At 35.7% G+C, this 70,862-nt stretch overlaps 7 protein-coding genes across 7 annotated transcripts in view; 2 read left to right on the top strand and 5 right to left on the bottom strand.

Annotated features, from left to right (window-relative positions):
- LOC136811263 (nuclear pore complex protein DDB_G0274915-like) overlaps nt 1–6,866 on the top strand; it is a 19,415-nt gene extending 12,549 nt beyond the window's left edge. Inside the window, exons 3-9 of the mRNA XM_067067878.1 lie at nt 34–148; nt 1,143–1,230; nt 1,414–1,843; nt 2,058–4,410; nt 4,755–5,094; nt 5,531–5,642; nt 6,027–6,866. Of these exons, the coding sequence (XP_066923979.1) occupies nt 34–148; nt 1,143–1,230; nt 1,414–1,843; nt 2,058–4,410; nt 4,755–5,094; nt 5,531–5,642; nt 6,027–6,764 (4,176 nt within the window). The 3' untranslated portion in view covers nt 6,765–6,866. The remainder of the gene's footprint in view (nt 1–33; nt 149–1,142; nt 1,231–1,413; nt 1,844–2,057; nt 4,411–4,754; nt 5,095–5,530; nt 5,643–6,026) is intronic.
- Nucleotides 6,867–9,753: 2,887 nt separating this feature from the next.
- On the bottom strand, nt 9,754–15,931 carry LOC136811264 (uncharacterized). The gene is made up of 5 exons (XM_067067879.1): nt 15,713–15,931; nt 14,652–14,793; nt 12,927–13,110; nt 12,140–12,220; nt 9,754–10,389 (listed from the first exon to the last, which is right to left on the bottom strand). The coding sequence occupies exons 1-5, from the start codon at nt 15,856–15,858 to the stop codon at nt 10,115–10,117; spliced, it is 828 nt and encodes a 275-aa protein (XP_066923980.1). The 5' UTR covers nt 15,859–15,931; the 3' UTR covers nt 9,754–10,114.
- A 1,570-nt stretch (nt 15,932–17,501) lies between these two features.
- LOC136811265 (uncharacterized) lies at nt 17,502–19,547 on the bottom strand. Its single transcript, XM_067067880.1, has 2 exons — nt 18,613–19,547; nt 17,502–18,456 (listed from the first exon to the last, which is right to left on the bottom strand). Exons 1-2 carry the CDS (start codon nt 18,668–18,670, stop codon nt 17,657–17,659), a joined length of 858 nt encoding a protein of 285 aa, XP_066923981.1. The 5' UTR covers nt 18,671–19,547; the 3' UTR covers nt 17,502–17,656.
- A 5,677-nt stretch (nt 19,548–25,224) lies between these two features.
- LOC136811266 (uncharacterized) lies at nt 25,225–33,127 on the bottom strand. Its single transcript, XM_067067881.1, has 5 exons — nt 33,022–33,127; nt 31,339–31,448; nt 30,881–30,971; nt 27,133–27,294; nt 25,225–25,810 (listed from the first exon to the last, which is right to left on the bottom strand). The coding sequence occupies exons 1-5, from the start codon at nt 33,029–33,031 to the stop codon at nt 25,356–25,358; spliced, it is 828 nt and encodes a 275-aa protein (XP_066923982.1). The 5' UTR covers nt 33,032–33,127; the 3' UTR covers nt 25,225–25,355.
- A 3,908-nt stretch (nt 33,128–37,035) lies between these two features.
- LOC136811267 (isocitrate dehydrogenase [NADP], mitochondrial-like) lies at nt 37,036–42,355 on the bottom strand. The gene is made up of 9 exons (XM_067067883.1): nt 42,254–42,355; nt 41,207–41,372; nt 40,775–40,935; nt 40,419–40,524; nt 39,931–40,108; nt 39,335–39,486; nt 38,729–38,939; nt 38,015–38,107; nt 37,036–37,531 (listed from the first exon to the last, which is right to left on the bottom strand). The coding sequence occupies exons 1-9, from the start codon at nt 42,287–42,289 to the stop codon at nt 37,441–37,443; spliced, it is 1,194 nt and encodes a 397-aa protein (XP_066923984.1). The 5' UTR covers nt 42,290–42,355; the 3' UTR covers nt 37,036–37,440.
- Nucleotides 42,356–45,423: 3,068 nt separating this feature from the next.
- LOC136811292 (uncharacterized) lies at nt 45,424–52,332 on the bottom strand. The gene is made up of 2 exons (XM_067067908.1): nt 46,491–52,332; nt 45,424–46,256 (listed from the first exon to the last, which is right to left on the bottom strand). The coding sequence occupies exons 1-2, from the start codon at nt 52,330–52,332 to the stop codon at nt 45,424–45,426; spliced, it is 6,675 nt and encodes a 2,224-aa protein (XP_066924009.1).
- A 14,994-nt stretch (nt 52,333–67,326) lies between these two features.
- Nucleotides 67,327–69,949, top strand: LOC136811293 (uncharacterized). The gene is made up of 3 exons (XM_067067910.1): nt 67,327–68,822; nt 69,114–69,261; nt 69,881–69,949. Exons 1-3 carry the CDS (start codon nt 67,327–67,329, stop codon nt 69,947–69,949), a joined length of 1,713 nt encoding a protein of 570 aa, XP_066924011.1.
- The last annotated feature ends 913 nt before the right edge of the window (nt 69,950–70,862 follow it).

Raw genomic sequence — 70,862 nt, forward strand, 5'->3', positions numbered from 1 at the left:
TAGAATGTTCTTAACATGTTCTTATTTTCACAGAGTGTGATCGACCTTGTTCCGAGTACTGAATATAACTGTGAACCAACTGAAAAACCAGCACCTCCTGGCACTCAAGTCAACCTTCATGGTGTCATTCTCCACGAAACTCAAGACGGTAAGATATAATTTTTGTTTTTTTGGTTATAGCGGTGTTCTACAGTATATTTTTCTAGCCTTTGGATGTTGTTAATTTTTTAAATGTTCTTAGCATGTTCTTATTTTCATCGTTTTTATTCAATAAAATTGATTTTGGTTGTAAATTTTTATTTTCATTGCTTTACAGATTGCGAAATTTTCTAAATTTTGGTACCTTAAGAGAAGAAATTTTGACGAGAAGAAATTTTGGCGAATGAACCCATTCGCAATTTTTTGGTGCAATTTTGCGGAATTTATTTTGGCGATGTAATAAAATTTTTAAATTTGGCGACAATTAATTTTGGCGAACGACCAATTTTTGTTCAATGTTTTAGCTGAAAAAAAAAAAAGGAAAAAAGGGTTTTTAGGAGAGTAATAGAGACTAAATTGCAAGAAAATTAAATTTGGCGAGAATCTATTTTGGCGAATGACCTATAAATTTTAAATTTCTTTCCGCCAAAATTTCTTCCCTTAAGGTAGTTTTTTCAAGATTTTGAGAATTTTATGGTCAATTTTTTATTTTATCCATGAATTCGAGGTTTTTGTCTCTTTTATATTTTATTTTGCATTTTTGTCAATATGTAGTTTTTGCTGCCTTTTTAGGAGATTTTATAGGTGAAAGTCTACTTTTAATTTTATTTTTTCGTTGACCGACCGACCCTCTTTTTTGGGTAGCTTGGCCCGTAAAACAACAAATTAAATTGGCCTCGCCCAGTATGCTTTGTTATAAGAAGGAAATAAACCCTCTTTTTGGTGACTGCTATTTTACACTTATTTTATCCCTGTCATGAAGTTAAATGCAGCTGAAATTACCAAATACATTTAAGAGTGAGTGGTTTTGTCATTTATGTGAGCTCTTATTCTTTTCTTCTTATGCTATAGCCTACAATGGTCAATGTTCTTCATTGGATAAGGATGGTTCGTTCCATGGTTTGGCATGGTTTCTATTTAATAGTACCCTCCTTTCTCTTCAGGGCTTCTTGTGCTAAATGTTCGTTGGAGAAACCAGGTCTTCTCTGGTGCTTTGATCGATGTTGAGAAAACGAAATGGGCCTCCGAACGGTAAGTGAATTAGTTTCTTTTTACAACAAAATTGATCAGACTATACTTTGTAGGATTCTGGAATCAATTTATGAAGGTTTTGCCGCGCGTTTTTTTTCTCTTGCTATTCGTGAGCTTATTGTAATCTTTGTGTAAGCTTAGGGATATCGTTTTATAAAATTTCCTTGTCTTACTTTGCTTTAGCGTTTCGGCCGAGGGGAATTCGGAGCTTAGTAAGTTCACCTCCACCCAACCACCCATCAAGAAATTACGCATCCCTACATCCGCCTTACGCCAACAACACGATGATTCTGATTCGTCCGGAAGTACTAAAAAGAAGGCCGGAACGACCAGCCCTACAACCAGTGGAAAAAGCAAATCGCGAACCGGAACGAGTAAAAAACGTGGCGTTACCGCTAGTGTGGAGCCAGTCTCTCCGCCTCCAGATGACCCACAAACAACACCCAAGAAATCGAAAGTGAAACCACTTACAAACGGTGATGCGGCCACGGCGACGTTTGAATGTCCCGAAACAAACTGCCGTAAACGCTACAAGAATAAGAATGGGTTGGCGTATCACATGGAAAAAACGCACCCGCCAACGCCCAAGAAGGCGGAAAGTTACGAGGAAAAGGTGATTAAAACTGTATTTTTATGCTTTGGTTTATCAGTCAGTTCTGAATAAACTAGAACTCTAGGGTATGATATTCCTCATAGCCTCCTCGTGCAAATTGGAAACAATCTCTACTACTTCATTTCCAGGGCACCAAATGGTTTAGCTAATCCTTTGGAGGCAAATTGTATTTTCATAAAAATAACTTTCGGTATCTTTTTTCCCTGTACTACAGGACATCAAAAGTGACGATTCAGATAGCGGAGATGACAATTTTGTGATCGACGAAAAAGCCGGCGACGATGATGACGAAGAGGAGGAAAATCCTACGGAAGACGAATCCAAAAGTAACGTTGTCTCGCAACCATCATCTGACGACGTCAAAATGGATGACATCAAACCTGATAATAATTCCGAATCAAAAAACGGTCCTAAAACGGAATCGCCGTCGACAAGCGAAACTGTTCCCATGGAAATTGACAATTCTACGACGCCGAAAAAAGAAAATGAAGGAGTGAAGATGGAAAAAGAAGCGAAGCCTTCAGTTAAATCTGAAGAAACAAAAAATGTTGACATTCCGACGCCGGTCAAAGACGAGAAACCGGTCATGCCCATAACCGTAGTTCCTTCCGTATCGACATTAGTCCAATCCGGACACTCGATCACGATTATTAAATCATCAGATAAAAATGATACCAAACACTTACTCGATTCCAAAGACCCGAAAAGTAAGATGATGCCGACCCCAGGTGGTGCTTCTAATATTCAAGTTATGAGGGCGGCGCCCACCACAAATTTGAATTATGGACAAGCCCTTGCTCAACAAGCACCACCGCCCAGCATTGTTGTTGTCAAATCTGAGGAAGAAAGACAACGTCAAGGGAGCACCAAGATAATTCATCACGCCGACCCTGCTGAGCAATTAAACGAACTTTTTAATGGGCGTCCTGTCGCTCAACCTCAGGGTCACCCGCCCTTCAACACCGCCCTCGGAGGGAGTATAAATCCACAAAAATTTCCTGACGGAATGAACACTGGTCTAAGTAAGCAACAACAATTAATTCTTGTACATCAACAACAGCAACAAAAACAACAACAACTTCAAAATAAACAATTACCACAACAAAATATACCTCTCACTCAACAATCTTCAGCATCACATCCAACATTGACGACAGCACTTTCAACAAATTTTCTTCCAGCAACGTCTATGGTCAACTTGCCTCTGCCGAAACCGACTTTGAGTAGTAAACCGTCACTCGAAATCAAACCGAACACTTATAATTTGTTGAACAACCCAACAACTAAAGTAATGGGTTACGGTGAGGAATTTTTCAATAAACCGCTAGCAGGGACGGGATCGGTAGAGTCACGGCAACCGTTGAAACAAGAGGAGCGTGTTGACGATTCCGACGACGAAGGTGCGGCCACGACCGATTTAGTTTTATCTGCTGTTCATCGAGTATACCCACAAAAAGAAAAAGATCTTCAATCGACCGCCGAGCCCGCTGTTTTAGACGCTCGCCCGTTCAAAGTGAACACGGTGCTAACGACTCTCGCATCCGTTGCTACAGTCCCTACGGCCACTTTTGGCGCCGGCACCCTATCTGGCCTCATCGGAGCTAGACCTCAACAAGGATTCGAAAACGCGTTACTTTTTAAAGATTTTGCAAGTAAAGTTGCGAACGAGGGAGCGAATTTAGGAGCTAATTTGAATTTTTACCAGGGGAAATATCCATTAGTGATTTCCGATCATCAGAAAACAGTTTCTCCTCAGATTTTACGACCGATAACAGACTCGAACGGGCAATCGTTGACCATTCTACCATCGATTATCGGAAGCTCGAACAGTGAACTCAAGTCTAATGTGTTAAATATTAACTCAAGCGCACCCGGTGGAGCCTCTAGCATTCCTAGCGGCGCTGGCGGAGCGGCAGAATCAGCCAAGACGTCTCTTTTACACCAACGTTTAATGTTGAATGAAGATACTAGCGCTGCTGCATCCAATAAGAACTTTATTCCACCCTCTAATGTGAAACCAAATAATGGCGCCCACCCTTCACAGTACGGTTTACCAACACAAAAACAAGACATGTCATCTGCTGCCTCTGAATACCGTTTATCAAACGATAAAGTTTCAGTAACTACATCAATGACTCTAACACGTATGCCCGAAAAAATGAAAGTAGGTCTGCCCGGACAAGGAGGATTACGGATTAATCCACCACCGGACGAAAGAGGGCCACCTTCTCGGAGCCAACACCCAGATAATCTGAAGGAAGCAATGCTACAGCCTAAAGAACTATCCGGTAGTTCGCAATATCGACAGTTGCCAATCACGAAGAGCTTAGCTCGAGGTGAAATGCCAAACGCTCTTTTCGCGGCCGCTGCTGGTGTTCCGCCCTCCAGCTTAGGGGCAGTCGCATCTTCGCCCTCTGTGGCAGGAGGTATTGATAACCGACGCAAAATGCTGATGAATCGAACTACTTCGACCATCCCCATAGCGCCTGCACCGCCTTCAACGACGTCGATGAGCCGAGCCACTGACCCTTCGGTTATCGGGTCTGGAGAATACGCAGGTCCAGAAGGTAATGGTTTTTTCTACTTTTTCAAACAAACTACATAATCTATGGTGATCTACGTTGTATCTGTGTTTAAAAATTCCTGTTTGGTTTATGGCTGTATCCACAAGAATAATGTAAGGATAATATATTTTGCGACAACATATAGTTTATGATTCATTTTGAGAATGTATACCTTATCGGCCCTTTTTACGCCGGCCCTAATTTAACGCCGGTCCCTTTATGCTGCCCCATATTACGCCACGAGCCCAAAAATAACGCCAACAAGGGCAGGTGTAAAAAGGGTTGATAAGGTATTTGAAATTATTAGTTCTAAAGAAATTTTAATCAATCCTTCCTTCGCTTTTAAGGAAATCGCGAAAATTACATGCATCGTTTTACACTGACAAGCGATAAGCGACTCGTTTCAAGCCCGGCAGAAAATCGGGGACGCCCGAAGAAAATCCGGGTTGAAAAGACGGAAACGATACCTATCGGAACAGCACAAGAGATGGCACGCTCGCGCGGTGCTATGGAAAGTCCATCCGCGCGCTCTCGAGCGTCCGAAAGTCCGATCGGTCGTAAAGTGACAAGCCCTGTTGTTCGGGCGAGCGTGATTCAAGGACAATTGCACCCAGTTGTCGGTCAAACTTCCATAGCGGATCATACTTCGCCGCCCAAAAATGATCATCATTTGTTCCAACTTTCAAGGTTAGTTTTAATCTTTATTTTCAATTTATGTGAACAACGAAAATTCTCCAGGACAGGAAAAATTTGTCACAAAAAGTTTTTATCGCATTGTGGATTGCCTAAAGAGATTTTATTCAATAAAACATGATAGAAGTACATTTTTAAAGAAAAATTTGAAATCCGAACGCCGTAAAAACAATGTCTAGGAGTGATTTTTCAAAACAGGTTTGAGACGAACTGAACCTTGATTTTACGTAGTTATTATTATTATTCGTGATATTCACGACGTAAGGTTTTATACGGAAGCACCCGAAACCAACGTGTGTTGGCCACTCATTTTGCATTAAAAAAAACTAGTGACAAACGCCCGGGTTATTTTGGGTGCTTCCGTACGAAACATTACGTCATGATTATCATTTATTTATTAAAAAAAATTATTAATTAAACTTTTATTCAGAGGCGGAGGCGAGCATGGTGGTCCAGTAATGGATGAACGTGCAAGGTTCGGACAACCTGCTAAAATGTCCACCATGGACGCACGTGCCATTCCTGGTTCCATTACAGAAAAGGTACCTTCCTTTTTTTGGATATTTTCTCTTGAACCATTACTTAAGTTTGATTTTAAATTCCTCATTTCCAAGGAGTTTTGTTGCAATTTTAGCGGCAGACACCAAAAACGCGAAAAAAGGGTAGACTCTTCTCCAGATACATAAATTTAAGGTTGTACTATTCTTAACGAATACCATACGTCAAACTCGAACCCAGTCCCTTAGTTCGCTTTTTTAAGATTCTGATAGCGCTCACCTAAGTGGTGCAAGTGGCTCTGGATACCAGATTTACCAGATTGGCCATAGCTCTGTATTCAAATCGAATCGACGAATCCGATAAGTATGCAATTAATTCATGTCACTTTATTAAGGCAACTGTTACTTTTTGTTTCTCGTCTTTTACAGAATATAAAATCACCGCCTGGTATGGGATCGTACTACAATCAACCGCCCAACCAGCGCCAACGTATACTTTCCCCGCCCACTTCACGAAGTCCCGCCATCTCACCGCGTGTTTCCAACGAGAGCATACCGAGGTCACCGTCTCCTGGGATCTTCTCTCATGAACATGGGAAACCGTATCATCCTTACCCAGTCGAAAATCGCGAGAAGTACGGATTCGGTCACCCTGGCGGGCCGCCTGGCGAGCACGCAAGGATAAGTGAACAAATAAGAAAACAAGAACTCCATCGCTCCGTATCAGACCAAGGGCGTGTTATCGCTGACCCACGTAAATCAGTCCTTTCGCCTCGTGAAGGAATCAGCATCAACCCGCCGTTCAATCGACAATTACACGAAGATTACGCTAACTTCACTCGACATCAGTCACCGCGTGCTGAAATGGCTCCCCGAGATATCCCGCCGCGGCCGTCTTCAATGTACGAACATCGTTCCCTTGAAGATTCAGCTGAACAAGCTAGAATTTTAGCTTCGACACGGGATCGTTTCATGATGGCGCCAGGATTGAGCTCTCAACAACCTCTTTATAATGTAGGACGCTCTGGGACGCCGCCCTCCTCTGGCGCCCCAACGCCATCGTCTCATCATTCTTCAAATTTAGTATTGGGGCGGGCCGATGGATCAATATTATCTAAAAACTTGAATTACGAACCTTCAGCCCGACCGGGTGAACAAAAAAGATAACGCATCCAATTTTTTATAATTTCCTTTTTTTTTTGCAATTTTTGATATTCTTCTTTTGTTTAATCATCTTCGTATGGAAAAAAGAGATTTTTTAATCCGTTGGACATTTCTGCTTTCGATTTCTCAAAGAATTCTTAAAATCAAAAGTAAGCATGCGTTAAAAACATGATGGTATGAAATTATACCCAATTGTCTTGCCGTTATTTTTGAATGGCAAACTTTAGTCTCATTCTTTTATGTATTATTATTAGCATTATTTCTTGTTTATCCTTTATTTAGCTATAGATATGACATTAGAACATATTCCTTAGGTATTTGTTAGAACAATTCAATTTCATACATTACAAATTTCATGATCACTCTCCGGTCAATTATCTTTGGGTGCTAAAACTTTAAAACTCTAAAACATTAGAACACTCCTTAGGTATTTGTTAGAACAATTCAATTTCATACATTACAAATTTCATTATTATCCTCCGGTCAATTATCTTTGGGTGCTGAAACTTTAAAACTCTAAAACATTAGAACATTCTTTAGGTATTTGTTAGAACAATTCAATTTCATACATTACAAATTTCATTATCATCCTCCGGTCAATTATCTTTGGGTGCTGAAACTTTAAAACTCTAAAACATTAGAACACTCCTTAGGTATTTGTTAGGACAATTCAATTTCATACATTACAAATTTCATGATCACTCTCCGGTCAATTATCTTTGGGTGCTGAAACTTTAAAACTCTAAAACATTAGAACATTCTTTAGGTATTTGTTAGAACAATTCAATTTCATACATTACAAATTTCATGATCACTCTCTGGTCAATTATCTTTGGGTGCTAAAACTTTAAAACTCTAAAACATTTGAACATTCCTTAGGTATTTGTTAGGACAATTCAATTTCATACATTACAAATTTCATGATCACTCTCCGGTCAATTATCTTTGGGTGCTGAAACTTTAAAACTCTAAAACATTAGAACATTCTTTAGGTATTTGTTAGAACAATTCAATTTCATACATTACAAATTTCATGATCACTCTCCGGTCAATTATCTTTGGATGCTAAAACTTTAAAACTCTAAAACATTAGAACATTCTTTAGGTATTTGTTAGGACAATTCAATTTCATACATTACAAATTTCATGATCACTCTCCGGTCAATTATCTTTGGGTGCTGAAACTTTAAAACTCTAAAACATTAGAACATTCTTTAGGTATTTGTTAGAACAATTCAATTTCATACATTACAAATTTCATGATCACTCTCCGGTCAATTATCTTTGGGTGCTAAAACTTTAAAACTCTAAAACATTTGAACATTCTTTAGGTATTTGTTAGGACAATTCAATTTCATACATTACAAATTTCATGATCACTCTCCGGTCAATTATCTTTGGGTGCTGAAACTTTAAAACTCTAAAACATTAGAACATTCTTTAGGTATTTGTTAGGACAATTCAATTTCATACATTACAAATTTCATGATCACTCTCCGGTCAATTATCTTTGGGTGCTGAAACTTTAAAACTCTAAAACATTAGAACATTCTTTAGGTATTTGTTAGGACAATTCAATTTCATACATTACAAATTTCATGATCACTCTCCGGTCAATTATCTTTGGGTGCTGAAACTTTAAAACTCTAAAACATTAGAACATTCTTTAGGTATTTGTTAGAACAATTCAATTTCATTACATTACAAATTTCATGATCACTCTCCGGTCAATTATCTTTGGGTGCTAAAGCTTTAAAACTCTAAAACATTAGAACACTCCTTAGGTATTTGTTAGGACAATTCAATTTCATACATTATAAATTTCATGATCACCTTCCGGTCAATTATCTTTGGATGCTAAAATTTTAAAACTGATGAAAATAGGATTTTATAGAAATGAAGACGTTCCTTTAGTTTCTTTGTTTTTTTCGTCGTATGTTGTGCGTAGATCCAAAATTTAGCATACATGCAAAATTCAAAGTTAACTTAATCCTATTTAGGAAAATTTTTCTTTGGTCAAAACTCAAATTGTTGTTTTACGGGCCAAGCTACCCAAAAAAAGAGGGTCAGTCGGTCGGCGAAAAAATAAAAATTATAATTTGACCTATGAAATCTTCTAAATGGGAAGCAAAAACTACTTCATCTTGACAAAATTGTGAAGTGCCTTATCTGCCAAAACTTAATTTTTGTCACCCTTAATTATTAGTCGGCCCTAATTTTAGTCACCTCGTAAAAATTTAGTCACTAAGGGCCGACTAATAATCAAATTTTTGGCCATTTCTAAATTTTTAGTCGGCCCTAATTTCAGTCACCAAGCCAAAATTTAGTCAATTATGGCCGACTAAGTTTTTGCCGATAAGGTAGAAAATAAAAAGACACATGAAGCTCGAATTCATGGATAAAATGAAAATTTGAATGAAATATTCTCAATGCCTTGGAAAACTACCAAAATTTTGCAAATTTGGCATTCTGTAAAGCAATGAAAACATAAATGTATTTACCACCAAAATCAATTTTATTTTTATTTCGATTTTCGGAAATTCAGGGTCGGTTGGGCCCGCAAATTTTTTTCCCGTAAGCGGCCCAAGCTCTGATTTAGCGGCCCAAGACCTGAATTACCGGCCAAAGACCATACGTTTTGGATGGGAAAACCGTGGCTACATTTTCCATGCAACAGTTTCATCATCTCTTGTCTGTGCACAGAACCAGTATCATCTACGGCTGATTTCAAATTCCTTGCGTAGAGGAAGCGATAAACGTGAGATACACTCTGGTACAGAGTATTTCATCTCGAGCCTAATAGATATCATCCTCTTGACAGCTTTTGAGCGATTGAGAATTGACACAAGTGAAAAAAAAGAATTTTTCATCGTTGGGATGTGAGTAATCTTGTCGTGGGATATTTTTTATGTCAACCCTGTAGCGCCGAGTACCGACTGTTGGTTTTGTCGTCAAACATGGAAATGAAGGAATGGACAATTGTTTTGGATCATTGTTTTCTCCTCGGATATATTTCATTCAGTAATCAGAACTACCTATCATATCAAAATTTAATTTACTATAATATACCGCTCTAAACAATAATAAAATACCCCACAAAATTGTTACTCCCTCGCCAAAAAGATATTGTAAGAATTCAAAAAATACAGATTTTCAACTACGCGCTATTTTATTTGTAAGAACAATTTTATAAGAACACTAGCCTCAGATTTAGGCCTCCAGAACAAAAGTTCTATTGTTTGGAACAATAGAAATTTAAGAAAATCCTCAGGTTCGGCAAAATTTTACTGGGTCTTCTAATAAAACCAACCGTTTACCATTTTAGTCACTAAACTGAGCGTCTCATAAGTATATCATGGCTCCACACATCCCGGACAACGCCTTCTCTGATTTTCCAACAAGTAATTCCGGTATTTCAGAACATCATTCTTACATGACTGTGGACCCGCAACCGCATGGCCACCCAAAGTGCCGCTCTTCTTCACCAAATCTTTACACCCGTTTTTGGCACATTTGTAAGAGAATTTCCACCAGTGTTTGTGTGCTTTAGTTTTGAGTTCAAATCGAACAAGAAGTTTGTACCAAATTCGGTTATATTGACCACGAGGGGCCTGTTCACTCAATTGACCTGAAGAATACAGAAGAAATTGATCGAGGGTTGAGTAAACGTTAAATTACAATCAGTGTCACCCGAGATTCGAATTCGTCTTAGACTATAGCATAGTCTAGGTATTTCGTCGTTTTTAAAATAAAATTTTAAAGTTCGGGCGGGAAAAGCAAGATTTCAAAATATTTTTAAAATTATGATGACGTCAGTATTTTAAAGTATTTCATTTTTATTTTTTCAGTCGAAAAGTGATGACGTCATCAAATTTCATAAGCAAATTTTTTTATTCTGGAAACATTAATTATGTGCATCTTTGGACGAATTTCAATTAATTTCGATACTTAAATCAAAAGTTATTAGGACTTAAATGTTTATGACGTCATCAAAATAGCAAAAATCTATCTACGCAAAATCTAAGTTTTTTGCGAATTATGCCAAATTTCTTAATCAGAAAACATCTGAATCTTATTCTACTTGTTGATACCCTTCATTTGAAATGAAAATGAGCTCCTAGAAATGATTTGTAACGTTGCAAGCATTTTGACCCCGCCTTAATACCCTTAGTAGGCGAAATACGTATATATACGTTTTGAAAAGGTTATTTTACCGATACACAGTCTTTTGGTCATAACTCCTGACCACTTGAGATTGAGAGAAAAAAAATCTGCTATTTTTTGTAGCTGAGAGAAACTCAGGCAAATTATGGCACGTCCAAGTTTACCATAATTTTTTATCACCGTTTCCACTTGTCATAGGATATCACTTCATGCATCGAAAGAAGCCTATTGGAGTGTAGATCACTAGAATTGCTGTGCCATAATTAATTTTTTCGCCCAAAAAAAGATATTAGACAGTTTGGCTTATGGTATATTCATGAAATTTGGACAAAAGTTGCATATCAATAATAGGAACATTTTTGTATAATTTTTTTTTGCAAATTTTGCTGACGTCAGCAGAAATCAGCAAAATACGAAATTTTGCAATTAACTGCTGACGTCAGCAAAAATTCAAAAATTTTGTTTCTTAAAATGATCCTTTTAATGGTGTGCAACTTTGGTCCAAATTTCATGTTTTTACCATAAGCCAAATTGGAGTTATTCAAAAAACAAGTTTTGCTGACGTCAGCATTTTTTGGTTTTTGCCTAATATCTTTTTTTGGGTGAAAAAATTAATTATGGCACAGCAATTCCAGTGATCTACACTCCAATACGCTTCTTTCGATATATGAAGTGATATGCTATGATAAGTGGAAACGGTGATAAAAAATTGAGGTAAGTTTGAAAAATCTGGATAGGCCTTAATTTGCCTGAGAAGAGCTTTCCAACGATACCAAAGTTGGTACCTGAATCGTTTGTCCTGGTCGAGAAATTGCCTTTGAAAGAATAAATCTCCAGAAAAAAATGATAAACTTTTTGGCCTTTTTCAAAAAAGTTAGCGGCTTTGAAAGGTTAATACCCTGTTTCCAGCCATATTTCCATAATAGAATATTTTTGAGCGGAGCTTTTAGATCCTGAGTGCGTGATTAGGGCTAATATTTAATATTCCTCAAGTAAATTAAAGCACCTAATTTATGATTTGGCTTTTAAAATTTTGCAGGGAACTCGACCTCAAAAAAGTCTTTATCAACAAAAAATATCAGGATTCCGTTTACGTCTAGAGTGTAGCGCAAATTAACTTGTATTCCCAGGCTGAAATTATAAGAAATGACCCAATCACAAAAGATGTATTCAGAACCATGATAAAAAAAACTGAGCAAAAAAGTTTTTCTCACCTCTTTGAAACCAGTTGTAAGGACCACGTGGTTTCGTGCAGTCATATCTTATTTTCCCATTGATCAAGAACCTCACCTTCCCTATGGCGAAGAAAGTCAAGTATGAAGTCGTCCAGGCGAATGGTAAATTCGCACCAAGATCCTTTTCTTATATGACTCTGCTGTAATGCTCACAAAGGCTGCTCTAGGTTCGAGATATATTTATCTGGCACCCAGATGGTGAAATTTTCATCCGACACGCTAAAGCTCTGAAGGTCGGTAAAATTTTCAACATCTGGAAGGTTTACATTACGGAATTTTGCGAGACTGCGTCAAGAATTTTGCTGCGGGAGGTCTGGTAACCCAGCCCTCAGGGATTGGCGGGTCCAACCGAAATATTCTAGGTTTATGGGCAAGGACTGTTGAACCCGACTGAGGATGCGGCACGCCAAAGGCCGACTATCATTCCTCTCCGATGGGAAATTGGCCCGCTCCCTTTAGAGCTTTAGCGTGAGCGGCCGCCAATCCGCCATCGGAATATCAGATAAGAGATATATTTGATAGTGCAGATTGCCTTTGAACATTTCTTTCTGAAGCCTAGATTAGTGGATTAGTTATGAAGTGATCCCATTTAATCTTCATTTCTTAGGCTAGTATTATAATCTTGTCACTGTTCGCATTTTTCGTCTTATTTGGCACCCTTGGCTTTGAGAAGATCTTTCCTGGTCAACGATAGTTGGAACACTACAAGAATAAATTAAGCATGTTTATGTGAGCTATGTTAAAGACATTTCCAAACGAAACATACCTGTATTAAAGAACCTTAGATATCGTACGTGCGCTTTTATAGTGGTATCGCTGTGAATTTTAAACATCCCGTTTCTATGGTCGTCTCTGAAATTAATTGTGATTGGTCGAAGTTTGGGCGTGGCATACCAAGGTGTTTTAAAGGACTGGAGATGAATCACAATCTTGTATGGTCTTTTACAGATCTAAGGCGAGAGGAGAAGGGTTCCATTTTTTCGGTTTGTTAAGTACAAAGTTAAGAGCATTTTAAGACTTTGAGGATTCACATCCAAATTCTTAGGAACATGGACAAAAACACAGAAAATGGTGAAAATGAGAACATATTAAGTACATTTTATGGCTTAAAAGTCAAAAAGTTATGAACATTGGATGTCCTTATAGAAAATCGTGTATGGTGTTTCTTTCTCGTAAAAGTCTGAGTCTTGACTTTACCCCATGACTATGGGTAAAGCAGCTCCATACAAATATCCGCTATATAAATAGACGACGTCTGAGATACATCGAAAGCTTAGATTAAAAATCAAACTCATTTCCTGTCGCTTAGCTTTTTATGATCAAAATAGTGCTTACAAAACATCGTGTCACATCCAGTATAATGAAAAATTGGTGCAAGTGGCTCAAAGTATGAGACTGATTATAAACCTAACTGTTAGCTTTTTGCGTGTCATCAAAGATTTATTATACACTGGATAAATGACTCATAAAACGATGGAGAGCGATCATTGTATTTCCATTGTTTCAGAAAACAATTGATGTTCTAGCTTTGCCCGCAAAGGACAACTGTCATGGCGGCTCGAAGATGTCTGATTTTTAAAAATCTTTATCATCAGTCTTATTTTAAAGAAGTTCTCTTGCTCTTTCTTTTTGTACATTTGCAGAAAAAAAGTTTGTAAGGCTAGCAAGTAAGGCTAGCATTCCAAGCTGGATACATTTGTGAAATCTAATGTGAGAAAAACATCATTGGACAAGAAATTCAGACAAAATGCTTATAGTGACACGAAATTTTCAATTGGGAATATCTTTCCAAGACTGTCCCTAGAAGAGCTGAGATTAACATACATAAGATTTGAGTGTCTTGGCTCCACTGTGGTATGAAAATCCTTTGGAGGCACGTGGTGGATGGCAAGGTGGTTTTTTTGAGGTTGAAGTTTGAAAATTTTGGGATGAAAATTTCTATCGAAATCCCAATGGGAATAGAAAATCTTTTGTTTCCAGCTCAAAAATTCCAGTGGGGATGGTTTTGGAGTCCAATTTTTTCTATTCAATTTTCAATGGGGATAGAATCATAGGGCAATTTCCCAGTGGGGTTGAAAATGTAGGGTATTTTTTTACCGGGGACAATTTTTTGGCCTATTTTTCGTTTTTCACCGGGGTGGGGGGGGGGGGGTCCACCGGGTCTGTGACACAGGGGTGTAATTAGCAATTAAGTGGAAGAATCTGACTCTCACAGGAAAGTTTCAAGTCATTTTTGGGAATTGGATGAGTGATTTTCGATAAGAAATGCAATAAAAATGCTTCGAAAAATCATTTAATGAGGGAAGGAGAGTGAACAATAATATCTTTACTGCGGACATAGCTAGTACACGAGAAATCGGCAAAAGTCTGTTACTTGTATATCCAGTGTATAATAAATCCTTTGTGTTATTTTTTGTCATTACCTACAAGTTTAAGCAAGCGTCGCTTTTATTTAAAGACAGGGAACAATTTTGAATAACAAAATTCAAACCTCAGTTTGGAATGGAACCAGCACTCCCTTGACATTCAGCTTTGGTGTTTTGCAAACTTTGGAGATATAACATCTGCTACTTTTTTTGTAGATTGGCAAGCATTTCAAAAAATCAATACCATCATGCAACATTGCAATGTACCTATATTGTCGTTGAAACAAAAATAGGAAGCAAGCTTATTGTAGAGGGTTTTTATCTTCTCCTCGTAGAGTGCTTCCTATAATAAAGAGTTGACACAATATCTATGTTTCAAACTCGGAGCAGCTGAAAATCACTGATGATTGGTGCCTGAGCACCATGGAACTCTGAGTTTGAAACATAGATAGTGTGTCAACTCTTTATTATAGGAAGCACTCTACGAGGAGAAGATAAAAACCCTCTACAATAAGCTTGCTTAGGAAGCAAGCTCATATTTATTTAGCTTTTTCTCATTGTACTTTCTTCCTATCTAGGACTAAAGGGTACCAGAAATTATTCCCAATAAAAAATGAACTCTGTGAAGTCTTGCCTCTATTTATACTCCTTGAATTATATCGAGGAAGTAATTCAAATCGATTTTCGAAAGCTACAATTACAGTAAATTGATGAAAATCAAAGTTCAAACTTCCCAGTGGGAAAGATACCAATTGGAAATTACTATAACACCACTGGGCGAAATAAGAGATTTCAAAATCTGAAATTCATATTGAAAAATCATATTTCCAAAATTTGGAAATATTTTGAAAATATGATGTTTCAATCCTGGAAATACCATGAAATATTATATTTCCATATACAGTTGTAAATATGAAAAAATGACTTTTCTATATTTCCAAAGTTTCAAGATATTCCCAGGATTGGAAATCTCTTATTTCGCCCAGTGACAACCATTCCCGTTGAATGGGAATCGCTCCCACTTTTTGAGTTGAAGTAAATACATTTTATTATATTTCAGATTGAGATTTTGATTTTAAAATTTCATTTCAATTGAGTGTAAAAATCACGCCGAATTTTTGAGACAGGGATGTAAGGGGTATAATAGAAGCTCTATTAGTGGAGAATCAAAAATAATTTCTTTTACCTTGCAATATTAGGGGGAATACTTGGATCTTGTAAAACTCTCGATAACGTGTTCCGTATTCTATCCACGTCTACATCAGCATCGGCATTAAGAAGAAAACCACCGAACAGCAGAAGCAAAAGAGATATTCTTCGTAAGAAAGTCATCTTTCCTAAATCTGTTATTGACTTGAGATGAATGATTCGAGAAATGTGGTAAGAGCTTTTTATATGTTTTTGGAAGCCGGAATAAAAAAATACACCACTTTTATGAAGTTACGCCGCAAACACCTACTTATTCAACTTTCATAAACTAGATTCCTAAAACAATAAAAACAGCCACCATCTTGTACTTGTTTTGAAGTTTCTTTCATAAGGAAAATTACCATTCTTAGAATTTTCTCCCCTCACGCAATACACAAAAAGGCTTTCTCTTCCGCCTTTCAATTTTGGAAGATTGATTATTACCCCCTGAATATGATACTACTTTGCCTTTATTCGAGACAAGAAAGCAGAAATTGTATGCAACAAGCTTAACTTTTATAAATTCCTCCCTTAGAAAATGCTAGTATTAAGCGCTAACTTTCATGGATCACCGTTAATTGAGCCATATTTCCTGAAACTTTGTTTAAAGAGGTCTTTAAGCTAATAAAAGGGCCTAAAAGTGCTACAAGTACAAGTTTCTTCCAATACAAAGGTTCATAGATTAATTTTCTAAAAGAAATGTGAGTAGAAACTTTCGCGTACATGCTTTTTTCTTTTATCAGCATAACGTTTGTAAGCATGTGCAGGCTCAGTTTTTGATACCTAAACAATGGCTCTATTGTTTGACAACAATAGAATGCTAAACATAATGTGAGCCTGATATATGTTGAACGGTGAAAAAGAATGCAGCTATTATATTTTGATTTTTCCCAATTTTTGTGAGCCTGATATAGGGACAGTCACTTACTCATAAAAAGACAAACATGTATTTGCCTGTTAGAATTAAAAATCGTGAAACGTTCTGCACGCGTTGACCTTCTTTCAACCTAAAAAAGATATAAAAATCTGAAAAAAAAGTATTTGAAATCAGCAAAGTTCAAAATTTTAGACAAGTATGAAATCAAAATCTTCGACCAAGTAGAATTTAAAAAAAAAATTTTTCATCTTCATTTTCGAAAATTTTGAAAATTTTGAAGTCTTAAGATATAAGAGGTATAATTACTTTTAATTATGTCTTCTCTCCTTCAGAAGCAATGCATCAAAACGTGCGGACTGCCAATTTTTTTGGAACAGACTTTAATTTATTAATAATGCGTTTTCTGATTCACGTGAATAAATCAATCATTCTAATAGATGAAGGCTTAAAGTCTGTCTCAATATAATCTGCAGCGGGGAGAAAAAAGGCTGTAACTTTTGATATCATTTGAATTTAATAGCGGTATGTGCTTGTTGAAAAGATATTCAAGAGTGAAATATCATCAAAAAGAAAAATATCAAAAAACGTCGGAAAATAAAGAAGAAAAAGATCAATTTCTTAATAGCCGTGTTATAATTATCTATCGAAAGTTATTGCCTTTTTGTCTCCGCTTCAGAATATACAGTTCTGAAGGTTTGTTCGTACAATCAATGGACACAAATCGATTTCTCACATTGTTTTCAAGCCTAAAATGAACCACCTCGGGAAGAAAACCAGAAAGGTATTTGAAAATGGGATCTTAGAGACTGTTGTAATGTAAGACTTATTTTAGTAATATCAGTTTTACTTTGTCAATAAAGTTCTGGTGTGTTTTGGAGTGGACTTTAATTTAAATCAAACTATACACCAGTTAAATTTTAATACTTTTTTCGCACATTTTTCAAAAGATACTTTATAAATAGTTTCAGTCTATAAAAATTAGACTATACATTTTAACTATTGACCCCTAGAAGATATTACTTTACGTTTGTTACATACTAATTAAAAATACTAAGATAAGAAAATTTAAGGTTTAATGCTGCTCAATTTAGATACAAGGACTTTGCGTAGAATTTCTGCTTCCTTTTGCATAACCTCGATGTTGATTTTCAATTGAGCATTGCTTTTTAGAAGTTCAGCTTCTTGTTTGAATAAATCCCCCTGTTTTTGCTTTCGTTTGGCTCGTGTAATTTTTGAAGCTTCATTATTTTTTATCCTGCGCACTGCTTCCTTTTCACTTTCATTTTCTTTCAAGTTCAATGGAATTATCTGTTCATGGTGTTTAACAAATTTCGTCGTGCTGCATTCAGTATTTGAAGTGTCTGTAAGTTTACGTTTTCGACTAACTTCAAGTGCAGGAGAAACTTCAATTTCTTCTACGTTTACGAGACCGTCTTTTTGACAATTTATTAGATTGTCATTAGTAACGATTGCATCATCATGCATAAAGTCTGAATCAAATAATGTATCAACTAGTTTATCAAATTCATTTTCGTTCTGACCAAGATCATATGGTGAATTTAAATCACTTAAAATGTCTTCAATATCACTTGAAGATGTTGAATCTGTCAAAGGTGGAGAGACAAAATCTTGATTGACATCAAAGTCTTTGAAATTTGTTTCAGTAAATAAATTACTTGATGGTTCTAGGTATGATTCCATAGCATTAAAATCTTCTAGCGGAAACTCAGAAAAATCTTGGGAATCTGAACCATCCTGGAGTTGATCAAATACAAATGATTCTTTGCATGGTGTTTCGGAGGAGAGCTCTTTAAGAACTTCATCTAAGAATAGATCATCGTTTGTTTGTACATCATTGTAAATATCTGAAGAAATAAGAAAATAGAACATAAAGTTAAATTGGAAGCAAAAAACAATGAAGCAGCAAACAAAAAAACTTTCAAAGATCAAAAAATTTCAATGCCTTCAAATGAATTTAAAATACACCAGGTTCAAGTAAAATCATATCTTCTAGAACTTACCATTTAAAAGCTGGTCAAAATCACATGACACAGATTGGTATAGATTGCATGAATCCATTGTGGTTGTGTTTCTTTGTAAACACAGTTCGCTTGTTAATTTCTCTGAATACTCTTTCTTCAAAATATCGGATACACTCAAATTGCGCTGCAGATAATGATTCTCTTTCTTGATCGGCAACGTCGAATGCTCTTTCGGAACAATCGAAACTGATTCCGTCTTGAGCTGAGTTTCTTGCTTCACAATTATTTTCTCGATTATTTTCTGCAACTGGGCTTGAGACAACGGCTTTCGGCTTGAATTCTTCACATTCAAAATCAGACTGACTTGATTCTTCTTGTTGATCTGAATTCTTTGGTTGACAAGACTTTTGTTGACTTTCAGGCAAACAGGAGAAACGGATTGGTTGCGAGACAAGAGAAGGGGATCCACACCGGTTAAAAACACGTTCTTCTGACTTTTCGTTGGACTCCACAATCTGCTTTCTGCTTTCTCCAAATTGGAAGAGCGCCAACATTTGGGCGAAGAGGAGTTGAGCCATGGACTCTTGTTGTTGTTGATGCTTGTTTTGAGACATTTTGGTAGATTTTTTGTAAATTTTTTGGTACAATCTACTGCCGTACTTCTTCTTTGAAGTATTTAGTTGGTTTTAGGGGCTAGATACAGCCTGGCAACTTTAACTCCTGTTAAAGTTGCTAAAAGTTCTAATTTCCTTCCCAAAAGATCCAATGTGGATCGTTGGGTGTTTTGCTTTCAAATGCAGTTTCAGGAGCCTCAGCACCTGACCAAATCAATAAAAAGTTATCTCACAATAAGTGTGATATGTATAAACTGTTTGGAAAGCACTGGATGTCCTTGAAAGTAACCAATCAATCAGCAATTCAGTAGACTTCAGATCTTCTTCTGGATGCCAGAAACGCTCGAATCAAAAAGGATGAAATGTTGCACCAAAACTTTGTTTATATATTTTTTCGTGGTGCAAGGATTGCTAAAATTATACCATTACGTAGCTTTTAGCCAATCAAATGCCGTCTTCGTGGTCATATATGCACGAAAACTGAAGTCAATTTTAATTATTCAGTTTTGATTTTAGAAAATACGACCACGGATAATCGAGGAGAAAGAGTTGCACCACGAATAAACCATTACATCATTTCATTACATAGTAAGAAGGAGGGAGCGCGGGAAAAAGCACCATGCTGGAGAACGACTTAGTGTGCATCGTCTTGGTAACCGCATAATAATCACTTTATTCACTCATTTTTTCGATAAGCACAAGCAGCTGAACATTCATTCAATAAAAATAACTTAAAAGAACAGGGGGCTAATTAACCTGAAGAAAAAATCTTGCCAGAGAACGAAGACTGACCTTTTTGATTGACTTTTTTCATTCTTATGCCTTTTATCACCACATCCAATCAACCTTTTTAATTTGGGCTCTGGATATAAATTTTCTATTCTTATAAGAAACAGAAATTACTGTAATCTAAAAAATTCTCTCCCCCACTGGGAATTTCCCATTCTGACATCATTACTTTGAATACTGTCATCGAAGGCATGCCCGAGAGGATATCTATCTTTATCCCGCATCAGTAAGATTTTAGCGATTTCATTGGTCAAAAGACATCACGTGGAGGTGGGATATAAACCGTATCCAGTCTCCTTCGCGTTCGATTGAGAAAAAAAAGAAGACATTGCATATTGACGAATGCACTTTCGAATGTTTTGATCGTCAAGATTCGAATGTTTTGTTTTGAAAAGACTTGAAATCGAAATTGAAATGGTCGGGGTTGAGAAAGTCAACAAACAGGAAATCTTTAAAGTTATTTTGATTTTTACTTTTCTTGAGTTTATATGGATACAACAAGACTTTTAATTGCGATGTTATAAAATGTCACTCTCACGGATCCCACTTTCACTGTTTGATTTACTTTGTAGTTCTTTGATGTAAGTATCTACTTGGAGAGTTCTGAAAGTTTTTCGTGCTTTTGGAAAACATGCAAAGGAACTTCAACGGGATAAATCCGTTGCACGGTCGTCTCGAGGTGGGATACGGGATATACAGGGATCAGTAAAACCGTATTGGGACTCGGCAAGCCTCGCCACCAATACGGTTTTTACTGACCCTGTATATCCCGTATCCCACCTCAAGAAGACCGTGTAACTAATAATCTATATATTTCAGTAGTTAACAACATAAATGTTTGTTCTCCCTACATATAAAAGCATTAACAAAAATAAGATAAATGAAATTGGTTTAATAATAGTAATACTCGGCAAGCCTCGCCACCAATACGGTTTTTACTGACCCTGTATATCCCGTATCCCACCTCGAGACGACCGTGCAACGGATTTATCCCGTTGAAGTTCCTTTGCATGTTTTCCAAAAGCACGAAAAACTTTCAGAACTCTCCAAGTAGATACTTACATCAAAGAACTACAAAGTAAATCAAACAGTGAAAGTGGGATCCGTGAGAGTGACATTTTATAACATCGCAATTAAAAGTCTTGTTGTATCCATATAAACTCAAGAAAAGTAAAAATCAAAATAACTTTAAAGATTTCCTGTTTGTTGACTTTCTCAACCCCGACCATTTCAATTTCGATTTCAAGTCTTTTCAAAACAAAACATTCGAATCTTGACGATCAAAACATTCGAAAGTGCATTCGTCAATATGCAATGTCTTCTTTTTTTTCTCAATCGAACGCGAAGGAGACTGGATACGGTTTATATCCCACCTCCACGTGATGTCTTTTGACCAATGAAATCGCTAAAATCTTACTGATGCGGGATAATATTAGTTACACGGTCTTCTTGAGGTGGGATACGGGATATACAGGGTCAGTAAAAACCGTATTGGTGGCGAGGCTTGCCGAGTCCCAATACGGTTTTACTGATCCCTGTATATCCCGTATCCCACCTCGAGACGACCGTGCAACGGATTTATCCCGTTGAAGTTCCTTTGCATGTTTTCCAAAAGCACGAAAAACTTTCAGAACTCTCCAAGTAGATACTTACATCAAAGAACTACAAAGTAAATCAAACAGTGAAAGTGGGATCCGTGAGAGTGACATTTTATAACATCGCAATTAAAAGTCTTGTTGTATCCATATAAACTCAAGAAAAGTAAAAATCAAAATAAATTTAAAGATTTCCTGTTTGTTGACTTTCTCAACCCCGACCATTTCAATTTCGATTTCAAGTCTTTTCAAAACAAAACATTCGAATCTTGACGATCAAAACATTCGAAAGTGCATTCGTCAATATGCAATGTCTTCTTTTTTTTCTCAATCGAACGCGAAGGAGACTGGATACGGTTTTTAACCCACCTCCACGTGATGTCTTTTGACCAATGACATCGCTAAAATCTTACTGATGCGGGATAATAAAAAATGTTTGTATGTTTATTCAATAATAAATATGTTAAAAATTCTAAAAAATCTAAGTATGTTTGGTTGAGGACAAAGCCTAGGTTTTCGAGATTAAGAGTAACGAGCATAAGGCTAAACAAAATGTTCTGAGAATGCCAAGATACGTGGAGGCAAACATGGGATCATCCCCCCCAGGAAGATGGGGGGGAAATCATATTTTGGTGCCAGGGGGGAAGTGAAAATTTCAAGCTTGATGGGGGGAGAAAGGCGAATAGGGGGTATATTCAGTCCTCTACCTAGTGGGGGGAGTAATAGGATAAATACAGACCTTCCTGGTGTGTTTGGGCATTCAGGCTTATGAGCCTGTCTTTCTTGGGATTTTGAGAGTCTTTTTTTTGCTATAGTAGCTTGCGAATTGAGGCAAGTCTGGATCATCACTTCGCAACCCTTATACAATACGGCTAGGGGGATTTCCCAATTAGGGGGGAGCACGAATTTTAAAGACAGGTGGGGGGGAAAGGCCAGATGGGGGATTTTAGCTCATATTAGGGGGGACCAAAAAGCTGGAGGACGCCATGGCAAAGTAGTAATGAGAAGTTTGAGCCTCAGGCATAAGTCATGAGTAGTAATTATAATATTGACGTTCTAGGCAAACTAAAATGGTGTAAAGTTAAATCAAAAGTTAAATTAAAAGTTAAAAATTAAATTAAATTAAATTTTAAAATAAACCAGTATTGTGCTAAAAAGATTAATAAACTAACTAGAAATAAAGAGACATAGCTAAAGTAAAAATATTTTTGGTAAGTAGGCAAGTGACGTCAAAACAAAATTGCTTCAAAGATGATTAAGTGAGTAGAGTGCAAAGATATATGAATTGGATATAATAGGTTAGGGCAGGGCAATCCGATGATTAAGTGAAGTGAAAAAGAGGCCTGACGTCTGGATTTGATTTAAAAAAACTAAATTTGGATGGATGGAAAAGTTTCATCTCGCGTATTATTCAGCTTTTGATTATTATGTTAGTTAAAATAATTTTCGTAGCACCTTTCTAGGCTTCTGCTTAGCCTGGTTAACCAGTTTTTACAAGGCCAAGATACGACTGACAGCAATATAGCGTTATCGGCGCTTTAATAATTTTTGTAATGTACGAAATTTTAAGTTTGTCTTGAACATTCAGTCACAACTTACCGTCAAATTTTACTAAGTGACTGAATAAATCTGGCTTGGATTTCTAGTTTCTAGGTAGCTTCTGCGCATCCTCTAACGAAAAAAGTCTCTTATATAGGAAGTATATCTATAGACGTTGAAATCACATTTCCAAACTATGGTCAAAAATTTTATGGTCATATTTCAAAGAGGTCTCGAGAAATCGTTAAAGTTTGCAAATCTCCGTTTTGGGGGCCATTATTAGAAAAAAAAGCTACCTATCTTTAAGTTTAAGCGATCGAAAAATATTGTCGAAGTTGAAAATTTAATAAAAGAACTTTCGAGAAATAAAGTAGAGACGTTGAAGTGAAGTTTTGCATGCCGCAAAAATTTTTGTAAAACTTTTTTTGACCGATGTCTTCGGGGGGGGGGGGGAGGGGGCACATACATACATACATACTGTATATGACCGAATTTAAGTATATTTCCAACGATTTCAAACTTTTTATTATACGATGGCAACTCGATGGAAAGTTATGACCAAAATTAAAACACTGCACACTTTTTTGACTCAGACTTCATTAGATCAATCACAGGCAAATTTTTTTGGGCCAGAGGTAGAAAGTAGAAAGGTAGAAAGGTAGAGAAAATCCATTAAAAAGAAATTGGGTCTCTACTAAAGTCTATTCACGATAAGTGTGCACTCTTTTTTCATTTACCTATAACTTTTGAGGGAATTCTTCAGGAATTCTTCAAGGAATCCTTAATCATAGAACGTCATCACTGTGAAAAAAATTCTCAAAAATAATAATTCAGTCAAAAGATATCAAACAAAGTTATAAGCTGATTGACGTCTAAAAACGCTGTTTTCTGCAGTTTTTTGCTGTTTTTTGGGGTCAATCACTTATTAACTTTGTATCATAACTTTATATTGAATAAATATTTTAATGAAATTTTTTTCACAGTGATAATCTCCTAAGACCAAAGAATCTTTCCAGTGAAAATGAAAGTTATAGGATTTTTCTACAAGATCTTCATTTTTGTCTTCTTCATTTTCATCTTCATTTTTAGAATTGTTTTAAAGATTTTTTTATTTCAAATTGTTCCACTCACTAATATCTTTCCAATGATACCAAATTTATAAAGATTGAAGAATTCCTTCAAAAGTTATAGGTAAAAGAAAAAGGGTGCACACTTATCGTGAATAGACTTTAAAAGGGTTCCAAAATTACGAAAATCGAAAATCGACTCCTACAAAGGATCATACTGTCATAAATTCTTGAAATTTGGACTAAAATTTGAAAATTTTGGGGAAATAGTCTCTCAAGGGTAGCGAAAGCGTCTAAATTTAGTCTCACTAAGTGTTGATTTTCAAACTTTGGTTCGTACATACTTGTCATCTCGCAAAGCTAGTACCCCCAGGCATGGCTAGCTAGCATTTACGCTCACGAAAGGGTTGTATTACGTCCATCATCAGTAAAACTAAAAAGTGGTACAAGTGGCTCTGGGTACGAGTTTGGGGCAACGAATGTAGACGTCCATTTGTGATACAAAAACCAAATTGATTTTTTTTTCGAGTTCATATTTTTTGTTACAAATAAATAAATCTATACAGCATAAATGAAGTAGTTGTAGTTAACGACCGAGAAACATGAAATTGAAATATTTTCGAGCTCTTCTTCTTGGGAGATCAGGTGTCTTATTTGGGGCCTATTTGTTTCACTTACTACAAATGCTGTAGATGCTATCTGCTAAAAGTGCTTGAAATTCCATGAAAACTTTGAAAATGATAGCAAATATTGTAAGTTTTGTTGTCTGCCTTGATGATCCCTGGTTGTGCTTTAAATCTTAAAAAGTAACTTTCAATCAATTGTTTATTCACGGCTGTGTGACCACTATTCCGCCATTATGAAAATAACTGCTATTTTGATTTCAGATATAGACCCGTGTGTGGAGCAAGCTACAGTTTCAGCTCTTCACCTCTAACTTTATTGGCTTAAAATTGGCAATCTGGCTAAGAAAACATCCAGAAAACATCATCCAGTCTGATTTCAGATGCAATTGCTTGCAGAAGGTTGAGGTTTTTACTATTTTTACTGATAGGGAGTTTGCAAATTTATTTACAAAAAGTGCTTAAAATTTGGACAGAAAAAAATTGAAATGAGTGCAGTTGTAGTAAATGCAGTAAAAATAGCGATGAAACAAATAGGCCCTTGATTACCAAGCGTTATCGAGAAGCTATCATCAATATACTTGCAAGTACTGCAAAACTGACTCCAACCCAGGCTAGTGCATATGACCATCCATAATCCAGGCTAGAGTCTGAAACTTCTGCAGTATAAACAGCCGCTGATACGATCCCAAATAAACCTCCCATGACGAAAACAGAAGCTGGTACTAAATATCTTATCTTCGGCGAAACCATTTTCCCAACAGTTAGTACAAGAGCTAAGAATACAGCAACCGCTGCTAGGATACTTAAACTCTGTGTTGCTCGTAATGCGTGTGGTACATCTTGTATTGCGATACATTCATTGATATCGCACCATTTCCATAAACCTAAATGGTTTGATGCGTCGCCCTTTTCCCAGTGCGTACCAACGAGAGCTGCTAAGTAAAGAGCGAACGATGCTAAACCAGCGATGAAAGACATGATAGCCAGCAACGGGATGGCAGGGCGTCCTGAAAGAAAGATAATTGTTATTTTTTTGATCAAGTCAAGGTTATACAAAGACAGAAGCGGCGTTATCCGACCCTCCGCGTAAAGGCACAGCAGTGTTGGCACTGTCAGCATATTTTTCCGCTGCAGAATCGCCATACCACAAAAGCAAATTCAATGTATTGACTCGAGTCGGGCGAGCAATAAAGGTTTATAATTACTTTAAACTTTTTTCTACTAATGAAGAAAGAAAGATTTGACCATAAGAGGTATTAATTATATGTGGTTTTTTCTTACACATGCGCACAATAGAAAGTCAGGTAGTTCGATTTTAGCCTGGAATCGTTGATTGATAATTGCGCCCATAGGCGCAAAAGTCAAATTTTTTCGACCAGTTGTGTTTTAAAGGCCCATTGCGCTGCGCAAACCTTTTTGGTGAGAACTAATTCATGCAAGGAGCACAAATCGTAAAACAATTTGATTTTGAAAAGAACTTTCTTTGGCAAGTAAACGTCAATCTTTAATTTTAACAAGGCAGCAATTTTGTAATGCGAAGATAAAGTTTGGAGAATTTTGTAAAAACTCGCCGCAATAAGTTCCCTTAAGTGGACATTGTTTATTTTTGTCGGAATCAGCAAACAATCTGAGATATCCTTCGTTTTTTATAACAGAGCCTTGAATTTTTCGGGTAATTCAAGATATTGAGCCTTAAAAATAGTGTTTTTCAGCCAGAAACAGCTATTTGCTCCACTTTTTGCACTTTTTGAAGTAAAATATCTCGAGTTAGGTACAAAAATCACCTATTCTTGCAATATATCTCTACTCTTAATTTTTTGAGAGCTTTCCAAAAATATACAACAGCTCTTTTGTCAAGCTAAAATTTTCATTAAATTTTGACCCTAAGATTTTGGCCTGAGACCGTCATATTTGTCCGAAAAACACACCGAAGTGTCCGAAAAAAAATTGCTGCATCGCTGCATTGAAGTGAGAAATTTGAACAAAAAAAGATTTTCGAATGTTTTCGAAAAGTGACGTTTAAGATCAAGATATTTGAAAACACAGGCAAAATGTCCACGATTAATAAAACTTTTATCATTAACGTGGCTCGGAGCACTCATCTCTCTATAAGGTAAAACTCGGTATACCTTATTACACGAATATTACTAGCCAAGTATTCAACAGCCTTGAAATTTGGACGATATCTGAAATTAACACGAATTTTTCTGCTTTTTCAAGGAAACACCGGCTGGTTTTAATTAAGAGGGGGGGGGTTGAAATTTTTCAATTCGTGTTAATAAAATGACTTTAGTTATATTTGTGTAATAAGGTAAAAATGTAACGGTACCTTGCGTGGTAGTTTGCCGGTTCGGTGTGCTTGTTGTAGTTCTTTTCTTTTGAGTTGGTTTTGGATCTGCAATTGTCATTGGTGAGCCATTGGCGTTTTGATCTTTGGAAAGTGCACTTCCTAATGGTTTCACATTGGCAGGAAAGTTACCCATCATATTCCCTAGGGAAAAGTTCTCTATATTAGTTAAGTGAGTGCTTACTGGAATATTGAATGAAGAATAAACTCATCCATGATTTTAAGGCCGAATTTTTAGCAAAGAGGCCTCTTGAATACTACTCTGTACGCAATTGTCTGTTTGATAAAAAATTTGCCGTATGGAGACCTCTGCCATGAAGTATGATTTATAGATAGCAGCACTTCTTTTTGACGTCACTTAGTTAAGACGTGTTCTGCATCGCTTTCAAAAAAATGGTGGAAACTCAAAAAATCATCGAAATTCGCTAAATATGATAAAAATCGCGACAAAAACACCCAAGACCCACCGATTGAAGCAGCAAACACAACTGCAACATGCACCCTTGTTACGTGTATTGATGTAGCCTATCTCCATCCCAGCACGCGATTTTTTGATCACTCTGTTGGTATCCAGCCAAAGTTCATTTTACAAATCTCGATATTTTTGAGTCCATCAGTAAAATCAAAAAGATTATGCCAGTGACTCTGGCTACGAGATGATGATGAAGATCAAAATCGACTCAAATGCCGTAGCTGTCAACGTATGGTAAATTACGAGTGCACACAATTGCCACTTTACCAACTGTAAATCTTCGCTAACACTTATAATAATCAATACGTATGTCACAATTGTGTGCGAATAACGAGATCCTTAAGAAGTAAAATCGGAGAAAACAAGTACCATATGATGCAAGAACAGATTGCTAAGAAAGACAACGAAATCAAAAAACTCAAAAAAGAACTGACCAAAAACCGCAAAGTCATCAACAACGACATCGAAACTATGGCGCGCCAAAGCGGAAATAAATACTATCTTTCATTTTGCGACACTATCTTCCATTTCGCGACACTATCTTTCATTTCGCGGCACTATCTTTCATTTCGCGGCACTATCTTTCATTTCGCGGCACTATCTTTCATTTCGCGGCACTATCTTTCAGTTCGCGAAACTATCTTTCAGTTGGCGACACTATCTTTCAGTTGGCGACACTATCTTTCAGTTCGCGACACTATTTTCCCAAAAAAACATTATCTTAATTGAAACAATACTATCTTTTTTTACGTGATACTATCTTTATTATGGAAGCTGAGAAGTGCCATCGAGAAAAAAATATTTAATTTTAGAAAAAAAATATTTAATTTTAGAAAAAAAATATTTAAGTTTAGAAAAAAAATATTTAATTTTAGAAAAAAATATTTAAGTTTAGTAAAAAAAATTAAATTTAGAAAAAATATCAATTTAGTTTCGAGAAAAAATAAGTTCATTTTCACTTCAGAAAAAAATTTTTTTAAGAAAAAAAGTTTTTTGTTTCTTTGGAGAGAAAAAAGAGAAAACCTTTTTGCCTGATTCCGTGCATGCTTACACCAAAAGTCCCACCGTCTGAAAAAAAATTGAAAAAAAAGAAAACTTTTTCGATCTGATTCCTCCCTGGCGGCACACTTACTTACTTACAACTTTCGTTTTCATACTTCCTCCTGGATTTGTCTTTGGATTTGACTTTTGTTATTCAGACAAGATTATTTTTAGTTAGTCACTTTCACCGTGACTAAACTCTCTAAATAATATGGTTTTCTTCACTTAGCTCGAAAATAGATCTTGTAATTCGACGTTTATAAAACACTAATTTCGGTTAATAAAGGTGTAAAAAATTTGGATTTGAAATTGGAAAAATTGAGTAAAAGTTTTTGGTCGGGAATAAAAAAATCGGGTAAAAAAAGTTTTGGTCCAGGTGATGAAATGTCGGGACTAAATTTTGTTGGGGAAAAATTTCGTCACCCCTTCAAAATTTTCGTCACTTTCCGCTGACATTTTTTTCCCATAATAACAACGTAGGTAAAAAATTTTCTGATTATCATAAATAGGTAGGTAACGGTTGCGTTAGATTTCGGTAACAAAAATTAATGTACATAACAAACCGCGAAAAGCGCTAAAATTAAAACCCGCGAGAAGTAGTTCCAATAAGGTATGTTTTAAGGTTTTATTTTTTATAAAGTAAAATTAAATGTTTTGTTTCTAAATTTAAATTTATTTTCTAAAATCAAATATTTTTCTCTGAATTCAAATTTATTTTTCTAAAATTAAATATTCTTTTATTCTAAAATTAATTCTTTTTTTCTGAAATTAAATATTTTTTTGTCGATGGCACTTCTCGGCTTCCGTAAAAAAGATAGTATCCCGTAAAAAAGATAGTATTGTTTCAATTAAGATAATGTTTTTTTGGAAAGATAGTATCGTTTTAATAAAGATAGTGTCGCGAAATGAAAGATAGTGTCGCGAAATAAAAGATAGTGTCGCGAAATGAAAGATAGTGTCGCGAAATGAAAGATATTGTCGCGAAATGAGAGATAGTATTTATTTCCGCTTTGGCGCGCCATATCGAAACAATCCTAACACTAAAGATGACCGACTTAGAAGCCAAAACAAGGAAAATGATAAAAGAAGAGATACAACAGACAAAAGATTTTATGAAAGAGTCATCCCGTAAAACCTACGCTGATATAGCCAAAGCACACAAGGAAAATCTTAAATCTGTTGTCGCGGAACAAAAAGAAGAGGAGAGGAGAGAAAACGAGACATCAAATCAAGAAAAAAAAACATAATTCATGGACTCCCTAAACAAGTTGAAGAAACGAAAGAAGAAGATCAAGAACAAAAAGGAAATTGAGGATCTGCTCAAAGATATCGGCATCCGCGACATCCGCGACATCAAACCAACGCATCAACATCGTATTGGGTTCGAACATGAAAATGGGCCGAGGAAAAATCGTCCGATAAAGGTGACCTTGCAAAGTGAAGAAGAAAAAGAAAGAATCATGAGCAACCTTAAAGCCTTAAAAAAGTTGAAGTGGCTTGGAAATCATCTAAGCATCACTGATGATTTCACCATCAATGAAAGAAGAAAAATCAAAGAGATGTGCGAAAAAGCTAAGAAATGGAACTCCGAATGTAATGGTGATTTCATTTGGCGTGTGAGAGGAAGTCCCAGACAGATAACCTTCGCTTGATAAAAACAAACAAAAACTTTGCCAACCAAAAGCTGTCAATATCTAGCCTCAGTAGCAGCGACGATGAGCTGCCAACAAAACATTAGTTTTTTTTAATTGTAAAGTAGCGTTGACTTTTATTAGCCTTTGTTGCTACCTTTTCGTCAACATGAAATAAACTATTACTTACTTACTTACTTCTGCCATCGTCTCTCCTCTCTCACCAACACTCCATTGCTGCGGTCGGTTTGAGAAATCTCAAACCAGAAAAGACAATGACAACATACCCTCTACGATATTTAATTTGGAAATTAGTCGTAGATACCGAGTTGTCTTTGTACAGACAACTTCAATACATGCTACTGTATTAAGCAGGTTTAATGAATAAGAGAGTACAACAATAACAACAGTAACACTCTGAATATCTTAACTAGCATATGGCATGTGGCGTGTGGCGTGTACCTGGAGAGTAAGTAAATAGCTACAAAATTTCAGTTATTCGACTAAAGATGTGAATTTTCTTGAAAGATTTCAGCATAAGGAATTTAAGCATTACGTCACTTAAACAGAGGAGTTATGATATTACCTGCTGGTAGATATTTAGCGACGACATAGGTACGTCCAGATTTGGATTTTGCAATTCCAGCTCCGATTTGTTTACTTGCAACCCAGACAATCTAAAGAAGATTTTTCCGGAATAATTAAACAAATAAATTTTTAAAAAGTTGTTTTTCCTTTGTTTAAAACTGTGTATGTACAGTGTGTTCCAAAAAAGCGGACAGATGTTTATATCAAGTAAAATCCTCATAATCTATGCCAACTTTTATGACTCTTATACTTAATATTTCATTCTCAAAAACCTTTTTAATCATCTTGGGAATTGAATATCTATTGATTGAAAGAATTGATGATTACTCCATAGAAAAATTTGTACACTTTTTTTCGGGGCATATTGTAAATGATAGGAGAGTTTTTAATGAGAGAGTTTTGATAACAAGATTGTATGCAGTAATAATGAAGATTTAACGATAGTAGTATTCAAACCTGAGTGAAGTGACCTGTTTTTGAGTTGAATCCACCTTGCTTATTGAAATTGTAATCTTTAATTTCGTCATACCACATGGTTGTCGCGCCTTCACCAGTCAAATCTTTCCCTGTAAATGACACGTAAAAGGATGCTTGTTAACCATAAGATCGAGTACTAAAGTTTGCCACCGCAGCCGAAGGCTCCCCTTTCGAGAGCTATCTACCATCTACCAGAGGGTGGGGGCGGACGCCAATCTTTTTCCTCAGATTGCTTCACTAACTATCGATCATTCTCTTAATTGCTGAGCATTGAAGCAGTGAGGCATTTTGGAGGCTATCTTAGAATCTTTGTTATGACTTGGCCAGGGATAGAAGCCACGACATTGTGCACCGTAGCCGAATGCTCTATAAGAACCTTTAGCATCTAGGACGGCAACTTTGAAAATGTAAGGCAGAATTGAACAAAATAGAAAGCCCTTATGGATTGATATCTGGATTGCAACTATAGATTCTATTCTTTTCACATCAATCTCTCATGAGAATAGTGACTTATAATAGGGTAATTAGTCGACGTTTTCAAATCTCAAAGCAAATTGAAAATTCTTTTTTGACCTCGTATTTTGGACGATAACGATAAAGGAAGAGTACAATAGTTTTAAATGACATGAATCCCTCGAAAATTATAACGTCATTTATCACAAAAACTTGACTACATTTCAAATTTGTCCATGTCATATTAAATCATAGAGGTATAAAGAAAACAGGAGTTGAATGTGTCGGTAATTGGTCTTTTGATTTCTTTTATAAAATGTATCAAAAGAAATTCTAAGCTCGCCCGATGAAATAAGACTTTTTAGTAGAACTCGAGTTTGCTCTGAACATTCTAATAATCAGTATTGAAGATTCTAGCCTTTTAATATACGAAAATTAGATAAAACTTCGTCCACGAAACAAATTTATGTTCCATTTCGCTATCCGTTCAATTTTATTTTGAAAAGATATTTTCTCAAGCCAGAAAATGAAAAGTTCTTTATAAGCACACACGATTTCAGACTCAATTTGTAGACATAAAGTCGCTGGAGAATTTTGGAGGAAAGTATCAAGCAATAGAGTTCACCTGAAAGAAAACATTGATCGAAAAATCTTATCATTTGATGAAGGATTGCCAAGTTTACAGGCCTTTTTTTAGTCCAAATATTTTCTTACACTGATGTCAGAAACAATGAATCTCGTCTCATCTAATTTCTAAAGCTTAAATGAGCCAATAAGATTTAACCTATGGATAAAAGAGCTCATTAAAAATGCACGATATATGAGATTATGAGCATGCATACATCGTAACTTTTTTAATCGTAGGGCGAGCTTGGTTACAATAGCATACTTCTCCTGTCTTTCTTTATACCTCCATGATTAAATCTAGATAAAAGATTCGCCATTTGATTTTAAGATTTACCTCACGTCCTAGTTCAAGTCGCCGTTCTAGATGCTAAAGGTCTCTTATCTTTGCACTACGGCCGCTAAAACTCGTGTAAAATAGCCATTTTACGAGCCTTGGTTATCAAAAATTTTAATACTGACTTCTTGATGCAAAAGCACTAAAAGAAGAAAAAAACTTTTGAAAACTCAAATATTCTTCCAAGTTACAATTTGCTTTATGATGAAAAAGTGCAAAAAAAAAAACGAGATTTTGAAAGGCATTACCTCCGGCCATGGCGATATTTTCTCCTTCCTCCACATTTTGTTCATGCTTCAACTGATCAATTTTGGCCAAATGTTGCGCCCACTTTGTAGCTTTCCTTTCCAATGTGTCGGAATGGTGGTGCACCGTTTTTCGCTTCTCAATGGTGGTGCAGTAATCGTCTTGAAATGACATTGCTATAGAGTGGTAATGGTTCAACGCAAAGTGAATTTCCCAGCCTGATGTCCGAATACAGAAATTAATCCTAACAACACATGCATGAGATGAGATTCAATGCTGACCTTTATTTTGGACCAAACCATATCCACAATCTTGATTTTTTCAAAGCCATTGCAGTGTTAAAAATTAAAGTTTAACGGCGCTGCATCTTCAAAACTATAAATTCAAGGAAAGTAGATCTAGCGCTCTCGGTACATTTACAACGCTATTGACAAAAGCAGCCGGAGAGACGACCCTTTTACCGATGTGTCCTAGGAGTATGTTTCAGTAGCTAGAAATTTTGATCTGTTCTGATAAGATCTGTGTAAATTAGTTAGCTAGAAATAATGATGTGTTCTGACGAGATAGGGGTATAATCAAGATCAAACGTGTGTTTGTTGTCTAGGTAACCCTAGAAAGTTTCAGAACACATCTTTTAAGGAGACAGGGGTATAATCAAGAGAAAAGCGCCGGTTTCTTCTGTATTGAGAAGTGCACTTTCAAAAAACAAACTCCGATCAAAGATTTTGCTTGACCGGGATTGAGAAACTTTGTCCAGGGTACATAAAGGTCAGTGTGCTCAAGTTTACATGAGTTAAATGACGTCAAAATACAATCGACCAGCGCAATAGCTTCAGAAATATAACTTAATTGCCCTAGGTATCACCAACCAAATCCATTATGCTGCAATAGTTGCTTGATGTATTTGGTGTAAAGACCTCAAATCCTTTGGTAAAAGAGGCCCCCCTCCAGCGGACTTTCAATTCACGCAATCACGCAAATTTTTTTCCCAAATTCACGCATTCACGCAATGTTTTTTCGCAATTCACGCAATTTTTGTTCACGCAAGGCTTTCCAATTCACGCATTCACGCAGTTTTTCTTTAATTTTCACACATTCACGCAAGTGAAAAAGCCCATTCACGCATTCACGCAAACCGCTGGGGGGGGGCGTAAAACAATTGTTTGTTTCAGAACTTCTTATCTCCTAATTTTTATTCATATATTATTGGCGAAATGGAATGAAGATGCTACTACCAAATTTGAAATATGTTGATGTCAATTTGAACTAATTGCACCAAGAGAAAAAATAAAGCAAGACATAAGCTATCAAAAGAAGAAATTTAATAGAAAATATACCAACCACTTACTTGTACTTGTAGTTTTAACAGAGCTGATGAGATAAGAGAGAAATGAAAATGATCTTTGCTGATAAAAAAACCTGCATCAAAAAGGATAAGATTAGGTTTAGAATGACTCGCTAATTAACCTTTTATCAAGTATTCATCAAGGCTGTGATTACTCTATACAATACCAAAGTCGCGTCATTAATTGTAATGAAATCATGGAGGTATAAAGAAAAAAGGAGTTGAATCTGTCGGGACTGCTGAGATTTTTATTATGTCATTGATTGTACTGAAATGCACACCTCAAGAAAAAGAACATTCTTTTTTATAAGAAGCAGTAAATTTTTGCTCTTTACCCATTTTTACAACTTTGACCCCCTAATTTGCTTGAAACTGAGTAATTCCAGGCGAATTTGAGTCTTGTTCTTATAAAATAAAAAGAGATATTTTCGCCGTTTTGTTAATATTTTTGTCCATTTTCCTGTTTTTGAGTTTTTTTTTTGAGTTTGTTCATGAACATATAAACAACTGGACGTCATATCTTCTATTGTGTCTTTGAAGTGAGCTTCGTTGCCGCCTGTATTTCAAATTTGGTATAAAAAATCCGACAATATTCCGTCACAATTTTAATTCTTTGAATTACTTAGCTAAAAGGATTGACAGAGCTTTAACATTACTCGTAATTCAGAAAAGAATTAGTCTAAAATTTTTCATAGGTTTGCAATGTATTTCATCAACATTTTTCAACACTGAAATGCAAAATTTCAACTGCGTGTATACTCCACGAATAATTTTTGAAAAAATAGTATGCCAAAGTTGATGGCCCGTGTCATGAGAATATCATAATAGACGATATCGGCTTTCCGAATTCTCCCCGAATGATTACCCATGATGCATTGCGCAAAAAAATTCACGGACAATATTGACTTACTGAAGGCTTTAGTTGAAGTTTTGACGTTGTTAGCAAGGTATTCCAAAGAGGCATATCAAAATTTATTGTTTTATTTTATGTTTTTAACGAGGCGGCAACGAAGCTAACAGTGCTTTCTACAAATATACAAAGTAGATGTCCAGTCATGTTCATGGTTTAATCTTTTAAAAAAAGTATATCAGAGGAGACCTTTCTTTGGGAAAAAGTCACCCAAAAAAACACCAAGGATGGCATCATGATTAGGTTGAATAAAATATCTTCAAATAAAAACGACGGTTTCGCACAAAGCTGGTTACAAAGGGTACTCAAAATTTTGATGACGGAGATAAAACCCTTCCATATAAGGGATAACAACAATAGAAACTCTCTCCCGTCCATTGATTTTGAGTGTCCTCTACAAACACCATAAAAAGTTCGATGGTAACTAACCTTGTAAAATGCTTTCTATAGAAAAACTAATGAAAATCAAGCAGTAATACATCACTTGCTAGTCATGACAATATTCATCATATTTAAACCGATTATAAGCTTTCAAACCAGTCAATCTATCATCAAATTTGATCAAAAATCAATTGTTTCAAGTTTTCGATTTGTGCACTATGACGAGACTCTTGAATGGTGACAAAAGAAACACATTAGAAAGTTCTACATTAATGAACCGGTTTGCAAAAAGAGTTGAATTCTCCCTCACCTTAATTCGATTTTGGGCCAAGAATTTTCTTCGAATTAGAGAAAGATTCGAATTGTGGAAACGACTTTATACGATTTCCTAATATTTAAGTTCGAACTACAGAAAGATTCGAATAATAGAGGTTCGAATTAGAGTGAGTTGACTGTATGTAAAAAACAAATCAAAAGAGATCCACTGTTCTGATTGTCTGTAAACAGACCCAGTATCTACGGCTAATTTTAAAATTCATTGCCGTAGAGGGTCTGTTGCCACTGTCTTTTCTCATTTGAGTTTTTTCAAAAAGACCGCTGCGATGGAGTGTTGGTGAACCAGAGTACTGTTCTGATAGCCAGCAGCAAGCTAGACGCTCGTTATTGCTTCTTACCTGATATTATAAAAGGGAACTATTGTGGGAAACAGAAAAGAACAACAAAAAAGAAGCACTTACCTTATTCCAGGATTACGATGAAAGCTCCTCCCGTTGACAATCGACACTGACTAGCAGTCACCATTTGCGGCATACGGAGACTTCTATCTGGAAAGTATTAAAATGATTGGCAATTTAAAACGTGACGTTAACAATGTGGGAAGCAGAACGTCATATGTATAGAAAAGAAGATAAGAGAACAGTTACCATTCTGATAAAACGGCGTTATTATTTTCATAGTAAAATGTATCTAATAGATGAACAAATAAACTCACTTAATTCACTAGGGGAGATTAACAGCATATCTTACAGGAGGTATTTCTTATAATTAGAATTCCTAGAGTCAAAATATCAAAACAATTTTATGTAATAAACACAAAGAAGAAGGTAGTGAATGATGTTTGTATCTGTATATGCATCAGAGATAAGCAATTCATAAAAATTCAAACACCTTAGTTAAGTGTTTGCGGCGCAAAATGAGATATAAATTTTTGAAAGAATTTACAAATTATGCATCAATAAGGAGAAAATGAGCGAAACTACGATATATAGATATCTGGGGTTTTCCTGGGGTCGCATATATCTGACAAGCCCTAAGTGAAAGGTATAAAAACGATGTCAAGAAAAGTATCAAGGAGTTTTCAAAAGTAATCGCAGCTTTCGATTTATTTGAATATTGGATGTATATAATTGTCTTTCAGGACTACTAAATACAAAAAAGGTTACTACAAAATTGCTACAAATTAAATAAAACGCGTTTTAAAGTGAGCTAAAACTTCTTGGGTGAGGGGACAAAAACCGAACAAAAAGTATTAAAGAAAGTTAATGATTGACGAAACTATTTACAAGATATGGGTTAGCCACAAGAAAGAACAAAAAATTTCAAAAAAATCCCTAAACAATAATGAATCCTTAAAAAACTAAATAGTATACCTACCCTGCTACCGACACAATATTCATTCTTTGCCAGTAAAAATTCCAAAAAATGTGTATATAAAACATGTTTTTTATGTAATGTAAAAAATTCGATGTAGAATTAGTTCGTTACAAAAATTTGAGTGTCCGAGATTTAGGCTTGTGGTGGAGTCCAGATTTCCATGAGTTTTTGTCGGACAGCATCTAAGTATTCGTCTGTGAGTAGATAATGCTCTGGTTTGACGCTAGAAAGAGAATTAGTTGAAAAAGTATATCACAACACTGACCTTTATATACCCTGGACCAAGTTTCTCAAATTTTTTGAAAAGTGGTACCGTAATGGCGACACTACTCAATAGCGGTGTAAATGCATCGAGAGCGCTAGATCTACTTTCCCTAATTTTTAACACTGCAATGGCTTTTTTACGGGTACCAATTCAAAAAGGTTTCGATCAAATTTGGGGTATATATCCAGGGATATAATTATAAAGGTCAGTGATCACAACCGGTGGAAATTCTACGATGGTTATTCTATCAGCTCTTCATATTAAGCGAAACACAGATTTCTTCGTACTTATTACTTTGGTCTGGTGACCAGGCCTGATCCCGTCCTACCGGCAGACATTGCATATCTTACCTTCACCTGAAAATAACTTGTTATATGACGGAGCTCAAAAACTAAAAAAAGTTTAAAGACACATCACAAGGAGCAAAGAAATCAAACTTACTTTTTCAATCCATAGATACATCCAGCCAAATCTTTGGTCATTTGTCCAGCTTCCACGCAGTCAACGCAGGCTTTCTCGAGAGCGAGAGCAAAACTGAAAAAGGGTAATCCATAATGTATTATTCATCAAATTAAACTACTGCAGTAGTACATGCTACTGGGAAATCTTGAACGAATAGTGCTATCCCTTATAAGTCATATTCGATGAACTTGCAAGGGAATTGTTTTATGTAAGATAAAACCCTATATAATAAAATACTACAAAAACCTTTCTTTAGGGGTTCTATACAAATAGATTAAGCCTTAGAAGCTTGATTATCTGGCCAAGATCTGAAGCTGACATAATAGTGAAAAAAGAGATTGGATTTTACAATACTCCAAATAAGCATTCTTCGCCACGGCATGACGTCAGAACTGGGGTACAACAGAACACTTACTAAAGATTAATTATGTGTTTTCAGTAAACATAATCTTTTAGTGATTTAAACCATATAGTGCTTGTTTTACCCTCGAAATTAGTAAATCTTATTGGTTGAAAAAGATGTCACGTGACTTTCCGTGGCAAAGAATATATTCTTGAAATTTTGGTACCTTAAGCAGAATTTTAAGACAGACAAGCCTCTTTATATTTTTCACTGAGACTGAAATCTGTATGAGACGGAAATACTTCTAACACTGGCAAAAGTAAACCAAAAACGAAACGAATTATTCTTACGTATTCAAATCATCGTTTTCATCAAGGTTTGCACGTTGCACGAGACCGCGCGTCCATGCATAGATGCTAGCAATGGGGTTGGTACTGGTTGGGTTACCCTTCTGGTACTCGCGGTAATGGCGGGTGACTGTTCCATGTGCAGCTTCAGATTCGATTGTCTTTCCATCAGGGTGGAGCAACACACTTGTCATGAGTCCCAAGGAACCAAATCCTGCAAAAAGAGTTGAATACGATTGAATCATGGGAAGTTTCGAGTTCTAAGTCTCTTAGATGTAGAATCGCAAACAATAAGCGCCAATTATACGGCGCAAAAGAATCAGATTGTTGAATATTATCTCAGCAAATCATGTGTTTGTTTAAGTTTTGAGCCGTACCATTAAGATCCAATTATGCTCTAAGATCATTATTCTTGACCTGAGATAGTGTTCAAGAAAATTAGAAAAACCCTGGTATAATACAAAATGGCAGGCAGTTGGACACTGTAATGACAAATGTCAAGGCTCGTGCTAGCTGAATTATGGCTTCACTTCATTAAAGATGGCGTATTATTTTGCTTCAAATTTCCAACATGTTTCTTAAATATAGATGACTGTGAATTTAACTAACCTTGAGCTAAAGTATCAGATTGCACATCACCATCATAATTCTTGCAAGCCCACACAAAACCACCGGACGATTTCAAACATTGTGCTACCATGTCGTCAATCAAACGATGTTCATACCAGATGCCCATATCGTCAAATCGTGTTTTGTATTGCCTACAGAAAGAGAAATATATTAATATTGCAAGAGAATTGGACTTTACACTATTACATCCTCTAATGAGCTCTTACAGAAAATGTCCGTACATGGGGGGGGGGGGGGGGGTTTGGAGGATAATTATAGGATAAATTTATTTTGCAAGAGAATTAGACACTATTACAACCTCTAATCCGTGGAAAAATTTGTTTGTAATGTTATTACATTCCAAAAATTTGAACCGAACGTAATCATCACTGTTTGAGTTTTTTTTTTAATTCCTTTTAGAAAATTGAAGATTCATGTGCTATAAATTTGAGCTTTTCTGAAAACCTTAAACATAGTCATAACGACCCTGTCATGCAATACCTACAGTTGTTTTGAAAATCTTTACCCTTTTACACAAAAAGTAAACAATGAAAATACTTTCCGTGAAAAGGGTACCTTTTCAAATTACAACTTACTCTTCAAAGATGTCTTGAAAGATATCTTTAAATCTACCGTCGTATCTTTTCAAGATGGTGTTTTTAGTGCTCATGTAGAGTGGCCATTTCTTCATAAGGGCGTATTGGAAACAGCTGTGTGCGAAATCACGGATGGATTCGTCTGTATTGTACATACCCATAATACAACCACCACTTCCTGGATAGGATATAGAAAGTATTTGCTTATATAACAGTTCAGAAAAATCAGTAGCGAAAAATAAATAGTTTTAAGCAAATTGGAGTACTTCCGAATTTAAAGAAAGGGAACGATGCTTCAAATAAGGGGAAATAAAAGAGACTACACCTTGAAAGGAGATCTGTTAAAAAAACTGATTTTAGAGGGGACACATTTTAATGAAAATAAACAATCTGGTGAAATAGTCTAGAAAAATGCTTCTTCTGAAAACGAATTAGTTCCTAAAGGTTGATTTTTCGTTAGTAAAACAAATCTAGATGAAATTTCTTGCCATCGAAATCAAAGACGTCCACAGTGGTTTTTTCACTGCCATCCTTTGGTGTGAATTGAATTTCAAATTTGCCAGCTCCCTTCACAACCACGTCTTGTGCTTTATACTAGAAAACAGTAGAAAAAGTTGATTGATTTCTTCAAAGAAACGTTTTTAGAAGAGTTTTGGAGAAAACCAATCTGGGAAGATTCTTCAAATTTTGTTGAAATATGAGACAGAAAAACCTCTTTTTCCACCTTGCTGAGAAGGAAGAACTGTGCACACTGTTTCCAACGGAAATTCCAATATAGCATCGTGCATAAAATTTTTTATTAAGATTTTTCCCATTATACAGTAATAATAGAAATCTTTCCAACCTGATCACCGTGGGCATGACGTCCAATAACAATAGGTTCAACCCAACCAGGAACAAGTCGAGGTACATTTGTACACATGATGGGTTCACGGAAAACAGTTCCACCTAAGATGTTTCGGATGGTTCCATTGGGGCTCCTCCACATCTCTTTCAAATTGAACTCTGTTGAAAAGTTGGAAAGAAAAAGAGATTAAAAAAAAACAATTGAAATCTCAAAAACATAATTTTTGCAATAGTTCTTCACAGAAATTTACAAAAGATGAAAAAATGCTTCTTGTCTATCAGTATGCCTGCCTCCCTGCCTGCCTGTATGTCTGTCTTAGCTTTAAAAATAAATAATTCAAAGGATTAAAAATTAGTTTGAAGAGGAAAATTAAACCATTAGTATAAAGAAGCAAAAGATAAAGATTTCAAACTTCAATCCGATACATACCAGTGACCCGTTCTTCATCAGGAGTGATGGTGGCACACTTCACACCAACATTGTATTTCAAGATGGCTTCCGCTGCATCAACAGTAACTTGATCATTGGTTTCATCACGGTAGGGCAGACCAAGATCATAATATTTACAGTCAATATCCAAGTATGGCAAAATGAGCTACAAGTGTAAATGGATTGTTGTCAAGAAAAGTTAACCATGAAATAAGAGATCATTTAATTCAAGTCACTTGGATTCCACAATGGTTTCCTCTTATTCCTCACGTGCTTTGCTTGTTTTTGTTGTTAAAATACTTCAAATTTTTTTTTTGAGGCCAATTGATAATCATAACATTCAAAAGTCACCCCAATCTTTAGATGTTGAGTTGATATTGAAAAAAAGATTTTTAAAGAGCTTTGAATTATCTTATTATACACTTTTTTAAAACACAACAACTGACGTAAACGGTCCAATACAAGCTCGCAAGCTTGGTCTATACCTCGACAGCGGCCAATATTTTCCTGTATTGATCTCTAAGCCAATTACTATTGTATAATTTGTATGAATATTACATAATAGATTTTTTTTGCATTGAAAGCTTAAGTCCTTATAAGCCTGGCTGTTAAAGATTTTTTTATTTAGATGTTTCTGTTATTTACAGCTTGGACTAACTACATTTTAAGCTGTGTGCAACAGTTGAATCAACAAAGTGCAAAATGCACTGCCTTCTGATATTAGAATGTGAATTGCTTTAGAAACATCGAGATAAAATAAAAACAATAAAAAACGTTTACACAATGCAGGCTGCATCATTTGAAAATTTCAGGCATGTGGTCAATCACACTCCTAAACCTAAAACCTTAATTTTAGTAATTTAGGCGTGTGATAAGGCGTGCTATGCACAACTTTCAGTTGTGAAACTTACTTTATGGGGTGTGATTGATCGCACTCCTCAGACATTTTAGGTGTGTGTGGAGGTGTGCGCGTGATATCGCACGCCTAAAATGATGCAGCCTGCAATGGACATGCAGGCTGGGCCCAAGATCCTTAAAAGTTGTTACCTCTCCTTTAATTTTGTGCCAAATGATTCTTGTCATTTCGTCACCATCAAGCTCAACGATAGGGTTTTCAACTTTGATTTTTCCATGACTTGCATCTAGAATTAAAATTGAAGTGCTATTAAAACCTTATTAATTTAATTGTAATCAGTAGCAATAGCAGTAGCAAATCTTTAAGCAATGCAAATTAGAATTTCATAGGGAGGCCAAGTTTCAATAACTTGATGTAATGTTATAGAAGCTTTGGCCTTTCAATTAATGATGTTGGGATGTCTGCATAAGCATAAGCTACATGCTGAATGGATTGATTGATGTAAAAAAAAAGAAGGTAATATTGATGAGAATAGTGATGAGACTAAAAAAGTAAAACAAGTTCATAGCATTTTTCAACTGTTTTCAACACAAACCTCTAATAGATTCTGGTCTGTAAAATACCAGTAAATCAGATGATTGGATCATAACAATAAAATTTAGACTGGTATTATCATTGTCTATTACTGGTCAAAATTTCAAGTTCATAGCTCTTTCAAATCATGAGATATCATGCAAAATCGAGTTGATTTTTTATCAACTATTGACTTATTGACCCTTTAATATCATGGCCAGTAATAACTATATGATATAACATAGTCAATTTTTAAGAAGACCCTGTAATGTTATTTTTTGTAAGAGCAACGGCAACTCTAGTTTTTTTTTAATTTAATTTTCAACTGAGGATTGTTTAAATAAGACACAAAACTTTCAGTATTGATACAATAATTTAACTATCTTGGTCTGTAACATACATTTATAACAGGTTACTGGATAAAAGCGATTAAAGTTTGATTTGAAGATTCATTATCTGTTACTGGTCAAAGTTCATAGCGCCAATACTATAAGAAACTTTAGGCGTACTCTTGTCTCCAGAATAGACGGGTGGGTGGGGGTTCGGGGGGTTGGGTCCGAATAAGCAGGGAGGGGGGGGGGTAGGAAAATTTTCTAAATTGTAATAAGCGGGGGGGGGGGGGGGATGGCATAAGAGGGGGCGGGTAATTTGAAGACAGAATTTTAGTTCTCCATTTTACGTCTTGATTTGCGTAAGTTTGTGCTTGCGAGAAATATATTTCTGTTATTAAATTTGCAAAAGCAAATGTTGTGAAAGCAAATGTTGTGAATTTCACAATTTTTCATCCTCTCGAAAGTTTGTACGCCTAAAGTACATATCAGGAAATATTATGATATAGTGGTAAATAAATATTTTAAAATGATTACCCTATCAGCAATATTAGGAATTTCCAAAAAAACTAAAATCCCATACTACTGATATGTAAGCGAGCAGCGGTTTTCCAGGAAAAAAAGACTATGGGAATTTGAGAATTTCCCCTAATAAAAAAATCTGATTTTTGCAAACAAAAACAAAACAAAACAGTTTCTATTTTTTAGAGACAGCTTGGTAAAATCTGTGTTTCCATTTCAAGAAATTTTGCGCAAGTCATCGATGACGCAAGAAATCAACAAAAGAAACCAATAAAAGATCAAAGAGAAAAGCAAAAGTGGGAAAAAATGATTGTTCGCAAATCTTGGGGATTTCCCAAACTCAAGATTAGGTTGGCGGGTTTCATGATTTTCCTGTGGTATATATATGAAGACTACCTTGGTTGGTGAACATGAAGAAATAGAATAAAAACTAAGAATTCAAACGCTTGTGAAAGTGCCAAATAATTTATTATCCAATCATGGCGATATCGATTGTTTTTTTGTCTAATCAAAAAATTGTCATAAGATTGTTTAAAAAGAAGTATCCAATCAAATGAGGGTGAACTGCTTTGTTCCAATCAGAAAGGATTCTTTGAAAAAATCAAATTCCCGCTTTTGTTTGAGAACTGAAGATAAGAAAAAAAATCATCCCTTAGAATCAACGATTGAAACAAATAAAGTTAAATGACTACTAGTTATCCAAGGAGTTGAAAAGCCATTAGTGCCGAAAAGTAGAGCCAATAGTCATTTACCTTCATCATACACAGCAATCTCATTGGTTGAAATTTAAAAAAGACTTATTGCAGATTACATGGCTCCGAATGGGGTTCTAGGTCACCCCAACAAAATTAGGTCCCCCCTAAGTTTTAGGTCCCCCCACTTTTCAGTACCGTAGAATCGTCTAATATCGACATGCGTCTTCTAAAGTCGACACCGGATCTGTAAAATAATCAAAACAAACCCTGAATGAAATTCTTGGTATCATTCTTTTCAAACAAGTTCATCCATCAAACTAGAAGTTCAATAAACATTGCAATTTTTTCAATTAAAAAAACAGCCAAATCATAAGCAGTTTTACACAACACACAAAGAGCATGCAAACTTCCTCGTAACTTTCTTGTGTCCATCATTAAAATTTTACAACTTTATTACGCTTCAAGTCATGTGATAAAAATAATTTGTGCGCTTAGCCTGGTTTCCCCTTCCTTATTTATCATAAACACACGCTCTAGGCGCTAAGAAGCCACACGCCGTGATGGCCAGTACGGCGGTCACATTAAATTCAAAAGGAAACCAGGTTCTTTTTATTATTTTCGGTTCACGGTAAAAAAGTCTACTAAAAAATTCCTCGCGTGCAAAATGTTGTTTTGATTTGGATATCTTCGTTCCGTTGAATGAAAGCATGCTAATTAGTTTTTAGTAAAATGAAACCGAAGAAAAATAAACCTTGAACAAAAAATGCTTTTTTAAACACTTTTTTCCACCGAAAAACAAATAACTTTTACAGACTTACCTTCCCCAAACATTGAAGAAGCCTCTACTAATTAAAGTAAATGAGATAAGATAAGATAGTCGAACGTGCGCACCGCACTGGGCTCAACTTCAGATTTTCCCGTTATTAGAAGGCCCAATTGTAACATTTCAAATATTTAGTATTAGGTAGCAAATATACTTTGTCCGTTTTGGCTGAAATTTGGTACACTTGTTCCTTGGGTGAAAACCTGGGGGTGTTTTTATCTTAATTGTTTCATTTTTTTATGTGCGTTAGAATAGTGTCCTCGTCCTAAGAGCCTTTCAAAATAAATAACTTAGGAGAAAGTTCCTCAAACCTTTTGTGGCTTTTGTTCACACGTTGCTCTGAAAAATTAATTTCCCACAATTTATCATATACGAAAATTGATTTTAAAATTTATCAAGATATTAAAGTTTTCTTGGGTTCACAAATGTTTACATATATCCCTATTCTTAAAGTCTACCATCATAGCTTTACAGTCACTATCCACAGACAAGTTTAAAATATCCCGATCAAAGGGTCTGACAATTGTGAGATCAGCCAATCTCCGAACATTGCTCAATGGCACATAAACAAAACTCAAATTGATTCTTTTCATTCCTTTTGGAGGGATTAAATCAATTATTATTTTGTTTAATGTTTGTCCTTGACTCTTATGGGCAGTGCAGGAAAAAGCAGGAACAAGCGGAAAGTGGTTTCGTTTAACAGCAATGCTCTTTTTTCCAGATTTGATGGAAAACGAACCATGCACAGGAAAAACAGGAACATGACTTTGTTTTAATCCATTCAATGGATTCAACGATATGTCGTTAAATTCAACGACAACATATGGTAGAGATTCTTTCAAAGAAATAATGCCAGATGTTTTTGGCGATATATTTGTTGGTAACGGGATAGATCTTACAACCCCGGTAGCGCCATTGGTCAAGCCTAGTTCTGTTGAAATATTCCTCGTCAGAAAAACTGGCATGCCATTAAATAATGGTAGCTGACCAAGAAGACCATCTGTCTTTGTACTTGGGAGTGATTCCATTGTGCTTTTATCTTTCTCGTCCAAATTCTTCTTCACAACATCAACCGACTTGGAAACATAAACCGGAGTTGACTTCGCATGATCATTCGTGAAAAGATTATTTATTTCTCGTACCAACACATTTCCTGGAACAATGATTGGATCGCCGGTCAGAGTAACAGGGCTTGTGTTGCATCCTATCACTCTTGATGATAAAACCATATAATCTTCGGTAGTAGACTTACCTAAATAAAAAAATAAAAAAACAGAAATCCGAAGATAAAAGATAAAAGATAAATATTTAAAAAAAGTTAAGAATCATAAAAATATTCACTACGAATCACTTTCGTCCATCATCTCCGTCTACCAAAAAGTATTGATATGTGTTTGTGTATTCATTTATTTGGGATTTATTTCTAAAGTCTAACAAACCTGAAGTTGAAATGCAGAATGAGAAAGAAGAATTGATTTAAGTTTACCTTCACGTAGACGGTTCAATATGCCTTGGTAAGCTATATCAGTTATTCTCATTTGTTGGTCAAGAAGAACAATGTGAGTCAGTTGTTTCCAAATTGATCTGCCTAATTCCTTCTGAACAGATGATTCGCTGGTTGAGGAAGAGATGTCATCCTTGTTGTAATTCCAAAACAAAGGTGTATCCAACACAGGTGGGAATTGGGTGAAATCACCAAAATAGATCATGTCTACACCACCAAATGGAACATCTGGATTACCATGTTTCGCACGTGTGACGTTGCGGCTAAGTTTAGCTAAAAGCCTACATCCAACCATTGATACCTCATCAAGTAAGACTGTCTGAACACCTTCCCATTTATCCTCAAGTTTAGAGATGCTAGTGTTCCTTAGCCCTGCGAGAGACGTTATTGTGGTACCACCTATATGCTTTGCTGCAGAACCCATATAAGCACAAAGCCGAAGTTGAGGTCTAATCCGTAATTCATCGTGTAAACGAACAACTGCTTTAATAACCTGGCTTTTTCCTGTACCTCCTGGCCCACCAACATATGCCATAATTTGTTGCGTGTCTTCTTTACGTATTCTTTTGACAATGTTAGAAGTTGCCAACTTGAAAGCCGTTTCTTGCTTCGGATTGAGAGAAAACTCAGACACGATGTTGTCGATAACAGTTTCAACATCTGAATTTTCGTGACCCTCTGTAGTATTGAACAAAATAGCATTTTCTCGCGTTCTATTGACGTTCGATGTTTCACATTCTACTGATTCTTCCGTATTAGAGAACATAAACTCCAATTCTTGTTGACTTTGTGATTTCATTTCCTTCTTCCAATGAAGCTGCTGTGATGTCGAAGCAATAGATCCCATGTTCAAACATAATTCCTGGGATGACTTTGACTGGTTGATCCATCCACTGGATTCGATTATGTTTAAGGCTTGAGATGTGTTTAAATCTATTTCCTGTGTTTGTAACAGTAGAGCATCTTTATTTATTTCCTCGCGTGAAAAATCAATCTCTTCACCATCTTCTTCCTCGATAGCTTCACAGCTGCTTGCACTGCGTTCTTGGTTGGTTTCTTCCTTTTCTTTCAAGCCAATGTGCATTTCCTTGATGTTCAAAATATATGTCGAGTTTTGCTTGAAATCGGTATTGAAATAAGTATCCTCCCAACTAATTCCATTGAACAATTCAGTAAACTTGAAAAACGGCTTGAACAGCAAAAGAATACAGGTATAGAATCTTTCTTTGTCACCATCTTCGCTTGGTGGTAAGAGCGATAAGGCGGGTATGACTGGCTCTGCTCTGACAATTTGCAGGTGTGTTTCTGATTGAGGATGATCTTCAGCAAAAAGATAGCGTGGCTGCGGCTTGCGTCCCCTGCTTCTGGTTTTCTTTGAAAGTTTTTTTCTTTCTTCGTCAGATAATTTAGTCTTGTAAACTTTAGAGGAGTATTCGTATAAAGACATATCAGTTAGATCTGAGCCTCTATTGATATAGTCAACCATAATATTAACCAAAACCAATCCCTCGTTGCCATGAAGAATGCTATAACCAGCTTGAGTTTGTTCTTGATCATCTTCCGTATCTTCATAGATTTCATCCAAACAATCATACCTCTTCATCTCCTCATGAACCCATGCTAAAGACGAGTGTAAGTTCAAACGAGTAAAGGAATGAGATGTTTTCTTGTCTGAATTTCCCAGTAAAAAGTGACAAACATGCGAGCCTGATATCTCTACTTCTGTAGTTATTCTATTCAGACATTTTGTGATTAACATCTTAGAACGGCTTACAGAATCACCTGGCACATTAGCAGCATCCATTTTTTTTTGCGAAGCAGCAATAAGCGGAAGCATTTGATGGGTTGAGAGTTGCGACTTGGTGGCGTAATCTGTCATGTAAAAAACACAAGCCTTCCCGTCCTTTCCAGTGGGAATAAATTTAATGTCGTGATTGCTTCTGATACAAGTCATGATGATTGGGTTGAAATTGTTTATAATCGGGCTTGTCCTTTTCATGTGGATTTCATTTTCAGTGACAACAGTTTCTGGATATAAATCACGCGGAAACCCAAATCTACATTCACGTGACTTTCCATACTTATAGCAGGTGAACGAATGCCTATGTGTATTAGCAACTTTGACGAGTTTATTGACGTCATCGATGAGCTCTTCATTGAAATCTTGTGTTGATGGATCTACAGGTCTTCGTAATGATATTTCAGAAACGTTAACAACTTGAGGTACAGATTGAGAATCACCCAAATAGCCTTCTTTTATTATCGATTCTAAATAATTCACCAAATTGTTCTTGAAAATTTCATCTTGTAACCGTGTTTCTAGATCCGTTATTGCTTTAAAGCCTACCAACCAAACAAGCATGTGGATATGTAGGGTCCCAGTACCTTGTTCCTCTATGCAACCATAATAAGCTGAAGGTGTACCAAAGATACCACCACCTGCCTGATTATATCCTAAGAGATGGGAAGTAAAAGCATCCACAACGATGTTGAAAAATTTAGCTGCAGAAACTGGGTCATTTGCCACGTATTTTGCTCTGTCGACAGTAGATGGTATGTCTGATGCCGTTACACTACTGAAATTTATTTCCTTTCCATTTAAAGAAAGAAAAATTGGCGAATGAACAACTGCTGGACTTATTGTTATCCACAAGGGTGGTGTGCCATAATGTATCATCAGACCAAAGATTTCCCTTCGGTAGCTTTGTTTGCAATATGGTGAACCACGAATGTGAGCTCCTGTCGAAGAAAGACTTTTCATAAGTGTTTTGATGTTTGGATCTGTAATGGTTGTCTTATTCTGTATGGATTGTAGCATCTGTACCAAGTTTTCTTGCGTGATTCTAGAAATATCAGCTGCTGAAGAATGAAAGTTAGCTCTTCTGATCAAAAGTGATGTATGAAGAGAGACGTCACGTTTCTGAAGGACATTAAAAATGTGAAACTTGAAAGAGTTATCCATGCTAAATCTTTTATCGGCAAGCAGCAACATGTGACGGATGTATGTTTTAAGACTAACAGGAGACTTGCGTTGGATTTCCGGACCCCCTTTCCCATACGGAAAGAGCCAGGGATAGGCACCGACCCATAATACAGGGTTTTTGTAATCAGTGACAGGAAGAGCGCCGTGTGGGACGTATATTGTTCCTTGAAGTGAATGGACTGCAGCAGAAACCTGATCTTTGGAATGTACGGAAGATCCATCAACATCAACCACCCCAGATGACTCCATAACCAATAAATTCGGATCAGTGGTTTCGATATCAGCCTCATTTAAATCCATCTGCGGGGTGTAATTTGCATGTTCGTTTTCATCTTCATTATTCGGATCTTCGTGTAGAGTCAGAGTGGTCAGAATTTCTTCAGGGATATCATCTTCAGGTAGACTAACAGATGACAAAACAACATTTGCATAGAGTGGATGATTTGAAATTAAAAAATTCAGCGCATCGTGAACTTTTTGTCTTCTAACTTTGAACAATTTCTTTAGAAGTTCTCGAGAAGGGGCACCATTACCAATAAAAACAACCTTTAAATGATCGGCAAAAATGTTCGGGTTTGCTGGTAAACTTTCCGCAATCTTTACAACATCTTGGGGGAACGTGATGGTGTTTCCTTTTATTCCATATTGTGCAGTTCCTGGACCAGCAAAAGACCGAAGTGTTGTTACATACATTTTTGGACGGTAAAATGATATCAACAATTTTTCTGGTAAAGTCAAATCACAAAGCTCCGGCGGTGCTTTTCCAAATAGAAATTGATTGGAAATACTCAACGGAGGCAACTTTCCATTTTGCAGATGACGCAAACATGTTTTGCAACAAACAACGTTCTGTTCATCGATACCACCAGATGATAAGATCAAACCACCATGCCTGTATTCTTCTAGTATTTCACCATCAAATGAATCCTGAGATATCACATCTTTGTTAGGGATGTCATCGATAAAGAATTTCTCATAGTCGTGAACTGATTCAGCACAAACTCCACACTCAAGATAAATAGTAGAATGATTTGAAGTTGCATCGATGAAGCTTTCCAAGCAAATATTTATTTGATCTGGCGTGATGGTAGGAGGAAAATTTATTTCTTCAAAGGCTGCAGCTTGTTCCTGTATTAGGCGTTCTCTTGCCCTTGCATGTTGGCTTGCATCCTTATCTATTCTCGCTTGCTTTTCATGAGCAATTTCGTTCTTTCTGGCTTCAGCGTTTCTTGTGGCGTTTTGTTGCTTCCTTCCCTGCTTTTCATGAGCGGTTTCGTTCTTTCTGGCTTCAGCGTTTCTTGTGGCGTTTTGTTGCTTCCTTCCCTGCTTTTCATGAGCGGTTTCGTTCTTTCTGGCTTCAGCCTTTCTTGTGGCGTCTTGTTGTTTCCTTTCCTGCTTTCCATGAGCGGTTTCGTTCTTTCTGGCTTCAGCCTTTCTTGTGGCGTCTTGTTGTTTCCTTTCCTGCTTTCCATGAGCGGTTTCGTTCTTTCTGGCTTCAGCGTTTCTTGTGGCGTTTTGTTGCTTCCTTTCCTGCTTTTCATGAGCGGTTTCGTTCTCTCTGGCTTCAGCGTTTCTTGTGGAGTTTCTTTGCTTTTCTTTCTCTTTTTCCAGGGTGGTTCGTTTTTGTCTGGCATCTGCTTTTCGGGTTGCATCTCTTTGCTTTTCTTTCTGTTTTTCCAGGGTGGTTCGTTTTTGTCTGGCATATGCTTTTCGGGTTGCATCTTTGTGTCTTTTAGCTTGTTTTTCAGGAGTAGTGTCTATCTGTCTTTTCCGTTTCATTTGGGCTGGGCTTTCAGATAACACTTCAGATGTTTTCTTTATTTGGCTTGTGAAGTACGAAGAAAGATTTCTTTTAGTGACAGGATCAACAGGTGAGTTTACAAACAATTGATTCACTTGCCTTTTCACTGTACTTTCTATGTTATTCTGACCAGAGTTTTCCAGAGTTTTTGTATATATCAGCAAATATGGAGTCGCACCATTGCTTGACCTTGATTGAAGCGTGGTAATGCTGGAAATGTTTTGATCATTCGCCATGTACCATCGTCCATTATACTGCACTGACGATGTATAATGCCCACTTGCTAAAGTTTGTCCAGTATGCCAAACGATTCCTTGAAGATTGAAGTTTTCAAATTGCGTTATAACTTGATCTATTGATATATTTGGAGATATCTTCCAGGTTCGTCCGTACAAATCATTCCTAAATATCTTCAACTGGATAATTAGGTTTGAATTAATGTGTGTTAAAAGAGTGGCTTTAGAACAATGTCCACGTTTTCCACAGCCACCATTACCAGATTCACACCGATAATCCTCTTGAGGGTTGCCATAGGGACTGAAAAATGTATCAAGTAGAGTTTGTACTTTTTGTTGTTCTGTTGTATCTGCGACATCAATGCATAGAAAACTTGTAGTTTCATCGAATTCAATTCTTTTGTTACATCCAGTATCATTCACATTGGGTAAAGATTCACATACAATTGATTCTTTGATGTTAATCTGGAACATATTTGAAGTCTCATCCGGAAACGAATGTTCCAAAATGTGCGACAAACATTCTCGAGCATCGTGTTGTGTCCCGAAGGTATAATTTGGTAAATTGAGATCTGGAACATAATGTGACGATTGAACCAATTGTTTTGAATTCATTTCACTGAATATATTCTTGATCACTCTGGATATTCCATTTTGGGCTTCAGATTGTTCCATATAAAAACGAAATTCAGGAAGGGAATACAATATTTGAATGACAGCGTTGAAGAAACAAACGTTCACACCCTCATTCATTAGTCTAATTGGGGTATTGCGCTCTTGTATAGTTGGTGGAAACCGTTGCATTATATTTGTTGGAGACAGCCTTTTGGCATTTTGCGACCCAATTTTATATAGCTTTGATAGGTTAGATTTCTTCTTTTTGCTTGGGGTGACCATTGCTGACAGTCTTTACGCATGAAAAGAAAAAAATATGTTTTTAAGGTATAAGTTCTTGGGCTTAGAAAAAAGACTTCCTTCATATTAAAACTATGCAAAAATCAAGATTGAGAAATGAAAAGAAAAACAAATTGAATATATCTGAATATGAAGTTGAGAAGAACCTCTAACTCAACTGAAATTATCTTTAAATCGAAAATAAACTAATAGGCATCATCTCATTTAAAAGGTCTTACACTATTCAATAACGACTATACTCGAATCTTGTCTGTCTTCGTTAACTGAATTTCTCTCCAAGTTTCAAACTGCGAGCTGCAAATCTGAAAAAGAAAGGAAAGCAAAATGAGTATGTGAAAATAAAATTTAACAAAACATCTTCAAACTATCACTTAAACTCATCATCTCATTTTAAAGGATAAAGGAAGAAGTCTTACACTATTCAATAAGAACTCTACTCAAATCTTGTCTTCGTTAACTGAATGTCTTTCCAAGTTACAAACTGCGAGCTGCAAATCTGAAAAAAGAAAGGAAAGCAAAATGAGTATGTGAAAATAAAATTTAACAAAATATCTTCAAACTATCACTTAAACTCATCATCTCACTTTAAAGGAAGAAGTCTTACACTATTCAATAAGAACTCTACTCAAATCTTGTCTTCGTTAACTGAATGTCTTTCCAAGTTACAAACTGCGAGCTGCAAATCTGAAAAAAGAAAGGAAAGCAAAATGAGTATGTGAAAATAAAATTTAACAAAATATCTTCAAACTATCACTTAAACTCATCATCTCACATTAAAGGAAGAAGTCTTACACTATTCAATAAGAACTCTACTCAAATCTTGTCTTCGTTAACTGAATGTCTTTCCAAGTTACAAACTGCGAGCTGCAAATCTGAAAAAAGAAAGGAAAGCAAAATGAGTATGTGAAAATAAAGTTTAACAAAATATCTTCAAACTATCACTTAAACTCATCATCTCACATTAAAGGAAGAAGTCTTACACTATTCAATAAGAACTCTACTCAAATCTTGTCTTCGTTAACTGAATGTCTTTCCAAGTTACAAACTGCGAGCTGTAAATCTGAAAAAAGAAAGGAAAGCAAAATGAGTATGTGAAAATAAAATTTAACAAAATATCTTCAAACTATCACTTAAACTCATCATCTCACTTTAAAGGAAGAAGTCTTACACTATTCAATAAGAACTCTACTCAAATCTTGTCTTCGTTAACTGAATGTCTTTCCAAGTTACAAACTGCGAGCTGCAAATCTGAAAAAAGAAAGGAAAGCAAAATGAGTATGTGAAAATAAATTTAAACAAATATCTTCAAACTATCACTTAAACTCATCATCTCATTTTAAAGGAAGAAGTCTTACACTATTCAATAAGAACTCTACTCAAATCTTGTCTTCGTTAACTGAATGTCTTTCCAAGTTACAAACTGCGAGCTGCAAATCTGAAAAAAGAAAGGAAAGCAAAATGAGTATGTGAAAATAAAATTTAACAAAATATCTTCAAACTATCACTTAAACTCATCATCTCACTTAAAGGAAGAAGTCTTACACTATTCAATAAGAACTCTACTCAAATCTTGTCTTCGTTAACTGAATGTCTTTCCAAGTTACAAACTGCGAGCTGCAAATCTGAAAAAAGAAAGGAAAGCAAAATGAGTATGTGAAAATAAAATTTAACAAAATATCTTCAAACTATCACTTAAACTCATCATCTCACATTAAAGGAAGAAGTCTTACACTATTCAATAAGAACTCTACTCAAATCTTGTCTTCGTTAACTGAATGTCTTTCCAAGTTACAAACTGCGAGCTGCAAATCTGAAAAAAGAAAGGAAAGCAAAATGAGTATGTGAAAATAAAATTTAACAAAATATCTTCAAACTATCACTTAAACTCATCATCTCACATTAAAGGAAGAAGTCTTACACTATTCAATAAGAACTCTACTCAAATCTTGTCTTCGTTAACTGAATGTCTTTCCAAGTTACAAACTGCGAGCTGCAAATCTGAAAAAAGAAAGGAAAGCAAAATGAGTATGTGAAAATAAAATTTAACAAAATATCTTCAAACTATCACTTAAACTCATCATCTCATTTTAAAGGAAGAAGTCTTACACTATTCAATAAGAACTCTACTCAAATCTTGTCTTCGTTAACTGAATGTCTTTCCAAGTTACAAACTGCGAGCTGCAAATCTGAAAAAAGAAAGGAAAGCAAAATGAGTATGTGAAAATAAAATTTAACAAAATATCTTCAAACTATCACTTAAACTCATCATCTCACTTTAAAGGAAGAAGTCTTACACTATTCAATAAGAACTCTACTCAAATCTTGTCTTCGTTAACTGAATGTCTTTCCAAGTTACAAACTGCGAGCTGCAAATCTGAAAAAAGAAAGGAAAGCAAAATGAGTATGTGAAAATAAAATTTAACAAAATATCTTCAAACTATCACTTAAACTCATCATCTCACATTAAAGGAAGAAGTCTTACACTATTCAATAAGAACTCTACTCAAATCTTGTCTTCGTTAACTGAATGTCTTTCCAAGTTACAAACTGCGAGCTGCAAATCTGAAAAAAGAAAGGAAAGCAAAATGAGTATGTGAAAATAAAATTAACAAAATATCTTCAAACTATCACTTAAACTCATCATCTCACATTAAAGGAAGAAGTCTTACACTATTCAATAAGAACTCTACTCAAATCTTGTCTTCGTTAACTGAATGTCTTTCCAAGTTACAAACTGCGAGCTGCAAATCTGAAAAAAGAAAGGAAAGCAAAATGAGTATGTGAAAATAAAATTTAACAAAATATCTTCAAACTATCACTTAAACTCATCATCTCACTTTAAAGGAAGAAGTCTTACACTATTCAATAAGAACTCTACTCAAATCTGTCTTCGTTAACTGAATGTCTTTCCAAGTTACAAACTGCGAGCTGCAAATCTGAAAAAAGAAAGGAAAGCAAAATGAGTATGTGAAAATAAAATTTAACAAAATATCGTCAAACTATCACTTAAACTCATCATCTCATTTTAAAGGAAGAAGTCTTACACTATTCAATAAGAACTCTACTCAAATCTTGTCTTCGTTAACTGAATGTCTTTCCAAGTTACAAACTGCGAGCTGCAAATCTGAAAAAAGAAAGGAAAGCAAAATGAGTATGTGAAAATAAAATTTAACAAAATATCTTCAAACTATCACTTAAACTCATCATCTCATTTTAAAGGAAAAAGTTCATTAGTTTTTCTAAAGGTTGAAATAAAGCAAAACTAAAGTCTTGGATAGAGAATTAAAAAGTAGTTTATAAACTGTTTCTTACGACGTCTTCATAGATAAGCATGAACAGTTTGACATCAATGCACTTTTCATATTATGTCTAAGCTATAATAATTCATTGATTTCTAAAAGGTAGATTGAAATAAAAGTAATAAAAGCAATAAAATTAAACATTTTTTGTTCCAAAAATCCTCAAAAGTGACAATACAAAATCAAAGACCTGACAAAACTAGTTTAAAGAGAAGCTAGATTAATCTGGATTAATTAGGTAATCATGGTAAAATTAAACTAACAGGGCCAATACACTAACTATACAAGTCTATATTAAAACCCTGAGTGAAATAAAATGCTAAATGTAGTTTTGATAATAATAATAATACAAACAAAGTTAAAAAAAAGAAAAAAAAAGAAATTAAAATATGTCAATTCCTCCGTCTAACAAGGACACAGTTTCTTGTTCTTCTTCTTCTTTTTCTTCAATTTTTGCTTGTTTTAGTTGAAATTTCAACTGCTCATTTGCTGCACGAAGTTGACGGTTGCACTTCGCTAAATAGGCAAGATCTTTACTAAGTTTGGTCAAGGTATCTTGCATGTTATTGATTAGTTGTTCCACATTCATAGAAACATTACTAATTTTTGATGGAGTAGTTGATTCCAGAAGTCTCCTTTTTTTAGTAGGCGTTACGTTGCCGGAAAAAGAAGAGCTGCTTGCTGGTGTATCCAAAAAAGTTTTTGGTCGTGACTCGGCGTCGGTTGTTGTTGTATTAGACATATTATGTTTAGTATTGAGAGTATTTTATATCTGAAAAAGATGAAACATTCCATTAGGCAATTATTAAATATTTGCATACAACAATATAAACTTACTGTTACTGGGTAACTATTGAAGAATTGAAAATTTAAAAATATTAAAAAAACTCCCGAAAAAACATGATGATAATATACTTTCTAATTGAATGAAATATTCGCTAGAAAATCGTTAAAAAATTAAGCAAAAATAAAAAATTATATGAAAAAGTTATGAAAAAACTCATTTGATTAGTAATTTATGATGGAGTAATTGATTCTAGAAGTCTCCTTTTTTTAGTAAGCGCTACGTTGCCGGAAAAAGAAGAGCTGCTTGCTGGTGTATCCAAAAAGAGTGTATTTTATATCTGAAAAAGATGAAACATAATTATTAAAAAATTTGCATACAACAATATAAACTTACTGTTTACTGCCAAATTTCAGCCAAATCCGACCTTTTTTGAAGTGTCCAGCCTGCCCCAAAGTTTTAGCGTTTTGGCAAAAAACTCGTCCCCAGGCCCCAAAAATCTAAATTTTTGAAAAATGCAAAAAGCACCCCCAGATATTCACCCAAGGAACAAGTGTGCAAAATTTCAGCCAGATCGAACAATTTTTGAAGTCTCCAGGCTGCCCCAAAATTTTAGCCTCGTTTTGGCGAAAAACTCGTCCCCAGGCCCCAAAAATCAAAAATTTTGAAAAATGAAAAAAACACCCCCAGATATTCACCCAAGGAACAAGTGTGCCAAATTTCAGCCAAATCGGACCATTTTTGAAGTCTCCAGCCTGCCCCAAAGTTTTAGCCTCGTTTTGGCGAAAATCTCGTCCCCAGGCCCCAAAAATCAAAATTTTTGAAAAATGAAAAAAACACCCCCAGATATTCACCCAAGGAACAAGTGTGCAAAATTTCAGCCAGATCCAACAATTTTTGAAGTCTCCAGGCTGCCCCAAAATTTTAGCCTCGTTTTGGCGAAAAACTCGTCCCCAGGCCCCAAAAATCAAAAATTTTGAAAAATGAAAAAAAACACCCCCAGATATTCACCCAAGGAACAAGTGTGCAAAATTTCAGCCAAATCGAACAATTTTTGAAGTCTCCAGGCTGCCCCAAAGTTTTAGCCTCGTTTTGGCGAAAACTCGTCCCCAGGCCCCAAAAATCAAAAATTTTGAAAAATGAAAAAAACACCCCCAGATATTCACCCAAAGAACAAGTGTGCCAAATTTCAGCCAAATCGGACCATTTTTGAAGTCTCCAGCCTGCCCCAAAGTTTTAGCCTCGTTTTGGCGAAAATCTCGTCCCCAGGCCCCAAAAATCAAAATTTTCAAAAAATGAAAAAAACACCCCAAGATATTCACCCAAGGAACAAGTGTGCCAAATTTCAGCCAAATCCGACCTTTTTTGAAGTGTCCAGCCTGCCCTAAAGTTTTCGGACGGACATACATACAGACAGACATACATACAGACATTCTCAGATTATAGCTCAACTGAAGTTGAGAATACCATTAGTAATTGTATTTTCATTTTGATGAACGATTCCCTCAAAAGAATTTTTCAAGAAGTTCAAATCATTTGAATTTATCTTTTCGGAAGTCAACCCAAATCTACTACATAAGGGACCAATGAAGAAAGGACTATCAGTTTCATAGAGATCCCTCACACAGTTATCAAGACAGTGACTGTTTTTTCTCATAAAGGTCTTCATCTTATGAATGAAATTAAAAGGTTTTTTATTACCGAGGATGTATCCCTACCACAGAGAAGATTCAAAATTGAAACTGAATTTCCACCAGATAAAGAATTTTCATCAAGAAAAGAAAAGATTTCAGAAAGCATCCTAAAAGTTAACCTGCTGTCTTTTCCCCAAGATTCAGGAAGCTTTTTATCATACAAAATTCTTTTAATATGCTCTTTCAGTGCCGTAGCAACTGAGGGGGCAAGGGGGGGGGGGGGGGGCGCTATGCCCCCCCCCCCAATAATTTTTTCAAAAATGGTTATTTCGCAAAATGCAAAGTTTTTCTTTTTTAATTTGTAATAATTGTCACAATTGAGTGCATTTTCAAGCAATCTAGAGCTCAAATCTTCAAACTTTTCCCCCTCGGGCCAAACCATGGTTGGCCCTCGCGGTGTCACTAAACTTCAGCCCCCCCCAATATGAAAATGCTTCCTACGTCACTGTCTTTACAAAAATGTTGTTAACATTCGAGGCTGCCATTTTAGATAACTTTCAACCAATGAAACGTTAGAAAAACGCAATTACTTACGTAATGTTTGAGGAAAAAAAAGTTTTCCCAGAAAATATTTTAGTGGGAAAAAGTCTCTTACTAACCAGTACAAATCTTGAATTTACGAATCAGCAGCTGGAAATACACGAAAAATAACTTTGCAGTGAGAAAGAAGAAGCTTTAAGCTTTCTGCTGATAGCTTACACCATATGAAAAATTCTCGGATTCCCAGAAAAATAATGGATTTAATTCTTTGATTTGTCCTGGTAGGAACACAAGCTGCAAGCCCATTGAACGAGTTGTATCAAAAGAAAGCTCCTTTATTCTTCTTTCCGTTACAAAAAACCGTTTGTTACGAGACCGAACAGCTGATTCGTAATTTAGACAATAGTGACCAAGGGTAACTTTAAAAACCGGTGCTGTTCAGTTTTTGTCAACAAACATGGTAGCCGACTCAACGAAAACATTGATAGCGAACGAACGAAAGCAACTAAAGACTTCTGGTTTTTTGTGTTAGAACGAGAAGTAAATTCTCTTGAGTCGGAAAAAAAGTGAGTAGTTATCTATTTTTATCATTGTTATATTGCCTTCTGAACTTTTTTTATCTCTTTTTTCCCCGCGCGCGGGTTTTGTCGCGATCGAATTTCCCAACCGCCGACCACCCTAACCTTTGCCATTAGCAAAGAGATTGTCGACAGTGCACCCTTCATTTTCAGAGGGTTCAAATGTTAGGTCGTTGCCGTCACTGTCAGGGGCAGGTATGTTTCTGTTCTCTTTATCAGACATATTGAACTATATTTTGTATAAATGAAGACTGTCATAACATTCACAAAAGTTTATTTTAGTAGTCATTGGTGATACATTGTAGGTTTGAAAATTTTGAAACCCTAACACACTCTCACTTATTATAATTATATACCATTGTTAATTTTCACAAGAATATCAACATCCAACTCTCGTCAAATACCACTTACACAATCTACATAGTTCAAATATTATAACCAATTAGATATAAATTATTTTAAGTTTTTTGCAAAAATTTCAGATCAAAATTTGAAGTTATAGAAGCAAACTAAATTTTTTGAAGGTTCGAGGCTAAAAAATTGGATTTCACAAGCATCAAGGACATTGAAAATTAAAAGTATTATTGTCTTCATTATCTTAAGTGAGAGCAGAATCTCTATATCCCTGTAAAATTGGAGGTTAATGTCGTTAAATGGATCTAAGAAAGGATCAAGATTCTTACCTTGTAGAGTGAGTTTGAGACTCTTGTGGGGGATTTGTCCGAAAGGTACCTCTGAATTGAAGCATTTTTGGCAGAACAGCTGTTAGGATGTTATTGTAGGCGTTGGTACTCGGTCTTTGATGTATTATTACAGCTGATGTGGATCCAAAATCACAGGTGTCACATCAGACTGCTTTGTGATTAGAAGCTACAGGATTAGAACATATTCCACAAGGGTTTTTGATACTACGTTTTGACTTGGGGGCTTTCTTAGACTTTCTAGGCATAGATGAGAAGATGAGAGTGGAGAGGAGAAGAGATAAAGATCAGATATAGAGGTGAAAGGTGAGTGTTGTAAGTGGATTAAAATAAATAGTTATGAATGTAAGGTACTGGCTGGTGACTTGTACTAAGATCACATCAAGTCAAGAGGCAGTGAGCAGCCAGGCAGAAACAGGCCGGACATAAGTGTAAAGCCAAGGACTGTAAGCTTTAAAAGCCAGAACCAATAACAAACAAGTGATACTTTTATGGACCTACCTGGTTATGCATTTAACACATATATAATTGATATCTACGTGAGCGTGACCATTAAACAATCATTCAGAACACAAATAGTGACGATCTATTAAAATTAGTCGTTTGTTTCTTATAAAAAAACGTTTAGAAACCAAAATTTCATGCTCTTGAAATATTCTTTAATATTCAAGACTTCGAGAGCAAAAAAACATATCTCATCAAAAAATTCAGTAATTTCAAGAACGTTGATGTATGCTTATTAATAGTGATTCTTATAGATAAAGATACGTTTTTTGAGCTGAAAAATTCTTTTTTTACAAAAATCTGATTGAGCCATCTTTTACCTACTTTCATGCAAAAAGTCAGAAAAAATAATGATCCAATATTTCACAAAGTCCAAAAAACCCTTTTTTAGCCGTTTTTCAGCTGAAATTTACCCCTAAATTCGTTTTTTCGAAAATCGGGCTCCGTCACATTCGAGGGTTTATAGTTATGCATCTTTGCTCAAAAAATCATAAAGAATGAAAGAGCCAATCTCGAGAAAAGTACCTAAATACCTAAGTAATTGATAATGTGCTTATAAAAGAATATCGAATTTGGCCTATTTTCCTATAAAAACACGCCAAGCAACCAAAATTTCATGTCTAAACAAACATATTTTGTAAAAGTAAGCCCTCCTGAGCAAAAAAAAAACTCATAAAAAAATTGAGTAATTTGACTAAGAATATTGATGTATGCTTATTAATAGTGATTCTTATAGATAAACATGCGTTTTTTGAGCCAACAAAATTTTTTTGCAAAAATCTTTTACCTACGATGGTACCCTACTTCCATGCAAAAAATCAGAAAAAATTAACGACCTAATTTTTCACAAAGTCCAAAAAACCCGTTTTTTAGCCGTTTTTTGGCCCAAATTTGCCCAAAAATTTTTTTTTTTGAAAATCGGGCTCCGTCACATTCGAGGGTTTATAGTTATGCATCTTTGTGCAAAAAATCAGAAAAAACTAATGAGCCAATCACGACGAAAGCTAATAACAAACGAACGAACGAACGAACGAACGGACGAACGGACAAAGGTTAATTTATAGGACCTCCACCGGGGTAGGTCCAAAAATAATAACAATAATAATATAGTCAAGAACGAAGAAACCTGGTGAAAATGATTTTAATAATTAAGCTCAAATTTCAAAAAGCTTTATAGAAAGTGAATTTCGTGCTATTTTCTTCCTTAACCATAAGTTTGGCCGGGAAGGTAAGGTAAGCTTGTGTGATAGTGTTCTGAGGGTCTTCGATAAGTTCCTTTCTGGCCAACAAAGCATTATTTCTTTGTTCCATAGAAGAGTTCGAGAACATTTGATCAATCTTGAATTTGATTTCTCTCTCTTTGGATTTATGTTTGTTTATTGTATTAAGTACATACTGAGCATCGTTCCAAGAACAGAATCTGATATAGATAGGTCTAATTCTGTTTTCTTTCTTGTAGGAGGCTTCGGTGGCAACGTTCAACCATATTGGCAATTTGTCGTGTTTCCATATTCAGGTAGTAGCCAAGGAGGTCGCTTAATCTTTTCTTGGTTTGGTCCCAAGATTTCTTGGTTGTTTCCGCGGAAAGGTTCCTCAAAATTAAAGTACTTCTCAGTGAACGGTTCGTTTGGTTCTCTATCTGCATTGTGTGGTTGACAATGATCTTGTTTTGTTCTTCAAGGGCAAGCTTCATAGTAGCAATTCTTCTGGAGAGTACAGTCATGTTGTTTGTATTATTTGCAATGTTTTTATCAGACCCAATAACTTTGTCTTCTAAAATCTTTATATTTTCGTTCAGGTCAGACTTTATTTTATGTATATCAATATTATATCAACTTCATTGCAAAAGTTCAGATGAAATTATATACATCAAAAGTTATAAGCAAACTCAATGTTTTTAATGTTCGAGGGTAAAAAATGGGTTTTATTTCAATCAAAACTGCTGAGACGATGCATTTCAAATTTGAAATAATTTTAGATATCAATATGTCACCTTCATTGCAATATTTCAGATCAAAATTTGAATTACATCAAAAGTTATAAACAAAACTCCATTTTTTTAATGTTCGGGGCGAAAAAATGGGTTTTGGCAAGCCGCACAATCAAAACTGCTGGCACGTTTCATTTCAAATTTGAAACACTTCTCCCTGGTTAAACTCGAGTAATACTCAAGTTTTTTTATCAAGTTTTACTTGAAAAACCCGATGAGCAATTTAACCGAGAATTTCAGGTTTTCAAATACTATAACCGGATTTTACCATTAAAAACCAGACGGTGTCAATCGAACGAATCGAACGCCGAATCAATCGAACGCAATTGAACGCAATCGAATAATTGCAATTCGATTGTCGAACGCAATCGAATCGCAATCGAATATTACCCTGGATTCGATGGTTCGATTGTATTCGATTACGTTCGATTGATTCAATTGTATTAGATTTTATTCGCTTTGGTATGTTACTTAAGCACTCGGCCGCCCACGCTAAAAGCTCTAACAGAGTGATCCAATTTGATTTAATCGCAATCAAACTCATCGAACATAATCGTAATCGATCGAACATTAATCCAATGTTATTGACAATCAAACATAGTCAACAGGAAGGATGTGATGAAAATATGAAATATAATTATTCTGAACTAGCTTTGTTCAGAAGCAGCCGCCGGCGGAATTTTTCGATATATCTGTCCTTTTTTTCCAGGAGAGAAAATTTAACAAAAAAATCTAGGAACCATGTCCTTTCGGAACACCTGCTTAGAATCCAGGAGTCGGCTACGAAATATTCGTTCTCAAAATCCAGGATCATATTCCAGAAAAAGCAACTCAAATTTTCCAGCACCCCCTTGGTCGAAAATCCAGGAGCAAGTAATCAAATAACACATCAAATTTTCCAGGAGCCTCAAAATACCGATTTTGTAAAAGTTTCGCTGATTGGTAATTTTGTAAATTTTCGCGGGAACTTAATTTCGCGGTTTTAGACCCAGATCTACCTTAAGAGAAGAAATTTTATCGAATTTGGCGAATTGCCTGAAAAATTCACCAAAATTAGATAATTTTGTCATTCGCCAAATTTGATTTACCTTCGGTAAAGTCTTTACTTTTCCTAAAAGTGCTATGTTTTTACCCTTTTTCAGCTAAAATATTAAAAAAAGTCATTCGCGCAAATTAATTCTCGCCAAATTTAGAAATATTCTTGAATCGCCAAAATATATTGCACCAAAATTTCTACTCTCAAGGTAATACAGATTCAAGACTCGCGAATCTATCAAATAGAAGGTTCCTGGGCTAATTACTTTTTGCTTTATTCGGATTAAATTACGCGAGCCAAAAAAGTCGTGAAATCTTTTGGTTTTAATTTCGTGAGTCAAGAGTTTTGAAAATTTTAGCGAATAAGCCTGAAGCTTAAAATGGCCATTTTATGTCAAGTACGGACACTTTCATCGGTTTTCTGCCGAAAATTATTCAAATTTTGCGAGTCAGCAATCTCATGCGTTTTAATTTAGCGGAAGTGCGAAAAAAAGTTAACTTAAACCGATTTTTTTAGTACGAAGAGCCCTATATGTACTGATATCATTACTTTAAAGGGGTCTTGAATACCGAAATACAGGCAACTTCCCCTCATATACCGGAATACCATTGAAAATAATCTTCAAATACCGTCACCAACAATTTTTAGGTTTTATTTTAGGCCTATTTCGCAAGGATAGGTATTTCAACTGCAACATTTGTTGATGAAATAAGGAGCAAGGAATACCCTGCTGAAAATTTCATTTTTCAACTGTTATTATTATCTCATTATATCAAAAGAACGTTCTAATTTCGATGTGCAATTAACATAGAGGAGGTGAAGTTTAGTGACTGAGGAGGGGCAACAATGGTTTGTGCCAACGGAAGTATGATATAGATTTGACTGAACATTCAAAATTGGATAAAAGCAGAGAGCTGCCTTCTCATCAAAAGCACAACACCTAAAAACTTCAAAGAAACTGAATACTTTTTTGGGAAGACCCCACTCACAGGGGTGGAGGGAATAAAGACAGAAAAGTACACATTGAGTTTTAATTATTTTTTCTTTTTCTCGAATTATTGTTTGGGCGAGGTCGGGGCTTGGACAAACCAAACCCACGAACCCAGCAACCCAACGGCTGGTCGGAGAGTTGTCAATGGTCCCGTGCTCCCTGACCTCGTAAAGAAATTCGCGATACTTACGTTCTGTAATAAAAAAAAGAGTATGATTAACCTAAGTTAAGATAACCAAAACCAGACATGTTCATATTTAGACCAATTCATTTTATCACCCATTCATGCTATGTTAATACAAGTTATAAACCGTTTAGTGCAGGGGCTTATGTATCAAAAAAGCTTCTCGTGTGCACAGGTTTGTTACAAGCAAACTAACTTTTGATCTGATGCATTGACCCCTCAAGGATTAAGAAAATCTTGGGCTACAAAATTCTAACACCCCTGTTGCCATGGAAAATGACGTCATTGGTTACCATAGCAACAAAAAAAGCCGTCAAATTCAATTTTTTTTTGTTCCATTCGAAAGAACATGAAAAACTGGTAAAGAAAGAGGTCACAACCTTAATGCAGATATCTCGAGATGTTAAGAAAATAAGACAAAATGACGTCATAAATGATGACGTCATCGAAAAATGAAAAAGGGTCCAAATTCAATTTTTTTTGGCTCATTCGAGAGAAAACCTTCCAGGGAACAAAAAATATTAGTACGAAAAAGCTTGAAAATCATTGTGTTGATGGCAGAAAAGCCATCTTTAATGAACTTGATGATTTAGTTTTAATTATGTTTAATTTGTAATCCCGGGTGTATATAAGTTCTTTTGTTTAGTGTCTTTTCATTTCATTGCGTCTCATGAGGCTTCTTTGTTTTGCATTGCGTCACATTCCCTTGCATCTAGATAATTGCCCCTCATGGGAAATTAGGTTGGGTTTATATTTTGTAACTATTTTGTTTGTAAACTAGTTCGACACAGAGAGAGAAAGAGAGCGTTTTTGTGTGTTGTGCTAGTAGAAGCAAAATTATTTTTACTGTCGTTTTTACAAGAACTTGAGAACTTGACTTTACATTTTTCGTTGTCTATTTTCTGTTTGGATTTCTAGTTTTCTACTTAAGTTCTTAATATTTCGACCAGTCATTTCACAACCACAAAGGTAAAAATAATTGCTGAATTTTTTGAGACTTTCGTTCATTTTTTGATTTTGATTTTTGATTTTTTTAATCTCTCTCGTGTGTGTGTCGAACTCCTCTTGCGAGTGCTTGAGTGAATAACGGTAGGGTTTAGAACCCTCGTTGGATTTTTTTGCGCGCAACTTGTTCAAGTAACAAGAATTTTTTATCTTCAGAGAGCGAGATAATGCCCAGGAGTTGGGCCGTCCTGTTTTGAATTTTTGAACAGCGAGATTTTTGAACTTTTGAATTTTTTTGAAAGAATTTTTTTGTTTTACGTTTTGCTGCAAGCTTGAGGCGATTTTCAATTTTGCAAGTTTGATTTTGATTTTTTGATGATGCGCTAAGTGCAATAGTGCGCGATTTGGAAAAAAGTTTTTTAACTTAGGAATTTTATGAAAATTGTTTGAACCATCCTCACCCAGAGGAAATCTGATCCGTCAGTTCTTTTCGGAGTCGTTTTGTTGCTTTGATTTGTGGAAATCTGTCGAAAATATTTTGTCATCTCGTAATATTATATTATAACATCTTACAATTACATATATAATAATAAAGAAAAATATTGGATGTTAATCACTTCAGTGCTGAAAATCCAATCTAGATTTTGACTAGCTGCTTGATAATAATGTGATTTGATAAAATATTGGATGTTAATCACTTCAGTGCTGAAAATCCAGTCTAGATTTTGACTAACTGCTTGATAGTAACGTGATTTGGTAAAATATCGGATGTTAATCATTTCAGTGTTGAAAATCTAATCTAGATTTTGACTAGCTGCTTGATAATATCGTAATTTGATGAAATTTCTTTGAAACTTTTTTTGGAGTTATGTCTGAACCATCGGAAAATGAAGCGGCTCGTCAGTCTGATTGGGATAGAAATGTGACCAAGCGGAAGACCAGAAGATCTGATAAAAATTATGATTTTGAGCTTTTTGAGAGACAGAGGTGTAGGCTTGATGCTGAAATTATGAAAAGATGTGATCATGTTAATGAAATGTTGTTGAAGTCTTTGCCATCTAGTTCTGTTAATGATGAAATCATGGGTCTAGATAAGGCTTTTGCTGAATTGCTCTTTGTATGTGAAAAGTTGAAACCACTGATTAATGAACCACGTGAATTAGATTCGTTTTTGGCCAGTGTGGATACTGACTTTTCTTGACTAAAAGTTCTGCCATACGTTATGCTAAGGAATCTGAAGCTAAATCTATCACGAAATCAACAAGGTCGTCGGGGAAGAAATCTTCGTTAGGGGGAATTAGTTGTTCGTCAAAGAGGACTTCTCCAGAAGAAAAAATGCTCGAGAATGCTACTCAACTGGCTAGTCTAGAAGTTGAACTTGCCTTTGCTGAGAGGGAGGGTGTTAGTGAAAAAGATCGTTTGCTCCTTGAAAAAGAAGATGCTAAGAAAAGAGTCATTTCTGATATTTTTGAAAATTGGACTTTGGGAAATTCTAACTTCGAGAAAAAGGCTGAGTCTACAAGAAAAAGTATTCCTATTTCTTCTGAGCAAATTTCTAGGCCAGAGTCTGTATCTAGCCATGGTAGTGTCAGTTTTTTGCCAGCTCCACCTTCTAAACCTAGAACACGAAGTGTGAGAAGAGTTTCTAAGAAGTTTCAAACGACCGTTGATACTTCTGATATTTCGATCTTGTTAAAATGCAAGGTGCCCCTGCGGTTAAACTTGAGGTTTTCAAGGGTGATCCATTGGAATATAGATCATTCATAACAGATTTTGAAGAACTAGTTGAAAAGAGGATCTCTGACAGTGAAGGACGTCTAGCTCGCTTAATGAATTTTACTGAGGGAGAGGCTAATGACTTAATTCAGTGTTGTCTGTACTTAAGTGATGGTTATAATCATGCTAAGTCTCTATTGAAGAAAAAATACGGTGATCCCCACAGAATTATGACTTTTTTCAAAAAGGAACTAGATCGTTGGGAAGCTATTAAACCAGGAGACTCCTCTGCCCTTGGTAAATTTTATTCATTTTTACTTAAGTGTGGTTCTGTCATTGAAAATAAACTTTGGAATAGTTTTGATACAGCTGATAATCTTTGCATAATAACCAGTAAACTTCCACTGCATTGTCGTGATAAATGGAATAGAAAGGTGATAAATATTCGAACTGAGTCTGATCGTGAACCCTGTTTTAAGGATGTGATTTTGTTCGTGGAAAATGAAATGATAGTTGCAAGTGATCCGCTTTTCTCAAGGGAAGCTTTTAAAGATCGGTTTTATGATGATTCTAGAGTTGGTCGTAGTAATTTCAAACCGAAAAGATTACACGATAGAAAGGATGGTACAAAGGGTTTTAAGACGTTTCTTTGTTCGGCTTGTGACGTAGACCATGATATTGAAGTTTGTCCAATCTTTAAAGGGAAAACAATGGAGGAAAGGTTTCGATTTATATTGAAGGAAAAGCTTTGTTTCGGATGTCTTGAAAAAGGTCATCTTGCTTCAAGTTGTAAAAATCGAAGAACTTGTCTGGTTTGTAATAAAAAGCATCCAACTATTACTCATGGAATGAAATTTCGTCATCCTCCACGTCTACCTCCTAAAGACTCGAAGAAAGACAGCTCTGAATCTAAAGAACCTAATGTCAGACCTTGTCCTAAAAAGCCTGAAGTTTCAAATCCACCTGTTAGTTGTATTTTGAATAAGGATTCTGAAAGAAACATTAGTATGTGTGTTGTTCCAGTTATATTACGTCATGAATTGTCTAAATCTGACATTGTTACATTTGCTGTGCTTGACAATTGTTCGCAAGCTTCTTTCATTTCTGAAGATATTTTATCAATGTTGTCGATACCAACTGAACGTACTGATTTGACTGTTGACACAATCACTTCCTGTAAGACTGAAGCCTGTCATGTTGTATCTGGACTGAAAGTGAAAGGATTGCATGCTGGTGATGGAAGTTGGACATCTCTACCAAAACTTTTTAGTAAATCTTACATTCCAGTTGATCAAAGCGAGATTCCTACATCTAAGTCTATTCAAGCTTGGCCCTATTTGAAATCTATAGAGTCTGAACTTCCAAACACTGCTTCTTTGAAAATAGGAATTTTGGTTGGAGGAAATTGTCCTAAAGCTATTGAGCCTGTGAAAACAATTGCTAGCCAAGATGATGGTCCATTTGCTTACAAGACAAAGTTAGGCTGGTGTGTCGTAGGACCAATTTGTTCTCCTAGATCTAAGTCTGTAGCATGTTGTAGAATTTCGGTGAATTCTAATGGTAGATCCAATCATCTGTTGGTTGAAGAGCCAAGAGTTAAGGATTCTGGAATTGAGACTATGCTTAAGAACCTATTTTCTATTGAAACTGTGCCTGAAACTCGCATGTCTGATTTTGAGGTATTTTCACAAGATGATCTGCATTTCCTTGAAATAGTTGAGTCTTCAGTGTCCATTGATGGTCATTATCATGTTCCACTACCATTTAGAAATAAGAATCAGTACTTCCCTGACAATTTTCCACAAGCTTTGAAAAGAATGGATTCGTTGAAAAGAAAATTTAAATCTTCTGCTCAGTTTCACTCTGATTATGTTGGTTTCATGAAGAATATCATCGAGAAAGGTTATGCTCAACATGTAACGTCATCATATCCTGAGGGTCAGAATTGGTACATTCCACATCATGGTGTATACCACCCTACGAAGAACAGAATTAGAGTTGTTTTTGATTGTAGTTCGTCGTATAAAGGTTTCTGTATGAACAAAGAGCTTATGCAAGGTCCTGATCTAGCTAACCACTTGATTGGAGTCTTGATGAGATTTCGCCAGGAACATGTTGCTATTAGTTTCGATAATCGAAGACTAACGATTAGCTTCGATTTTTTTCTATGGATCCGATTAAAAATTGAATTGGATTACTTTCGAGTAGTTACGTCTGGTTTCAAGTAAGGTTTTCTATTCGCGTCACCCGCCCGCATCATATTTCCACTGATTTTCCGGTGCAGAGACGCAGAAGGAAATCCCGGAAAACTATTTTTTTCTTTTAAAGTATAACTTTTTTCTCAATCGCTCTGGCAGCCATCGAAAAATTGTTTTCTTCGCATCCAAAAACCTGGGAATTTTACCGATCTAAAATTATTCCATTTCTCTTTCTCTTCTTGAATGTAATCTGCAGATTTGATTGTTACAGACCTTTAAGTTAAAAAGATGACATAGATTTTAGAATAATTTACTCACATTGATTCTTTTTTCTTAGACATCACATATCTGGGGCTGCACCGGCAGATTTGCTTTCATTTATCGAGATTCATGTGATCACTCCTAATCTTTTCAAAGCCTCCATTACATACATAAGAAAATGCTTCATGAAAGTGAGAGGTGTTGTGGTACTTCACTACCATTGCAAAGATTGTCTTGTGTATATTGGCAAAGATAACTTACCATGTTCAGTTTGCAAACCAGCTTCTGAAAACAACGGCTACTTCTTAATAATTCCACTTCTCGAAGTCTGCAGTCGCTGTTCTTGTGCATAATTGTTTTATTTCATTTTATCAATTTAATCTTATAAACCATAAAATTTGATCAAAATTGAACTCCTATATTTGGCTCAGCGTAGCGAAAAGGGCCAGTTCGTGGTTTGGTTCGTCAAAAGTTTTTGCGATAACAGCGCCTTAATTATCTGACCTGTGGAGATATAAAAATTGCCTAAACTAAACACAGCAAATGTATCTTGAGTAGTAGTCGAAATAGTGATCCTGTTTTACCTATTTGGATCAAAAGATAAGCCCGAATCAAAGTCCCTTAGTCTGATGTCCGAAATAAAGATCTTGTTTTGCCTAGCATTGATTTGAGAATAAATAGAGACAGGATAATTGAATGAAGTCGAAATTTATTCAAGTGAAATGACGTTAAACTTAATGGATTGCTTTTGGGTAACATTGGGGATGTGCTGTGCTAATCAAAAGGAGAACCATAATATCCAGTGCACTGTATGGGCTAAAGCAGCCAGGACAATGACACTAGGAGAGTAAGAAGGCCCTAAGGTTACCGAAGGTAAGCCAACACACCCAAAGTCACCCCAAATGCAAAACAACAACATAGTAAAAACAACGGATAAAAGGAAAATGAGAGAAAAATAAACACAATTATTGTTGATGGTAAAACATTACCATTTATCTGGGTCCCAAATAGTAGAGGTAAGTGTTAATGATGCTATGCGGGATTGAAAATGGTGTATA

Source organism: Clytia hemisphaerica, unplaced genomic scaffold (assembly GCF_902728285.1).
Source record: "Clytia hemisphaerica strain Z4C2 unplaced genomic scaffold, Clytia hemisphaerica genome assembly, whole genome shotgun sequence".
In the NCBI taxonomy this organism is placed as follows: Eukaryota; Metazoa; Cnidaria; class Hydrozoa; order Leptothecata; family Clytiidae; genus Clytia; species Clytia hemisphaerica.

Coding starts and splice junctions, on each gene's coding strand:
- LOC136811264 (XM_067067879.1), bottom strand. CDS start 15,858: ATGACTTTCTTACGAAGAATATCTCTTTTGCTTCTGCTGTTCGGTGGT. Junction 12,221..12,926: donor TCTAAGGTTCTTTAATACAG/GTATGTTTCGTT, acceptor TCTTCGCCATAG/GGAAGGTGAGGTTCTTGATC. Junction 10,390..12,139: donor TTACAACTGGTTTCAAAGAG/GTGAGAAAAACT, acceptor TGTATTCTTCAG/GTCAATTGAGTGAACAGGCC.
- LOC136811265 (XM_067067880.1), bottom strand. CDS start 18,670: ATGGATTCATGCAATCTATACCAATCTGTGTCATGTGATTTTGACCAG. Junction 18,457..18,612: donor TTTTGACCAGCTTTTAAATG/GTAAGTTCTAGA, acceptor TTATTTCTTCAG/ATATTTACAATGATGTACAA.
- LOC136811266 (XM_067067881.1), bottom strand. Junction 30,972..31,338: donor AAACAGGTCACTTCACTCAG/GTTTGAATACTA, acceptor AATCTTCTTTAG/ATTGTCTGGGTTGCAAGTAA. Junction 25,811..27,132: donor CCGGCAAACTACCACGCAAG/GTACCGTTACAT, acceptor TCTTTCTTTCAG/GACGCCCTGCCATCCCGTTG.
- LOC136811267 (XM_067067883.1), bottom strand. CDS start 42,289: ATGACAAGAATCATTTGGCACAAAATTAAAGGAGAG. Junction 41,373..42,253: donor GGCACAAAATTAAAGGAGAG/GTAACAACTTTT, acceptor TTACACTTGTAG/CTCATTTTGCCATACTTGGA. Junction 37,532..38,014: donor TGTATCTATGGATTGAAAAA/GTAAGTTTGATT, acceptor TTCTCTTTCTAG/CGTCAAACCAGAGCATTATC.
- LOC136811292 (XM_067067908.1), bottom strand. CDS start 52,332: ATGCAACGGTTTCCACCAACTATACAAGAGCGCAATACCCCAATTAGA. Junction 46,257..46,490: donor ATTGAACCGTCTACGTGAAG/GTAAACTTAAAT, acceptor TTTTTTATTTAG/GTAAGTCTACTACCGAAGAT.
- LOC136811293 (XM_067067910.1), top strand. CDS start 67,327: ATGCAAGGTGCCCCTGCGGTTAAACTTGAGGTTTTCAAGGGTGATCCA. Junction 68,823..69,113: donor CCATTTGCTTACAAGACAAA/GTTAGGCTGGTG, acceptor ACTACCATTTAG/AAATAAGAATCAGTACTTCC. Junction 69,262..69,880: donor AGAAAGGTTATGCTCAACAT/GTAACGTCATCA, acceptor CTTTTTTCTTAG/ACATCACATATCTGGGGCTG.